Consider the following 67,567-nt stretch of genomic DNA (forward strand, 5'->3'; position numbering starts at 1 on the left):
CTACTGTTTATAATTTATAAGGTACTGATAACATGATCCTCTGTGTGTGACACCACACACCATGTTATCTACAATATAAGTTAATTGAACAACTACATTTATCATAAATGTAGACATTTGACCAATGTGATTCTTATTACTAGATAAATGTTTATACCAAAAGCTAGGCTTTTAGTATACACCCTAACACTACAGGCCTGCGATTCGAAGGCCCGGAAGTACAAGTCACAAATCACAGGTCGGGATCGGCAGAGCTGTGTAGAGACAGCTCGATCTACAGGCCTGCGATTCGAAGGCCCGGAAATACAAGTCACAAATCACAGGTCGGGATCGGTAGAGCTGCGTAGAGACAGCTCGATCTACAGGCCTACAGTTGAGGGCCAGGAAATACAAAGTGCGAGGTATAGATCGGGATCGGCAGAGCTGTTTGAAGGCAGCTCGATCTACAGGCCTACGGTCGAGGGCCAGGAAATACAAAGTGCGAGGTACAGATCAGGATCGGCAGAGCTGTTTGAAGGCAGCTCGATCTACAGGCCTACGGTCGAGGGCCAGGAAATACAAAGTGCAGGGTATGGGTCGAGATCGGCAAAGATGTTTAAAGGCAGCTCGATCTACAGGCCTACAGTCGAGGGCCAGGGTATACAAGATACAGGGTACAGACCGAGATCGACAGAGCTGTTCAGAGTCAGCCCGACTGGTAGGTGACGCTTAAAGGCTGGATCTGATTGGAGGATGCGAGGCAGATGCGGGCCACAATAGATTGGACGAATTAAGCCGTGCGGAAGTCGGAGAATCACAATTGCCCGTCAAGGGGTAATCATTACATACCAGCGATATGTGCGAGGGCGAAGGTTTCTAAATGAAAAGATGTCCTCATAACCAATGGCAGCCTGACAGATGTCCTTCATTACAAGACAAAACCCATGTGTAAAGGCGGAGGTTCCTAAACAAGAAGATGCTTTCACAACCAATAGCAGCACGACAGGTGTCCAGGACTACACGACAAAGCCCCGCGTCTAACGTTTTCTGACATAGTTGCAGGTTCTAGAAAGAGGCGGGTGCATAAAAAGGGGAGGATTCTTCGTACGCGAGACGCTCTCTGGTCACTGTTTTCCACAATTTCTTACTTTCGATCATCCTTTCTCTTTGTTTTTCTTTTTCTGGGGGAAAAGTACCTGATTTGAGCGTCAGAGGGCCTGACCCGGGGACTTTTTCCCTGGGCTCTGGTCTCTAACGTGAGGGGGGAGATCGTCTGAGTGTGTGCAGGGGCCTGCAGTATCGTCAGCCGCCCGTGGGAGCTGGATCACCCATGACTTTCCGTCAACAGCCAGGCCGTCGCGACCAGCCTTCGTCCGACTCAGCTTTCGGACAGGATCAGTATCCATGGTGCAAATTACTATAACCAAGGAAAACACATTGTTAAGAATGAGAATTTACTTTATGTTTAGAGTAGGGTTATAGCCATGGATAACATGCACAACTGAAGATATGTAGGAAGGTGTAGTTGGGAGGCTGATTGTGGAATTTTTCCATAGAACATTTATATTGAAGTAATAGAGTAGGTAGACGATTAAAAAGATAAACTATAGTTTAAACTCAGAAAGGACCTGACTCAGAGGAAGAGCCCTCTCCCCCCACTGCCTAATCAGATCCAGAATAGGGATGGAGAGGAGGTCACCAAGAAAGTTGAAGGGACTCTTTAAATTCCCCCACAAAGTCAAACGATTCCTTTCCCTCAGAAACTGATAACATCCCAGAAGGATGAAGAGTTTAACCGATTCCTGAAGAAGATTAAGGAAATTTGCGTAGAAGTATCATTGATAGACGCACTGCACCAAATGCCGAAGTTCGTAAAGTTCTTAAAGGGAATTTTATCCAACAGGAGGCAAAAGGGCGACTTCGAGACCATAACATTAACAGAGAATTGCAGCGCTTTACTTATGACAAATATTCCACCAAAACTTCAGGATCCAGGGAGTTTTTCCATACCTTACAAAATTAGTTCTGAACTCATACAGAGAGCTTTCTGCGACTTGGGAGCCAGTGTTAGCCTACTTCCGTACTCTTTATGTAAGAAGCTGAGACTCTAGAACATTAAATTGACTACTATAGCACTGCAATTAGCTGACCATTTATGTAGATACCCAATGGGAATAGTGGAAGATGTGCCAGTAGAAGTGGGTGGATGTATCATTCCCACGGATTTCATTATCCTGGATATGGAGGAGGATCCCAAGATACCGATTATCCTTGGAAGACCATTCCTTGCCACAGCTGGAGCCCTCATTGATGTGAAAAGTCACAAGTTATCCTTGGAGATCGGCAAAGAAAGGATTGAATTTGATTTATCAGATTCCTCTATCTACGACCCCTCTTCTCAGGAAAATTCGAGCAAGATAAATATACACAAAGTCGAGGAGTGCAGTTTTCAAGAGAGATCCCCTCCAGCAAGCAATAAGAAGTACATTTGTAAAATATCGAAAAAATGGTGAATAATAATAAGGGATTTTTCTGGAATTTTTAGAAATTTTTCTGAAATTTTTCGGAGACCGTATGAACAAGTTTACGGGGATAAAAACAGGGCCCGGGAAAACCTGTTTGGGCTACCCCATTTTAACGAGGAAATGTTTATTTTTATAAATTCATTTTTGCTTTATACTTTTTATTTTATTTTCTTCTTCCCACCTGATTCACCGCGCCTTCTCCTCTCTGCCCTAACCGCACGCGCACGCGGCAGTTCCTCCTCTTCTTTTATTCCTTCTCCTCCCACGCATACAAGTCGAAGCCCTAGTGTCGATTCCTTTTCTTCCTCCCTCGCGGTGCCCTATTCCCACTGTCGCCGGCGACGCAGACGCTTTCTCTGTTTATCTCCGCCGTTGAGATGGGGAACACACCGATGTCGGTCGCCTCTGCCCTAGCGCCGGAGCCACCGCTTCTTCCTCTTATTCTATAATCAGCAGTGTCGTCGATTTCCCCGTGCCCTAATCACTGCTGCTACCCCCACTGCGCCTGCGACTTATGATCTGCATCCTTGTCGAGCACTGGCGTAAGGATTTCTCACCGGCACTGACTGCCCAGGTCTGATTCGGCCGTCGTCCGTTCATTCTTGGCTGTGATCACTTGCTAGAAGCCAGGCACACGAATTTCCTAGTTTTGGTTGTGCCCTAGCTTCCAGCCGATTTCCCCACTCACTGGAGTAGGCCACGGTTCCCAATCAGGTGCTACACTGATCCTACTTTTCCCCTGATTTCCTTTGAGTTGGTTACCCTAGTGTTGTTGATCTTATCTGCCATGGCACACTACCACAGTGACACTCTTCATCCGAGAGTAACCTGCCAATTTAGTTTAGGGGTATTCGAGTGGAGATTTTGACCCCACCTTGCTGCAATCACTGGATTCGGCAGCAACCTCCGCTAACAATGGGTAAGAACAGGTTGAGGATTATGGTTTAGGGTTTTACCCTAATTTAACCTTAAGGATTTTTATTTTAGCTATTCGTATTGTAGCTAAATAAAAATATGTTTCTATTTGTGACACAGGACTTTGACGCGAGACAAGTATCTCGACGTCGTATTTGGACCAGATTGGACTTTTCGATTGGAGGCGGGTACTTTGACTTTATGTCATTCGATATGCATAATAATATTTTTAACATATAGCAATGATTGTGTTTCTCATTTGCTTCGGTTGATCACTACCCGATCCTGTTACATGCTTGTTTGTTTATTTGTTATGCACATCATGTTAGTACCTATCTGATCATACATGCTTATAAGGGTAGTGACACAATCATGTTATTTATTATGTTCAGGACCTAGGGTTTTTGATACCTTATCTGATCGGTGTACCTTTGATTTGGTTCATTGTCCTATGATACACATTTTATATTCATGTATGGATATTGCTATGCTATTCAGGATATTGTCATGTTTAGTGTCATGCATCATCTCGCATGATTGCATGTTGTACGATAGTTTTCTCCATTATTGTCGAGCACATCGCCAGTTACATATATCTGTACACACCACCACTCATGGGTTAGTGGTATATCAGACAGGTGTGTGACAGTTCTGCTGTTTGGCTCCGTTAGTCTGGTGACTCAGCGTGGTAGCCGGCAGATAGTTCTGCTCTGTTTGGCTCCGCTAGTTTAGTGTAGCAGCGTGGTAGCCAGCAGGCGGTTGGACTCTGTTTGGCTCCGTTGGTCCGCTCATGGGTAGTGTGACGCAGCGTGGTAGTCGACAGAGATTCCTCCCCGTCATCGTGTACCGGGAGATGAGAGCATTGAGCTCCCCCATTTATGATTTGGGGTAGGAGGATAGGTGTACTCCGACAGCATCCCGTCCACTCGGTCACTCATCAGGAGCAGTGATGTCAGAGTGCACAGTTGTCACAACCCTACCCACTCGGTCTCACCATTGTATGTGAGATGGATGACTGGAGTCAGGGGTGACCATGACATTTGCATTATATTCATGATGCATTTATTGCTTGTGTTTGCTGCATTTACTTGCTGCATTTATATGGATGCATATGATTGATATGCATACAAGATTTATGATACTGTCGGTCTGACGACCCTGTTGTACTTATACCCTGGTCCCGGTTAGTATAGTTTTCTCCTGCTTATTTCAGTTGCATTTACCCTTTTTGTATCAAGAAACTGTACACATGATTAGTGCTGGTTGTTATTTTCTTTATTATGCATATCAGTTGTTACCCGCTGAGTTGTTGAACTCACCCCCGTGGACATTATCTTTTCAGGTACCAGGTTGTTTATGGAGTTGCTTGGAGTATCCTACCTGCCAGTCCCCACGTCACATCAAACGATCTGTCTCCGTTTTTATTTATTTATATTTTTGGTATATGAAATTTCTATATTTCGCTTTGTGTTCCAGTTATGTTTCTGGAGTGTTGTTTTGTTGTGTGGTGTAAGTCTAGCCGGCTAACAGTCTCTGTTTATAGTTGTATGTATTGTCTATTGGATTTCTGCTGTGTTTGGTTTTGATACAGCCGAGTGGGCTGTTAGATTTATATATAACTGCGTGGTTGTATTTTTGTGGTATCAGCCGAGTAGGCTGCATATATAACTGCGTGGTTGTGTATATATTCCAGCCGCCTGTGGCTGATGTATATTGTGTCTGTAGAAATGTTTCAGATTATCACCCGTACAGGGGAGGTGCTGCCGAAATTTCTTCGGACAGGGACTTCCCCGGGGCGTGACAACATTTGTCTTGCACGAGCGAAACTAAAGGCGCAGACTGAAGCATTAACCCTAGGAGGAGAGTCGTGCTTCCACGGGTTTAGTCCACACTAGCTGAAATGAGGTCGAGCTAAAGACCTAAAATAAGCGCTTCTTGGGAGGCAACCCAAGGGTTTTCCATTCTAGTTTATTGTTCTAGTTCTAGCAAGTTTAGTTAAGTACTTCTATTATTTCTTTATTTTTTGGGTATTCAATTTTCAGGATGTGCAGAGCCTCCACGAGCTGGCCGTGAGTGTTTCATGGGCGCGGAGGCGTCAGAGGAACCAAATTAGCGAAAGGCGAGTCACCGTGAGCTTAAAGGAGTCAGCCGTGTGATTTCGCACGGCCGTGCGAAGCCGACAGAGGAACAAAGGCCACGGGTTGTGCATCCTTGCACGACCGTGTGGCCTATGCAGAGAAGAGAAGAACACGAGTCGTGCCAATCAGCACGGTCGTGCGAGACCGCTAGAGAGGGAGAAGACTCAGGCTGTGCCAATTGGCATGACCGTGCAACATATGCAGAGAAGAAGGAGAAACTGTCGTGTGAATTGTCACGTCCGTGTGACTTTGGTCGAGGGGAGAAAAGAGGAGGTCATGCCAATCGGCATGGCCATGCAGAACCCCACTTAACCCGGCTGTATCTATAAGACATGGTCATGCCCCTACCCGTGTGTGCCGCCTACTCCTCCAAAATCTTTAATTTCCATCTTCTTCTCTCCCAAAAAGCCTTCTCCTCCCCACTACACCTCATCAAACCCTAATTCCCACCTCGAGAGTTCATTTTTGCTTAGATCTACACCTAGATCTAACACTTTTTCAAGTCACAAATCCGGAAAGAGAGAAGCAACTTCCCTATTTTTCCTTCCTTCTCCTCCTCTTCCATCCTGAAGACCCATCTCCACAAGAAATTCCTTAAAACCTTGCACCATGTCACAGATCTTGAAGAGACTTCGTTGAGGAAGCAATGGATCTGGTGAAAGAGATGCACCGGGAGGCGACAAAGGCAAAGGGAAGGCGTCTTTTTCAAAAGGCAGAGGAAAAAGGTTGGCACGCGACGAAGGTAACGAAAACGAGTTTAATATTGTTTTTAGAAAACATGAACATAAAGCTAGATATGATATCCTTGTCGATAGAAAAATTATATGCACTAAATATATGGATCCCATTACTATGGATATGCTAGGAATTAGGGATGATGTAGATTGGATGATTAGTTCTTTAGATTGAAATGATATTATGTACGCTCATGCATCGACTTATCCCTGCCTAGTCCTTGAATTTTTGAGCTCGATTGATGTTAAATTTTCTTCTGAGGATGACTACATAGGGGTCATAACTTTTAGGATGATGAATAAAGAGATTCGGTGGACTTTTAGTTATTTTAATAATTGTTTGGTTTACCCATTAGTTGTGTCTGTGGATTTGATGATGAAATTAGATAGAATGAATTTTGGGCGTCAATAATCAGATAAAAAGACCCTTATGAACTCTCTAGAGTCAAGGCATCCCACATGCAAAACCCAACCATTAGATATCTTCATCGAGTGATGAGCAAAACGATCTTTGGTCGAGGAGAGAGTGATGGGGTGGTTAGAAAGGTAGAACTCTATTCTATTTAGGCGATGTTGAATAAAGTAGATTTTGATTCCGGATTTCATTTTTTTGCAAACTTTGTTGAGGGTAGCTAAGGCATCTTCGGGGATGATAGTGTTTGGTGGATTGATCACCCAAATAGCATTCAATCTGGGTTGTGAGCTTGATAGATTAGAGGTGATTCGTGGTAATGACAAGATCGATATGGATTCTTATCTTGCTATTAACATGATTTGTCGTGATGAAAATGAGTTTGCCTTCCCTAGGAACAATGATTTTCCATTACCCCTTCCTTGCCCCGAGCACACTTCAGTTCGCAACCCCACAAACTGGGTGATTACTGATTTACACCCCGAGACTGTCCCCTCCATTATAGAAGAAATCGAGTACCACCAAGAGCCCTCGTCATCAGGATTCCCGCACCCTTCCGGACATCCGGAACCTCCTAGGCACTCTTTTGCCTATGGTACGAGACCCTCTAGATTTGATTTTTCTGACTTCCGTGCCTCTTTAGACTCCCTTCATGAGAAGCAAAATACCCAACAACGATTGTTGGAGGGTCTCTTCAAGTTATCTGACTACCAGTTTAGGGAGGTACATGATCATTTTCAGTTTACTAGGGACTTCCATAGTCAGGTGATAGGGTTCGTTCAGGACTATAAGGTTGATCAGGAAAGAATGAGAAATTTTATGGATGATATGGATATCACTAAACAACAAGTATATGTCCTTTATCAATATCATCAACACCTTGGTCATCTTCCTGATATGCCTAGATTTCCCTCTGGCACACATCGGGGACCCCCTTATCCCCCACCCCGCCACCGTATTGATTTCATCGGGATGATGAAAAGTTTAAGTCTGGGGGGGTGTTGTGTTTGTCTGCACAACCTGAGTCGAGTTGAGTTTTCTTTTCTTTCTGCATTTTATTTTGTTTTGCATATTTTATTAGTCTATTTTGTTTATTCGCATTTTACTAGTTTCATATTTCTATTTGCATTTTATTTGCACTTTGCTTTGTTTATTCACATTTTATGAGTTTCATATTTCTAGTTTTGAGGCATATTTGAGAGCATCAAACCTTCTACTTTTTTTGCTACTTGTTCAACAGCAAAATGACTAGCATCTTCTTAATTCATGTGTTGTCAAGATAGTGTTAGTATGTTTGGTGTGTCTCCTTTCTTTATCTTTAGTAGCATGAAATAAGCTAAGTATTGTATGGAGTTTGGTATAAGTTTTGGCTTAACCTTAAGGATCTTATTTTCATTACACTTAAGTACTTAAGCTTAAATAGTAGAAATATTTTTGGAATAGTTATGATTCATCCAAATTGTTTAGTACTTTTGTTCCCATGGTGATTTCTTATTTACATTTTGGTTACTGGATGACCTCGGATCATGGAAGCTCATTTGGAAAAATTTAAATCCCAAATTAGTGCTACCTCTATATCACCAATATATATAACACCAAAATAATAATAATAATAATAATAATAAAATTCTTGAATAAAGGATAAAAAATAGTTGTCGTAAGTGGAAACTAACAATTCACCCATTTGAGACCGAGTTAGGTTATTGGGGAAATGAATGTTATGTTTCTCTTAATTCCGAGTAGTATCCTTTGAGATCTTGTGTAAATTAAGGAAAATGAACCAAGTGTGTGGCAGGTAAGTGCCTATCACTGGGAACATTAGGAACTCAATTGTATGACGACTTAACTAGGACAAAGAATTGAAACTTGAAGAGTTTGAGCTACTTATTACACCGAGCACAAATAACTTATGTTTAGGCCATACTTAGATAACTCCACAATCATACTTATTAATGAAACTAGTTGATAGAGTTAGGCGAATGCACTAGGGATTATGAAACACTGCCAAGCGCTCATGAACATAGTTTGTAGCGTTTTGTTTGAGGACAAGCAAATGTTCAAGTCTGGGGGTATGATGTGCGTAAATATTATGATAGTTTATGCATATTTTTAACGCATATTCACTTACTTTATACGTACATATTCTCTGTATGATCGCCTATTTTATCATGTACTCATCATATATACTCTTTTGTCCGGATATCTGCTCTTTGTTCGATTTTGTGTTGACAGGGACAATTTTCGGAGCAAAAATAGTGATTGTTAACGCACCGGAACAAGCCAGAGAACACGACCATGTAACCTCGCATGATCGTGTGGCCAAACAGGAGAAGGAAAGTGCACGGTCGTGTAACTTTGCACGGCCATGTGACTAACCCAAAGGCAGATCAGTACATGGCCGTGCATACTTGCACGGTTGTGCCCCCTATGACTGAAGCCAAGTAGTACACGGTTGTGCAATCCTGCACGGTCTTGCCCCCAAAGCTGAGCCCCAGGTTCACACAGTCGTGGCAATTGGCACGACCGTGCAACGCAGCCAGAGACGAGAAAGTGCACGGTCGTGCCATCCTTACACGGTCGTGCCGTCGTAGCCGCGCCCTAGCCTATAAAAGGGGTTTAACCCTTTTCCTCATGGGGGGAGAGCCGGGAAGTGAGCCGTCGGGGAGAGAATAGACTTGGTGTCATTCTACGCCGTCCAGGACATCCGTCCAGCGATCCTTCATCACCACATCAACTCTAGAAGCAAAGGATTGGATATGAAGATCACACGTCGTCGTTGAATAAGCATCTTTTCTCTTTCTCTCTTCTTGATTGAGAATTGTATGCTTAACATTATGTCTTCGGGTTTTTCTCCGACGTCTATGGAGTAGAATCTTTGTTCTAGGATGAGGGAGTAGTTGTGGATTGGTTTGATGTAAGACTCATACTTTTGCCTCTATTTCATTGGATAATTTCGCGTGCTTTGTTTCGACTACTTGATCTCTATATCGTGTTAATTGATTGTGTAGGAATTGCCTATCTCGTAGTGGGAATATCCTAGATCGTACACCCGAGGGGCCCTAGTGACAGGGGTAATCCGTTCACGGATATCTAGGATACTTCCTTGAAAGGAGAGACAACTCCTCCACAAGGAAGTAAGAGACCAAACTAAGCTCCTTATCTCTATCCTTAGTGACATCAATTAGAGTAGTGTCCTTGTGATCTACCGAGGCACCCTAGTGACAGGGGTTAACCGTAACAGGATTTCATAGGAAACTTCTTTATTTGGTACCTAAGAATAGATACTTCAGCTTCTGACAAATGCATGTTGATAGGCAATGAGTAAAGGAAAGAATGTGATACATCAATACCACCACAATGAAACCGAACTCCTAGAACTCGTCATAACCAAGTAAATTACTCTTTCTTCATTAGTTCTCGTTTTCGCTTCTCATTCCCTTTTCTTTAGATAGCTCGCAACCATCGATAGTTTAGCTAATCTTAGGTGAATCATTGCTAGTGCTTATAACTAGTCCTCGTGGGATCGATAATCTTATTACTGACGATGAATCCGTGCACTTACGATTCATAACAACCACATTACTTTCAATGCCTTCCTTCTTTGTTGCTTCTGGTTCGGACACTCCGGCTTGTAGTGTCCCTTCTGGTTGCAGTCGTAGAATGTAACATCAAACTTCACTTTTGGATTTGATTGAACCTTCTTGGACTGAATAACCTTTTTGATGTCCTTCTTGGTGAATCCTTTCTTCTTTTTATAGAGTTTGCATACTAGGTTGACGATCTCGGTTGTGATCTCGTCGTCATCATCTTCTAAGTTCGATTCGTCTTCGGACTCGGGTTCGGTTCTGCACTTTGATTTTGGTTCCTGAGTTCTGCTCATACCTGCAATCAAAGCAATGTCTTTCTCGACCGAATGTGCATTAATCTGTTCATGCAATTCAAATTCAGAAAATAATTCATCTAACTTAATTAATAAAATATCCTTAGATACTTTGTAAGCATCTACCATGGATGCCCACAAAGTATTCCTCGGAAAGGCGTTGAGTGTATACCTGATTATGTCGCAGTTTTCTACCTTTTGATCGATTCTATGGAGATCGTTCAGTAGATCCTGAATCCGTGCATGGAGTTGGTTAACTGTCTCACCTTCTTGCATTTTTATGTTATATAATTTATTTAAAATCAAATCACGCTTGCTTACCTTAGTATCAGAAGTGCCCTCGTGCAACTCGATCAGTTTTTCCCACAGCTCTTTCGCACTTGAGAATGGACCGACTCGGTTAAGCTCTACTTTGGTTAGGTCGTATGGAAGGGTACAGGTTGCTTTGACATCATCTTTAACTTTCTTCATTAAACTAGTGTCCCAGTTCACGCATGATACTGGTTTTCCAGCGTCATCTCACGGAAGCTTGAGACTAGTTTGGATAATTATCCACATCTCGACTTGCGTCTTGAGGTGGTATTCCATTCGGCTCTTCTAGTAGCCAAAATCCTTGCCTGAGAAAAGAGGCGGGCGGGTTGTGTTGTAGCCTTCTTGATGGACCATTAATGATCTAGCACGAGAAAAAAAAAAAGGAAACTTGTTCCAAGACTTGGTTTTAGTTTAGTAGTGTAGGATTAAGAAAAAAATATGTGAACTCGAGTGATGTTGCACCAACTTTGAGAGAAAATTTTGATTGTGATAAAACAGATCGGAAGACAACAATTTTACTGATTTCTATCGACTCTGAAAATAAAAAATTACCACGAAAAAGAAATGCTTGAATGGTGGTTTCACTGATTCGAAGTGAATTTGGCTCTGATACCAATTGTAGGATCGAAAGCGCTAGAGGGGGTGAATAGCGCTAGTGGCTATTTCGTTCGTTTAGAGTAAAACACTCAGCAGAAAAATAAAAACAATACACGAACACCAAGGATTTACTTGGTTCGGGGTCTGTGGCAACTCCTACTCCAAGGCCCTCACGTAAGAGTGCTTGAATGGTGGTTTCACTGATTCAAAGCGAATTTGGCTCTGATACCAATTGTAGGATAGAAAGCGCTAGAGGGGGGGGGTGAATAACGCTAGTGGCTATTTCGTTCGTTTAGAGTAAAACACACAGCAGAAAAATAAAAACAATACACGAACACCAAGGATTTACTTGGTTCGGGGTCTGTGGTAACTCCTACTCCAAGACCCTCACGTAAGAGTGCTTTCGATGGGCAATCACTATAGCCTCGAAAAATATTACAACTTTGAAGTACAAAATCAATGCAAAGATTATACCGACACGTAATGAAATGAGAATTGAATGCTTTTGGTTGTTAGAGTTGAGTTACGACATTGTCGGATCGTTCTTTGAGCAGCACACGGAAGAAGGATCGTGATTTCAAGTTGTGTCTAAGATGCTGCTCGAACCAGGCTTAAGTAGCCTATTGAGGGCGCCTCTAACTGCATGGAGGGCGCCTCCAATCCCACTGAGATTGCAGTGTCGATAAGCTCTTGCATCTTTGCTGCTTATCCGCCTTTGGGTGCCTCCAACCTCCATGGAGGGCACCCTCCATCCAGCATCCAGGGCGCCTCCAAGCTCCATGGAGGGCGCCCGAGGTGGTCAACCAAGTCACCCGAGACGTCTCCAAGCTCCATAGAGGGCACCTCGAGACTGTTCATCCGAGACTTTTCTTGTACAATTTTCGTCCTACAAGGTATGTTAGTCTACAAACAAGGACACAAGGTATACCCAGCAAAACAAAGTTAGTACAACAAAATAAGATAAATAGAAACTTATTTTGATAGTCTCCGGACTGTCCGGTTCTGACTTCGAATTTCATCTCTGGAAATCCTTGGTCGAATCGACGCCTACTGTTCCCTCATCGGGGAACGCATCCTCACCTACTCCATTCAGGAGAGTTTACCTATTTGTCAGATTGATCCTCTAAACCAACTGGACTTTTGCAAAGCGTCCAAATCTCCAAGACTTTTTGTTGGGTGTTTGCTCCACGACCTATCTAGTCTTCCACCCGATTCGCGACACCAGGATTTCAACCTAAAGTCCCTGACTCAAGGGTTTTTGCCCGAAGCCTTCGACCCGCCAAGACTTTCCGCCTAGGGTTACCACCCCTAGGACCTAGGATTATCACCCCCTAGAGTTTTCCACCTGTCTAACCATAGCTAGGATTTTTGCCTAAGACAACTTAGGACTTTCCTGCAAACTCAATAAATCTTGTTAGATAACAAGACAACTTAACTTTGAACCCTTTGACATAATCAAAACATAGGTTCGATCATCGTATGCTTCCCGCACCACCAGTAATTAGATCTTGTCTCCTAGAGATCAGGATCTAGTCAAGGTCTCAACTTAGGTTTCCAAAATGGACGTACGTTGGATCGACCCCTATAGCTCCCTCAATCGGGAACACATCCTCACTGAATCTCTCCTCCAGTTGCTTACCTCTTACTCACCAAATGCAATCGCTTGACTTGACTTGCCTTTAACCCACCAGGTCTTCCTGCCAGTTGTTAAGTCGGCAAACCCAATTAGACTTCGGTCAGTTGTTAGGTTCTGCAGACCCAACTAGACTTCCCGCTAGATATCGAGTCCCGTGGACCTATCTTGACTTCGTACCAACTATCGGGTCCAACTGACCTACCTAGATTTCAGCCTGGTGTCAAGTTTTCTAGATTCGTCAACTCCTGCACACTTGGTTAAGTAATTAGATCACAAATACTCTAACTTTAATCCATTTTTCATTCATCAAAATATGAGTTAGATCATTAGTGTAAATTACACCAACACCACATTGAAAATATATGGAAAAAATCGTAGATTTATAAGGGAGAGATATCTCCATTGGTATTGATATGAGACTTTTTAGGTAGAGCCCAAAAATAAAATCATGAGGGCTTAGGCCCAAAATGGATAATGTCATGCTATTATGAAGATATTTAAATTTATTTTGGTCATAACAATTGGTATTGGAGCTCAGACTGCTAGAAGGTCTAACCGCTGATTGTGTACAAGAGTTATGGTCTAATTGAGCCATGTAAGTAGAATATTGACCTCGAACAAAGGAAGTGGGGGCTCTCATATCCGAATCAAGAGGACCAAACACTAAGTAGAAAGTCCTAATTGCGAGCAAGGAAGTCCTAATAGGTCGGGTGGACCAAGGGGCAAGAAGACCTGGTGAGTCGAGGATTTGATGTAAGAAGCCCGTGGTCCTTCGTTTGAGGTGGGGGGGGGGGATTGTTGGGTTGCAAGGTTGCAAACAAAGTCCTACATTGAAAATACATGGGAAAGATCATAGATTTATAACTATTGGTATGGGGCTTTTTGGGTAGAGTCCAAAAAAAAATCACGAGGGCTTAGGATCAAAATAGGCAATATCATATCATTATGGAGATATCTAAATTCCTTTTGGTCTTAACACTTTCCCCTTTTGATTATTCTAAGCAGGTGCATCTCCAGAAAATGATCCTTGGGGTCTCTCCGTTCAGCCCATATCATTGAAGGGCATGCAGAATAGTGCTCAGTGATATGCAAGTGGGGATGGGGGCATGAGTGGAAGGTTGATCGATCATGCAGGAGCCTACATGAAGCCTACTAGAGGAGGAGGAATTGGTGGGAACCCAGTCGGTCCTTCACTCGAGTCCCTCACTCGATGTGTGGACCTATCATTGACACAGCTGGTAGGCCCTTGCACCAACTTTTGCACTCTAGTGACTATGAGTAACTCCAGGTTCCCTTGCAAAAAAGTAATTGTTGTGAATCGTCTAACTTCTTCCATCTTCACGTGTCAGATTCAGGTCAAGTTTCTATAGATGGTGCTAAATTTGATCCTGTCTGAAATCAAGAAAGATCGATAGCAGGCTAGGTGGCTTCGACGTTGATCGTGAAAATACTTGGGGCTGGAGGAGGATGGCGTTGAGCGGTCTTGCATATCAAAAAAGAATGTAGAGGGAAGAAAATGTCAGTAACCGAGTTAGAGAAGGATCCCTAGCGTAGGCACTCCGCTCAAGTCTAGTAAGTGGTCAAGAGAAAAATAGAATGTGACAAATAGTAAAAATAAGCAGTGAGATCTGAGTGCCTAATCTTGCGTACCTGCGCCTTTAGGAGGAGACCCCTTATATAGTACTAGTTTCTCTTTGTGCTAAAATATCAATGCATTTCCCAAAAAAGGAATGACTATTTTGACATTCTAATAACTTTCCTAAAGTAGACCCACTATTTCTGTGAAGCTTCCTTTGTACAGATTGCACAGGAAATATTTCCTTGATTCTCTTATAACAGTTATACAAAATGTCAAAAAGGAATATTGAGTTGTTAGGTTGGTGAACCTTGAATACGCTTTGATAGTAGGCCGACCGAGCCCCTTCTAGCGTTCGGTTGGACCTCGTTTTGATAGAGTCGGGTTAGCTAAGGGATATTGGTCATCTTATAGGCTCAACCTCTTTGAGGACTCGGCCTCCTTGAAGACTCGACCTTTGCTCTGCTAAAGAGTCTAGTCAGACCTCGTTCTCGGTCAGGTCGGCTAAGGAATGTTGACCACCTTGAGGGCTCGGCCTCTTTGAGGGCTCAACTTTCACTCGGCTAAGGAGTCCGTCGAACCTCGTTCTCGGTCAGGTCGACTAAGGAATGTTGACCATCTTGAGAACTCGGTCTTCGCTCGACCAAGGAATTCAGTCGGGCTATACGTCTATAATATTCAATCAAACTGAGAGAACTTAGCTCTGAATCGTACTAATATGGCTTAAGGTTCCATTAAGTTAGGCATGCCATAATCAGATAGGTTAGACCACTCAGTTAAATTATATAATTATAATAACCTTGAATATTGATACCTTCTTAACTTTAATCACTATATCAACCAGTTTTCTTGACTTCAATTTCTATTTCAGGGACCTTATTCTAGTCTATGTTAGAGTGTATATTAAAAGTCTAACTTTTGTATAAATATTTATTTATAAATAAAGAATCACAATGGTCAAATACCTACATTTATTTGTTAAGTGTAGTTGTTCAATTAATTTATATTGTAGATAACATGGTGTGTGGTGTCATACACAGAAGATTATGTTATTAGTTCTTTATAAATTATAAACAGTTGCTCACGACTAAGATGGAAAGGAACAAATCATTGGAATAGTCGTAGTATAATTAGGTATTAGTTTATCTTGACTAATAAATTACACTAGTACACTCTAAGTGTGTTGAGTAGGACCATTTTAGGTAAGTTGTTTTTATACTGACTTGATAAAAGAACTAGACCTTAGTTATTATGGAAGTCTGTGCTCTTAATCCTAATATAATAACAAACATATATATTTCGTATTTATTTGTTTGACTTATCAATAGGTGAGATTTATCTCAATAAATCAATAAGCCCGATAAGTTAGGAAATGATATTACTTATAGTGTGTGTTGTTGATTATAGAAGGAAATTGTGTCCTAGTAATCTAGGTTAAGAATGTCCCCAAGAGGAGCTCATAAGGATTGTCATGTTAAACCCTGCAGGTGGACTTAGTCCGACATGACAATGAGGTTGAGTGGTACTACTCTTAGACTAAGATATTAATTAAGTGAGTTATCAGTAACTCTGTAAGATATTGTAAAATTTAAAATAATAAATATTATTGGACGAAAAATCTTATTAGATTTTTCGAGAATTTTTAGAAATTTTTCTGGATTTAAACGGGGTCTGTATGACCTATTTTGAGGGGATGAATTGGTGGGGCTAAGTGGAGACCTGTTTGGATACCCAATTAAGTTGGGAGTTGATTGAGAAATAAACTTAGGGCTTAATTAAATATACCCTAAGTTTTTAATTAAAAACCTAATCTCTAAACTTCGGATTTCCTCTCCCGATCCCCCATCCTCGCGTGACCTCCTCTTCCCCGACACTTCTCTCCCTCCTCCCTCTCCCTCTCGTGGTGATACCACCATCGCACCTTCATCGCTGATCAGCGGAGCATCCGTCGGCGTAGATCCGATCGCTAATGACCCTTTTTCGGCCTCCGGCAAGAGCGCTCAACTTTCCTTTGTGCGCCACCACCCGACGAGTAGATCGACGCCAACCCTAGTCGCGGACATCTGGTGCTCGCCGGAAGTTGTGCACACGAGCCGGTGACAGGGGTAGGTTTCTTGAGCCTCTTCTTCGATCTACCTCTTTACTTGCGCTGGTGCTGACCATTGAGCCCTAATGTCGGCAGTTGCTAGCTTCGATCGTCGTGGCCAGCCATCGCCCTCTTCCTTATGCACTTGTGCCTTAGATCGGACACCTCCACTCCGACCACTTGGTGTCGGTGACTGTGGCCTCACTCCAGTGTTCTTCCCTTGCCAAGAAGTTGACTACGGATGGATTTTGGCTACTTGTGGCTTGTTGTAATCACTAGACCGCTACGTTGAGCATCATCTTGCCCAAGATTTAGTGTTAGTTGTCATTTTCTGGTTCTGATATGAAGTTGCTGGGCATCTTCCCAAACATCATCGATTTGGCTAGAAATCAAGATTCAACAAAGGGTAAGTTGGTTGGATTTCGTTGATGAATTGAGATTTGAATCTAATGCTCATATGTTGAGATGTTGATTGTGTTTTAGGATATTCGTTTAGGAGTTTAGCAACCCCGCCTTACCCTAGCTACCAATATCCAGCAGCCAATATCCTCGAATTTGGATTATCCACGGTGCATCTGAATTTGGGTAAGTTTTGGAATTGATTTGTAATGGTTATTTGGTGAATAATTTATGTAGATGGATACATGATCATTATGGGTATGTTTTGGATTGTTTCTTGGAAGCATAGGTGTTTGTGCGCTTTTGTAGCTTCTGGACAGTGGGTGTAGGGTTGTGAGATACTGGATTTGGCTGCTCTATCTCAAGGTGAGTGTATTTCAGTGATGCACTTTTGATTCTTAGTAGTATGTTGCTATATTAGGTTTCTAAAGGATGGTAGGGTTTGTGCTTGCTTTGATTTATGAGTGGTGTGATGTGGATTAAGAATTAAGGTGATTTTATTTCTACATTGGTTTGGATTAGTAGTGATGGATTGTAGGAATTTAAATTAAGTTGTATTGGATTGATTAGTATATTTAGAAGGATTTATGATGAGTTTGGGTTAGTGTTTGATTGATGATGAATTATGTGAATTGAATTGGATTAATTCATGAGGAGATTTGATTAGTGTGATGATTGTGGATTATAGTTGGATTTAGAAAGAGTGGAGTTTAAGGATGGACCTATCATCTAATTTGGTTTGGATCATTGGGTGGAAACTAAATAGAGTTACCTAATCGACGTAGGATTAGGTTTTGGGTTTAGTTTGTTGTTGATTATGTGATTAGCTAAACATTATATATATACCATGTGATTCGTATGACTTGGATTCGGGAAGAGCGTCTCGAAGTGGGATTGATTTATCTAACGCGGTCGACAGATAAAGGCGGGTATTTCTTCCTTGGCTCTATGTAGATTTTTATTGAGCTTAGTGCATGGTTATTATGTAATGGTTTAGGCTGCTTTACCTTATATCATGTTCGGTGGTTACTTTCTTGCTTGATACTTATTCTTGACCCTTGTGATGATCTATTTAATTCTTATACAGTCTACACTTTGGATTATCTATACTCTGTGGTATTTGTGCACATGTAGAGTGGGTATGGTAGTGTACAATTCGTTGGCAGTGTTCATATGATGATTGTCCATTTGTATGTCGTGTATACATTTGTCCGGTGTGATGATTGGAGGAGTTGTGTTGATTGTATATTTGTTGTATATACATGTGTCTGATGTGTTTTTACTGGAGGATATATGTTGATTGTACCTATGTTCTGTGTACATGTTTTAGGGAGATTATCGGAGATTCTTGGTTGATTATACATATGTAGTTGTGTATATGTGTTTGGTGGGATATGTGGAGGTATCTTGATGATCATACTCATGTTGTGGGGTACTTAGGTGGATTTAGAGTTGCATGGATGATGACGGTGTTCGTATCATGATTATATATATATCATGTTCATCATTCATTGCATTGCTGACGACTATTGTCTTCCTTGTGGTGGATAGAGTCATTAGTCGTTTATAGCTATCCTTTCGACCACTGATGGAGAGTGGTAGTTAGGAGTGGAGCTAGTCCTGTCGCGCTTACGTAGCCACTCAGTGTTCTGTCAGCCTCGACCACTCTGGAGTAGTGAGTCTTGAGGGTACAGTAATTAGAGGCCTAGAGATATGAGTGGTCAGGGACCCTTAGCTATGTAGTTATATAACTACTTAGCTGACCGTCCGCTTCGGCCGCCTATAGCGGTGCTTGTATTGGAGGCTAGTACGGTTTGTCACAGACCCAAACCTATCGACCATACAGGGGTCGTGGTGTCTAGAGAGGTGGCGGGGGTGACCATGAAGCATGCATACACATTTTTGCATATGATGCGCGGTGCATCTTTGGAGATATATTTGCATACATGCCTAGTAGATACTAGATGCATGTGATTGTGGTTGTTGCACTTGTTTGAGATATGCTTGTTGCATATGGTTGTCATGCTGCATGCATGTCATTTATTTTACATGTATATGTAGTTGTGCTTATATTGCACAGGTGTCGCGAGTGGGTTTGTTGCAGATCCGGTGAGTTTATTGATCATTGTACCATGTGTCATCTCCAGATTGGGTATGTGTTTATCACCTTGTCAGTTGTGGTATGTGCAGTTTTGTATGTCAGTTATGAGCATTATACTATATGAGATAGACTGGTACTGGTAGTTGTGTTTATTGAATATGTTAGTATGATCATGTTCTTTATTCTCTACTGAGACTGTATACTTTGATCTCCATGTTTGTTTATAGACCATGCACTATCTTGTCAATTACCCGCTGAGTTACCTATACTCACCACCGCATTTATACTTTTGTGTTTTCAGGTAGCAGTTAGATGTTTAGTGTATCGCTTGGAGTATCCTGTCTGTCGGGTCCTACGTCACATCCGAAGACCGCTTCATGTTTCATTTATTCTTTACTTGTATTTGGTATTGGTGTATTTGTTATATTTGTTGTTGTGGTTATTGTATAAAACCTAGTCGGCTAGCAGTGTATTGATTGTGTTGTATTGGGCTTTCCGTTATCATATTTCCGCTGTGTTGATGTTTAATGCAGCCGAGTGGGCTGTTCGTTGTATATATATAACTGCGTGATTGTTGTTATATTTGTCCAGCCGTGTAGGCTGAGATTATTAACTGCGTGGTTGTGTATATATTCCAGCCGCATGTGACTGATGCATTTTGTTTGTGTTTATGCTTCAGATTATCACCGGTACAGGGGTGGTGCTGCCGAAATTTTTCGGTAGGGACTCCTTTGGGGGTGTGACAAACTCATTTAATTAGTGGGGATTCAACATCTTAAACACAGGGAGACTAACACACTCATAATAAGAAGGAGCCCAAATTATAATTTGGGATTGATGCGGTAGTTCAATAATAATTTTTTAGTGGTATGAATTATTATTGATGAAGTTAAGTTGTGTGTTCAGGGCGAACACGGGAAGCTTAATTTCATCGGGAGACCAAAACCAATTCCTCCTCTCGGTCTCTATCGTAGCCTCTTATATATAGAGATTTATACCCACCACATACCCACTTCTTACCCATCCTAATGGGGCCGGCCAAGCTAGCTTGGAACCCAAGCTAGGGTCGGCCAAGACCCAAGGATAGAGCCAAGATTAGTGGTCGGCCCTAGCTTGGAGTCCAAGCTCGGTGTGGCCGGCCACATAGAAAATAAAAAGGGATTCTTATTAAAATTATTTCTTATGTGGATACCATGGTTTTAAAAGAGAGTTTGAAATTTAAATCTTTTCTTAGCTTCTACAAAAGATTAAGAAAAGATTTGAAATCTTTCTTTATTTGTAGATTGAAAGGTAGATTTTAATTTTGAGAAAACTTTCCTATTTTAACCATGTTCATGATTTAAAAGAGAGTTTAAAAATTAAATATTTCTTTTATAAGTTTCTACAAAAGATTAAGAAAAGATTTGATATCTTTCCTTATTTGTAGATTGAAAGGAGATTTAATTTTTAGAGATAACTTTCCTTTTTGGAAATCATCCACATGTTTAAAAGAAAGATTTTAATTTATAAAATTTCCTTTTTACAAACCACCATGAAGGGAAAAATTATTGGAGAAATTTTTATAAATTTTTGGAAACAAATTAGGAAGTTTTAATTCTTGTGTTAATTAAAACTCTCATTGTTTTGGAGATTAAGGTGGCCGGCCATGTTATGTGAGAAAAGGATTTTAATTTTAATTAATTAAAGTTTACCTTTTCATGGCAAAAGAATTAAGGAAGTTTTTATTTAAATTTCCTTATTTGCCAACACCAAGGATTATAAAAGATGGGGTATAGGTGCCTTCAATAAGTTAACTCTATTCTTTTTCTTCCTCTCTTTTTCTCCTTGGTGTGGCCGGCCCTAAAGGTTCTCCCTCTCCTCTTCACTTCTTCTTTAGTGGTCGGTTTCATCTTCTCTTGGAGCTTTTGTTGATGGTCAGTTCTAGCTAGGAGAAGAAGGAGGAAGGAGGCTTTGTTTCTAGCATCCCTTGGAACTTGGTGGTGGTGGTCGGACCTCTACTTCTCTTGGAGAATTGTGGTGGCCAAATCTTGCTTGGAGAAGGTGGCTTAGGTGGATTCTCATCTCGGTAGATCGTTGCCCACACAACGTCCGGGATAAGAAGAGGAATACGGTAGAAGATCAAGAGGTTATTTGCTTACAAAGAAATGTATAACTAGTAATTGTTTTCCGCATCATACTAGTTTTCTTTGTATAGTTATTTTTGGAAATACCAAACACAAGAGGCATATGATTCTAGAGTTTTCGAATTTGTTTCAAATTTGTGTTTCTTTTGTTTTATTTTTTGAATTTGTTATTCGATTGTTCTTTTTTTTGTTAAACCTAGAGTTATATAAGGAAATTAAATATTATCTTTCGTTAAAAGACTTTGTCTAGGCGGTGGTGGATGCTCCCATACCCAAGAAGGCCATGTGTCTCGCCATGCAGTCCTGAAAGCTAATTTTGGAAATTAATATTTAATTGAATTTATAACATAGGTTGATTTGGATCAATAGTGTTAAGTTCCGCTTGCGATCCAAGTCTAAACCATTAAGAACAGATAAGTTAAATTTGGAATCAATAATGTTAAGTTCCATTTGCGATTCCTAATTTAACTTCTAAAGAATACAATAGGTTATTTAGGAAAGGTTCGACACTTGTACAAAATTTTTGTACAGTGGAACCGGTACGATCTTCCTAGGACCAACCAACAGTCTAGTCACCGTATCATAATTTTAATTGTCATAGAGATCAACTTTCTTGATGTTGATCCCCTTCAGGGACCGTATTTTATTTGTCGTACCAGGGTAGAACACGCTAAGAGAGAACGGGTCGAAAATGTCGCTACGCCTCACGATCGACATGACTCGATTGGTATGAAGTAGATGAGAGGACTCATGGGTCAGGAAGTTGATCGCGACTCATTTATAGGATGCAATTGGTGAACTCTCCAAACTCCTCTAGAGGATGTGACGGAAGCTGCTGGAGAAGGTCTGGATTGAGTTGGTGGTTTCTGGTCGCTTCCCAGCTACTGGATAATTAAGGCTTACAGGAAGGGACTCTTATAATTAGGAGAGTTTAATTTTATATTGGGAGGTGAATGGTTTAAAAGTTGATTTATATTGAATCATAATTATTAAAAAGTTGCGAAGATATGTCAAAACGAAATCTTTCTTACACCCGCATTTACAGGCTAAGGGTGGGCTAATACATAATTTGTATGCGAGTATGCTTGTACCTTGAATGTCGCATCAATTGGAGTAAAATTTATCTAAGTAAATAAATCAATTTTTTACTACTTGCTCGGCCAAGTGTTGATGCTCATATATATAAGGAAGTTGTGATCTTGAGTAGAAGAGTAAATGGAAAAACAATGAAATTTTATTACCCCCTCACTTCCTTCTTGTTGTTATGTGCTCCGCTCGACCGTTCTATTTATGATAGTATTTAGATATAAACTCAGTTTGTCATGACCGACTTGTGTTTCTTGGTAATCGTGATTTGTTATTGTATCCTGTAAAACATATGCCATCGTAACCTCAAAGCACCATCAAAAAAGACGAATCTATTTTAAAAAAAATTGTGCCACTCACCGCCCTCAATTTCTCTCTTTCTGATTGGGCAACCCACTTGGCCAACTTGGTAGCCGGGCGACACAACAACTCGAGCACTCGACAATTCGGACATGCTTGGCTTCCCTACTTAGCACTCGGTAGCTCGGACACTCGACTTCCCTGCTCAGCAACTCGAGCACTAGGTATCTCGACACAACGCACGACAACCCACTTGAACAACACTCGACTTCCCACTCGGACTCAAGAACCACTCAAGATGCTCAGACCTTGTGATACTTGGGAGCATTGGCTAGCGACACCCCATTTGGACTCTGGAAGTCTAGTTGGAAGCTTAGTCAGCATCTCGACCACTTCAACCTTGTTGCACTCAGGGCTCGGGTAGTAGTTTTCCTACTCAGAGCACTGCTTGAACAATCTTGCAGATCAACCTAAAACAAACTCGACAGCTTGAGATTATCAATTTAAATCATATTTTTCATATATATTGATCCTGTCCGAGAGTCGAGTCGACGGACGCTGGGGAGATGGCGCTCACGTTGACTGGATATAGACTGAAGATGACGTGGGCCTCCAACGAGCTATGCCTGCAACCATAAGTCGTTGGTGCCGATCCGGGGAGGGGTTCCCCGGCGATTGCCCTCCGATTCTCAAGTCAGTCATCGACGGCAAGCGAATGAAGTAGAGAAGAGAAAAGAGCAGCAGCGTAACTGTGGCTACAGTAGTCATGAACATACCTTCGATGAAGCTCTGGAGCCCCTTATATAGGGCCTTCGGGAGCGCGCATGTACACTTGTCGAAGCGTGCATGCTTCTCAAAGCTTACCGTGAAAGGACGTGTTAGTAAAACATCCCTGACACCCTACCTTAACAACCCGAGCATATCTCTGACAAAACAGTGGAAGTTTCTACAGTACGATCCTCTGCCTAACCATGCCGTCGATCACGCAGTCTGCCAGTAACGTGAGTTCCCAGAAGGATTTCACCAGCTGCTCCTTTTGTCCATTACTGGGCCGAGCGAGGGAGACGCTCAGCCAATCTGTCGTCCGGCTGATATCGTGACAAGGCTGAGAAGGATGTCCGCTCGGCCTATGGCCTGCTATCTTGGCTCCGTCCTGTCGAGCGAGGGAGCCATGCCTCCTTTGTCGGGGACGTGTCTGCTGAACGGTCAAACGGGGCGGCCGCTCAACCTCCGTTCCTCCATACTTGAGTCTTTTGAGCATCGGAAGCCCGGTGTCTGGCCGAGCTGTCGTAGCGTCGGGTTGGGTATCCCCCGCGCCGATCTGGTAGATGGGTCGCCTGATCGAACGAATTCCCGAGGTGCTGACCATCTTGACCTTCTGTCGGGCGGGCCCCACCTTACCACCGGATCACGTGTTTGCTCCTCAAGTCTAGTCGATGGAGGTTGCAAGTCCGACTGACTGAACAAGTAGTCTGGTGACCGGTTGCCCGATCGGCCCATGGGTTGGCTGTGTCTCGATCTCCTAGGTCGTTTGGCACCCTGAGGACTTGGGCAATTTCTCTTTTGGCATCTTCAGATGGACGCGACCCATGCGGTCAATGCTGACGTCACCCCCATTAAGGCCGAGCACGCGCCCACACTTAATAATGGTGTCCATTAAATGTTGCCCTATGGAAGGGCGCCATGTGTCGTCACTGCAGCCGCCGCACGTCTGAGGTGACAGTTGCAGATGTGACGTTTAGCGGTTTGAATTCAACGGCTGTATGTGCGCTTCGATTCCCGTGCCCTAGATCGGACGGCTCCGGTCGACCGAGCCAATCTTTATAAAGTCGTCACTTCTTCCTCTGCGCCCACTTCGCTGCCTTCTTCCCCAATTGCTGTTGACGGTTATGCTCGTCCCGTGCTCCGACGATTCTGTTCGTTTAGTGCTCCAGCGATCCTCGCTGTCTTCTTTGTAAACTTTTCGATCCTTTACAATCTCCCCGCTTCTTTGCAGCTTTTCGTAGTCTTTCCCTTTTCCCGTGTTTGCTTGGTTTTTTCCGATCATCTTCTCCGTCGAACCACCTGTTCTTACTTTCCGGCAATGGCGAGCTCTTCTCAGTCGTCTGATCCTATGATCGGACCTTGGTATACCACTATGGAGATCAGGTTCGACGCGGGCGACGCTGCGAACCTCATAAATGCCTTCGACCTTCCCGCTAACTATGAAATCGTTCTGGCCTCATCGCCCGACCGGCCCCATAACCCGTCGACCGACACTGTGTTTTTTTCGAGACTAATTTGCGGTCGGTCTTCGATTCCCCATCCATCCCTTCATCACGGAAGTTTGCAACTATTTCCGGGTCCCCTTAGCGCAACTCGCCTCCAATTCCTTTCGCCTCATGTGCGACGTAGTGGTCTTGTTTAAGGTGCACAGTATCCCTTTAACTTCTCAGGCCTTCCACTTCTTCTATTATCCTAAGCAGTCCGAACTGGGCACCTACCTCTTCCAGTCTCGTATCGACCTGGTCTTTTTTTGACAAAATGTACACTTCAAACAAACACTGGAAAGATTATTTTTTTCTACCTGCGATTCTCCGAACGGTCAAGCTTCTGGACCAAATGGCAGGTCGAGCTCCCACCTCAACCAGATATGAAGAAGTACAAGACCCGGCCAGAATACCTCCATGCAGCTAACATGCTAGCCGGCCTGAAGTTCAACATCCACAAGCTGCTGTCGGAGGGCGTTATGTACATCTTCGGGCTGAGTTCGACCCGAACGAAGCTCCCGAGTAGCTTAGGTAAGAGATTTCTCGACCTTTTCCTCTTGAATCTAACTGATTCTTTATTTCTTTTGCAACCGACACCATGATGCACTCCCTAGCAGCTAGTATCATGAAGGTCAAGCAAGCTGAGATCGAAGTAGCTGCGGCAAAGGAGATGGAAAGGCTCGGCTTGACCCCGATCGACTCACAGGAAGGTACACTGGGGGAGACCCCAACTGTGGGTGAGGGGACCGCTAAATGAACGCCCAGTGTAGAAGGGGCGGCTGACCCGCGCCCGGTCCCAGAAGTGTCACCTGCCGTCCATACTGAGGGCTCATGGTCTTCGGGTGATGAGGTGACGCTTAATCTTCGTAAGAGACGTCGAACGGGCACGCCCTCCCGCTCCGCCACTTCGGTCGTGCAAGCTTCCGAGCGGGGAGGCACTCCATCTCCAGCTGCTCCTGAAACAGTTGAAGTCATTTCCTCCGACTGTACTCCTTCATGGTCAGCGGGAAGGTCGAAGGCATTTATGAGGTTCGCAGCGTCGCCCGCGTCGAACTTGGTCTCCATAGTGGTATATCATGGTTCGAGCACAGGATCGGATGACTGAGAAGAGCTCGCCATTGCTGGAAAGTAAGAACAGGTGGTTCGACGGAGAAGATGATCGGGAAAAACCAAACAAACATGGGAAAAGGGAAAGACTACGAAAAGCTGCAAAGAAGCGGGGAGATTGTAAATGATCGAAAAGCTTACAAAGAAGACAGCAAGGATCGCTGGAGCACTAAACGAACAGAATCGCCGGAGCACGGGACGAGCAAAACTGCCGACAGCAATTGGGGAAGAAGGCAGCGAAGTGGGCACAGAGGAAGAAGCGGTGGCTTTATAAAGATTGGCTCGGCCGACCGGAGCCGTCCGATCTGTCGACCGGAGCCGTCCGATCTAGGGCATGAGAATCAGAGCGCACATCCAGCCGTTGAATTCAAACCGCCAAACGTCACATCTGCAGTTGTCACCTCGGGCATGCGGCGAATGCGGGCGACGACACGTGGCGCCCTCCCACAGGGCAACATTTAATGGGTGCCATTATTAAGCGTGGGCGCGTGCTCGACCTTAATGGGGGTGATTTGCATGAATTCCGAGGAGATTCGGGTGACATCAGCATTGACTGCACGAGTCGTGTCCATCCGAAGACGCCAAAAGAGAAATTGCCCAAGTCCTCAGGGTGTCGAACGACCTAGGAGATCGAGACGCAACCAGCCCATGGGTCGATCGGCCAATCGGTCACCAGACTACTTGTCCAGTCAGTCGGACTCGCAGCCTCCTTCGACTAGACTTGAGGAGGAGGCACGTGATCTGGTGGTAAGATGGGGCCCGCCTGGCAGAAGGTCAAGGTGGTCAGCACCCCGGGACTCCGTTCGATCGGGCGACCCATCTGCCAGATCGGCGTGGGGGATACCCGACCCGACACTACGACAGCTCGGCCAAACACCGGGCTTCGGACGCTCAAAAGGCTCAAGTATGGAGGAACGGAGGTCGAGCGACCGTCTCACTCGGTCGTTCAACAGACACATCCCCGACTAAGCAAGCATGACTCCCTCGCTCGACAGGACGGAGCCAAGATAGCAGGCCATGGGCCGAGCGGACATCCTGCTCGGCCTTGTCACGATATCAGCCGGACGACAGACTGGTCGAGTGTCTCCCCCGCTCGGCCAGTAATAAACAAAAGGAGCAACTGGTGAAATCCTTCTGCAACTCACGCTACTGGCAGACGGCGTGATCGGCGGCATGGTCAGGCAGAGGATCGTACGATTGAAGATTTCGCTGTCTTGTCAGAGATATGCTCGAGTTGTTAAGGTAGGGTGTCAAGGACGCTTTACTGATACGTCCTTTCACGATAAGCTTTGAGAAGCGTGCACGCCTCGACAAGTGTGCACGCGCGCTCCCGAGGGCCCTATATAAGGGGCCCCAGAGCTTCATTGGAGGTATGTTCATGACTACTGTAGCCACAGTTACGTTGCTGCTCTTTTATTTTCTCTACTTCATTCGTTTGCCGTCGGTGACTGACTTGAGCGTCGGAGGGTCATCACCGGAGAATCCCTCCCCGGTTCGACACTAACGACTTGTGGTTGCAGGCATAGTTCGTCGGAGGACCACGTCATTTTTAGTCTACATCCAGTCAACATGAACGCCATCTTTACAGCATCCGTCGACTCGACTCTCGGATAGAATTATATATATATATCAAAGTCTAAATTATTTTCTATAATTTCATTTCAAAACATCTCTATTATCTACACCAATTAGATTGTGAAATATAATCCAACAGTTTATACGAAACCATGAATCAAACAGAAAGAGAACATTATCGAGATAATCAACACGGATACACAAATGAGGGTGTAGATGGAGACAGACCATGTGCCCAAGTCTTTACAAAGCACATCAATCTACCTGAACCTTTTTACAGTACACTAAGAGTGCAGAAACAGGTTAGAAATAAAAGAATACACACGCATGCGCCTCCTGTCACCTTGCTAAGTCTTCTAGCAGTTCATAGACTAAGCAACCAGGGCGACTAATTGGTACCTAATTTAACATATTACATGATCTTGATCATGAATAATGTACATTAACAGGAGCATCGATCTTAACCGAGCCCCCTGTTTGATTTCTTTGTTTTGTTTCAGCCGAAGCCACTGAGTGCAGAGTCAACGATTTCGTAGTCCTCAAATGGGTAATCTACTGCGATCCCCTGATCAACTGAGTACCAGGCCAGTGATTCCACTCCACTCTGCTGCATTTCGACATCTGTGAATGATCAAAGTACAATGTTAGTTAACCTTGATTCAAACTTCAACCTGTTTGTTTTCAATCAAGCAAATTCGGTTCACTGACATTGGGGAAGAACCCTCTGGTTAAACTGATCATTGGCCTCTTCCAATCTGTCCCAGTTTTGATATGCCTCTTTAGCCAGATGACGCACGTAGGTCTGCAAGTTATTAGAGCATCAGTGATCGTCGTAACTCTCGAGTTTATGAGAAGAATTCTAGTGGTACTTACCCTTTGACCCTGGCTCAGTTCCTGCAATGTTAGAGTGGTATGGCCATGGACAATCCCCACAGGTTCACATATACAGTTCAACAAAAGGCTGCACTGTGATCCTTGGTACAGATAAAGCTTTCCTCCCACAGGGCAGGTCTTGGCATGGGCAACTGTGGCCTCCCACACCCTGTCTGACATCCCAACTCCCAGAATCTGATGCAAAATTTCCATAAGTTCATTGATCATAATTTTTGGAACCAGCAATGGAGTAGATAGTTGATAAGCCATACATCACGGAGTGAGTGAGGTTCGACGATCAACAGCTTCAAGAACTCTTGAACGGTGTGGATGTTTGCAGCAGAGAGTTTCCTGTGGAAAGCTCCGTCTTTTCCGATCCTTTCCAGTCGCCACACTTCGTCGCCAAGAGCTGGTGGATAGTGCTTCCTGTACACTGTTCGATAGATCGTGATTAGTTGATTGATTTGGAGTTTATTTGGATTGGTATGGAATTAGGGAATTTAGTGGTTACATTCTCCTCTGTGATCCTTCACCACGAAGGGCACCGTCATGGCTTCCTTAATCCTCTGCTCGTTTTGGCTCCCGGCGGCGGCGACGATTCTCGCGCCGATCCTGAACTGCCTGCTGCGAATCCAGCTCGAGTTGTCGGTGAAAGAAAGATCGGAGATGACTGCCGAGACGTCTCTCATGGTGACATTAACTTCCCCGGTGAGCAGTGGCCTCTTTCCCGTCCTCTCCTTCACGATATTCCTCTGGAAGTCGGCGCTGCTCCACTCCGACTGATCCCCGCCCGGGAAGTCTCCGTCCAACACCACCACTTCCACTCTGACCGGCCACGGCAGCGGCGAGGCCAGAGGCTGTCCGGTGTCGGAGTCGACGATGGCGAGCTCCAGCGGGTTGTTCTCCAGGCACTCTATTTTGCTGCCTGTAAATATGGGCAGCGAGAGTTGGGTCTTGAATACCAGCTTCAAGCTTGATGCCTCCGGCGCCGCTTCGAGGTGCATCGAGTTAGACCTGAGAGGGAAACTGTCGAGGTTGGAAAAGCTCGCATCTTGGTGATCGTAGAAACGAAGAAACAGGATTAGCACATTCTTATACCTTTGGAACAAGCGCAGGCCATGGATAACTCCTTTCTCCACCTCTTCTTGCACCTAAATCCCATCAGAAAAAATAATGGACCATTAATTTATCTTCTTAATAAGCAAAAAAGCTTATTAAAATTGGGGCGGGCATCGAGCATACCACTTTGCGAAGCAATGGCTCCAAAGCGAAGAAAATGTTCTGCAGAGACTTAGCCATCATCGCCTCTCTGATCACTCTGTCACCACGCCGCAGGAACATGTTAATTAAACAGCCATTAACATGAAAACAAGCCAATCGACTGCAGGAGAAGTGTGGTTAGGACTACGAACGTGGAAAACGAAGGGAGCCGACGGACTCGCTTGCCGTCAGAGGAAGATTCCGGATCTTGGTCGGCGTCCTGGCGAAGCCTCTTTGCTGCCATCCCCTCCGTCTTCAGACTGTTCTAGGAAAAAGAGAAGCAGAGTATAGCCGTACGTGATTCAGAATCTGGAGCTAGCACGGAGCATTTAAGGGAGAATGAGCGAGCAGCCCCCTAACGAGAACGAGGATGGTTAAATAGCGCGATGGGGAAGCTGCGAGGAAAAAGCTTGGAAGGTGAGGGCCACCAGAGGTCGATGTGTGGGGCTTTGTCGTCCGCCCGCTTTCCAACCACCAACTACTGCATCTCCTCTTGAAATCCTAATCATCAACGATTGGCCCCAGTATCCGTGCTCCGTGTCTCGCCAGTGCTGGCAATTTCTATGCAACTCGAGGAAGAGGAGGAGGTGCCCCGTTTCGGCGTTGAAGATTCAAGTCAAACTCCCTCAAGACTTGGGAAAGCTCTAGGTCTTTGTTTAATGCAAATTGCGCAGCAGTTGAAGTGGCTGTGTGAGAGGGACGAAGTGGATATTCTTCAACTGACACGGTTGGTGACGCATGGTTCCCGCGTGAAGTCGAGAGGCAGCGCGTGGACACGTAGGCAAAGAAGACTGACTTGGGGAGATCCTTGCTTGCGGATCTGGGTCACCGACCAGAAAATAGAAAAACGACTTTTTTTTTTACGCGTTTGGAGAATTTTTTTTTTAAAAATTGTTCTAGATTATTAAATATGTAATTTTTTAATCTTTTATTAACTAAATAAAGAAAATTGTATTGGTTTTCAATGCCATTCATCCTTTTCCCAGTTATTAACTTTGTTAAATAACTAAAAGTGCTTGTCTATTTTTTAGAATATTCTTTCACCTAATTTACTTCTTAGTCAACACAATATACAAAAGTGTTGTGGCTAACACTTTATTAAATATGATTTCAGTTGGTTAATAGTTGTTAAAAGTGTTTGACGGTTATATAAAGTTCAAATTATGTATAAATTGATTCCTATGTATTTTTGTTTACTTAAGTATTCATGTGTTATGGTCCGATTATTAATCCAGTGGTGAGATCTTTCCCTGTTCATCCATCCAATAAATCCGGAAGTACAAGTGATCCAAGCTCCAATAGTCCACATGCCTTAATTTTCGAATACGATGACAATGAGTTTCAAATACTAAGTACATGAATGATCAATTGGGATATCCTTTCGGATGGATCTAATGATTAATATATGAGATATTATCATCATGAAGTCTAGGGTTTGAATCTCGACAAAGTCGAGATAAATATTTCCTTTATGTGCTAGTCATTATTCCAAAGACTAACAGCCTCCTTTGATTTATCTTCTTCATGTTAATTCTGAAATGGATTAACGAAAGTGTTGGGATGAACATATTCATCTTTTAATTGGGATGGCATCGTTGCATCGTGTCCGGGGCTCATATGGAGTTTACCTTGATACTCCTGCCATGGGTTGATTTCGGCATCTTGTCTTTCTTCTTTATTAATTCACATGTTGAGCAGTTAGGAGTATCCAACTGAATCATTCCATTATCTAGACACGTAGCTATGAACTGGAGATGATGTATAAGGATCAGACATGGTAATCTTTTATATATATATAACTAGCACAGCACCAACAGATTTTAATTTTTTATATTATTTTTAAAATAAAGTAATAAAATAGCTCATAAAATATTTATAACGGGGAGTAGAATAGTTCCAATGAACTAAATGCCTAAATGCACACTATGAATCACTATATTTTTAAAGAGAATGGTCAGCCTTGGAAAGCACATACAGAAGACAAATATGAAGGACAAATCATTTCACTAATGACAAATCATTTTACTAAAGAGCAATTAGTAGATAATGGCATTCCTCTATCTAATGAAGACAGTTTAATATATTACTTGATTTATCTTTGTAAATCATGGTTAAAGACACTAATGTCAGGTTCAATGATGACTAGAGTCGTAAATTTGGATTGGACCTGTCGGGTTAGTCCGTCCTGTCAAACAAATTAAACGAGTTGGGTTAGAATTTTATTAACCCAAACCCGTCGCGGGCCGATCCGTCTAGGCCCTCGACCCGTATGGTTCAACCTGAGATGAGTTTGAGTTGACCCGCGAATTGAGAAATATGTATAAGCTAAATTTTATATTATTATTTTTTTATAATTTTAAAATAAAAATAATACTTTTCAATTTAAAAGAGCTTACCAATAAGATGTTTAGATAATGTATTTTAATGTATGTGCATATAAAATTATCATATCATGGACGGAATTGGCCGAAGCCCACCTCCACAATTGGGCCTTATTTGGGGCTATTAGAATAAGAATAACCAAATGAAGTCAAATAAACGAGTAGTTTATTTCTTTAATTTTAATAATCATTTTAACTATCAATTAAGAATTATTATGCATTCACAAGTTAAATAAATCTTCGCGGGACTAATTCTTCATAACTTGAACAATCTCAAACATCATTTTTTTATTTATTCAATAAATTAATTTATAATAAATTATTAATCTAATAAAAAGGGTACAAATATATTATACTTGTAATAGCATATGTATTTTGGGAGCAAATATTAATATTTGACTATTAATAATAAAAAAATTATTTATTTAATACCAATCTCGTGCTATCCACGTGCCAATGAATTTTTTTCCTTAAGGGACACGTGCTCGCCTCGCTCCATCTCCTACAGTAAATACAAGCCTTATTTATTTTACACAGCCGTTGCTACCTAAAAATTACCTTAATGCAGAGCCTGGAACCAGAATGCGGCCCCTCGACTATCTCCCTGATAACCAATAGGCGCGCAGGTCAACTTCTGAAGGTCAAATTACCCAGTGTAGCGCCTGCTTTCTGCGTGTCCCCGCGTAGCAACCGACACCGAGTTCCGGTCAATTGTCAACCTTCCCTGAATTGTAAGGCCAGGATTCGTACTGTGCTCCATCGAACGGTTCAGATTATTTGAGAAAGTGAAGAACTCCGTTTTGGCGTACGGATGGTCCAGGGAGAAACGAACCCGCTTGGCCCACCCGCTTTTGCACCGGCGGGAAACCGAAGGAGTGGCGAATGAGCAAACTGGGTCCGGCGCTGCGTAATTCGTCTCGTAGAGGTCAGACGTAAGCCACGCTCTCTAAAAACCTCGTGCTTGCGTCGCTGGCTCGGTTTTTATCGTCGTTAATGCGGAAAAAAGGAGCCTTTTTCATTTCCCAGTTAGGTAGCGAGGATGTCGACGAGGACGCCAACGGCAGCGGCAGAGGAGGAAAGGCCGTCCGAAATAATGGAATCTTCATCTTCGTCGTCGTCGTCTTCGTCTTCTTCCCGTTCTTTGCTTGAGAGGCTGAGGAGCTCGGGAGGAGGGTCCTCGCCGCTCATCTTCTTTCTCTGCTTCCACAAGGCGATTCGATCCGAACTTGATTGTCTCCACCGTGCCGCCGTAGATCTTGCCACTGATGGCGTTGCGGACGTTGAGGACGTATCACGGCGCTGCCGCTTCCTTTTCGCCATGTACCAGCACCACTCCAATGCGGAGGACGAGGTACTCGCTTGGTCCTTTTTGATGAATCAGGTTAATGTGTGGATTTTTTTTTTTTTTTTTGGTAATGCGGTTAGAATCTTATTCAATAATTCCTACAATCATAGTTCTAACGGGATTCAAGAATCTTGGAGTAAGTTAAGGAAACTTGTAGTCTATCATCTCGATTTGGTTGCAGCCATGTTTTTATGCTCGACAGCTATATTTTCCTTATAGAGCATCGAATCTGTCCATAAATTTGGCCTCTATTAACTGAGGAAATATTTTTGACTGAGTTAAAGGATATTGTTGGCAGGACTGTCCGGTTTGATGAGCAATGATATGTGTGTGGCCATTAACGGTGGCTACTTTTGGTGTTCTATTAACAAGTATCTTTTAGCTCGCTGTTTCTGTATTAAGATAAGCTTCTGCCTCGCCATTTTCTGGCTTGTATTGTGCATTCACTGTAGATTGCATTAGTATCAAAGTTGGAGTTGAAAATTTTAAATTTAGATGATACCATAACTGCACTAGCTGGCTCCTTTGATTCAGGCATTGCCGCTAAAGAAAAAGTGTGTGCATAAATACATTGCTGTATTTATTATCACTGTTAGCTATCTAAAACTTCTTGAATTGCAGGTCATTTTTCCAGCTCTTGACAGACGTGTGAAGAATGTAGCACAAACATATTGCCTGGAACACAAGGGGGAGCATGGCCTTTTTGAACAATTATTTAGACTGCTGGACTTGAATGTTCATAAGGATGCTAGTGTTAGAAGAGAAATTGCCTCATACACTGGTGCTATACAAGCATCACTGACGCAGCACATGTGTAAGGAGGAGCAACAGGTTTGCTTATTTTCTTGTATAATTCTGATGCATTTTTTTTATCTTTCTGTTCAGTCTGTATGTAGTTCTTATTGATTTCTTGGCTGAACCATGTATACTGAAGCTCTAAGAAAGTTGCTTTCATTGAGGTTCTGGAGTAGCTAGCAGTTGTCATATGTGCAACATGACTTTTCGTGTTTTGCTACACTCTAGTGTATGTTGAAGTTTCATATGTTAGAAAAAATTGAATTATCTTGTCATCTAGGTGTCTTGTCCAGATTTTCTTCACTCAAATCAATAATTGTTTTAGTTGCAAAAGTTTCTCCATTGTGAATTATATTGAATTGGTTCTTTTACAACTGGTCTTGACATGCAAATCTTACTTTTTGTCTAACAATTCCTACATTAGTGCATTTTTAATATATCAGTCACTTGATGTCAGTTTGCATGCTTCCAAATTGCTTGTTTTTGTTTCAGGTTTTTCCACTGCTTGTCGAGAGTTTCTCACTTAAAGAGCAGGCTGATTTGGTTTGGCATTTTTTATGTAGCATCCCTGTGAACATAATGGCTGAATTCCTTCCGTGGCTTTGTTCTTCTGTTTCACCAGACGAACATAAGGATATGATAACATGTTTATACAAAGTAGTACCTGAAGACAAGCTTCTTCAGCAGGTAAGAATGTGATTCCATAATCACAAATTTTTTATTAGTTATCTAAATTGAAGTCTGAGGCTCCAAATGAATCAGGTCATATTTACTTGGATGAAAGGGAAACATTTGAAAAAACAGACTACGAGGCAAAATGGTTTTCTCTTGAGTTGTGTCAATTATTCTAATACCAGGAAGAGAAAATATGCAGAATCAGACTATAATCTCAACTCACCCAGAATTTATCCAATAAATGAAATATTAGACTGGCATAATGCTATCAAAAAGGAGGTCGATGACATTGCAAAAGAAGCAAGGCAAATACAGTTAACTCGAGATTTCACTGAGCTATCAACCTTCTATTCAAGGCTTGAATTTGTTGCTGATGTATGTATTTATCACAGGTATCGCCTTCTAGTTAGTTATGATAACCCTTCCTTCTTCTAAAGAAAAATATTCGTAGTCACTAGTGACATCTAGTTGTAGAAGATGACGACCCCAAAGAGTTAAGACCCGCATGGCCACATGTACTCTAAACCACTGCATTACAATATCCTGTTATTTAAATATATTTGTTCATATTTCTGCATGCTAGATGCTTCTGATAATCACTAGGGCACTGCTTTTAAAACCGGATTAATTTGTGGGAGCAATTAGGTGTAATTCTGTAATTAGAATGTAAGAAAATAGGTTAAAATGGTATAAACATTTCCAAAGTCAACAAGTTCTGATAGCTGGTCAAACTGAATTGAAACGGTGAAAGAAAAAGGGACATCAAATAAAATTCTAAATAATGTAATTAAAAGTTATTTGAGAGATTAAAATATTACTAGTGATATAAGTTTGCCTAGAGTTCAATGGAAAGGCAAGATCCATGTAACCACTAAACCCTAAGGCTATGTTTGATTAGGAGTAATGTAATCAAGCGTGTAATGTAATAAAATTTGTAATGCAATGTAATGTAATTAATATTACATTACTACGTTTGGTGAAAGAGTTATATATTATATATATATATATATATGTATGTAATCTTTGATTACAAGGGTGATTATATTCTTTTATTTAGTGGTCATTATTTTTTTTAAAAGGAATGTAATTCATATTATTATAAAATGATAAAAATATCCTGCGACTTCCGCCGTGGTCGAGCTTGCGTGACCGGCGGCGGCCAGCGGCATCGATCGGTTGGTGCAGGAAATGGACTAGGGGTATATTTGACATTTAAATTTTAATTAAACATTGATCTTGGAATATAATTGGATTATATGTTGTTGGCTTTGTAATCCATATTACAAAACTTTATTATCTTTGGTAATTTAGATTACATTATATTACATTACAGCTTGAAAACTGTACCAAATAAAGTAATCAATATTGTTTACATTACAAGGCTAATTACCCCTCACCAAACGTAGCCTAAATAGTTGGGACTTTCTTCATGGTGTTTCCTTTTCCTTACTAATAATTGTGGAATTCTGTCTGCAGTATAGCTGAAGATCAAATTTTATTTCCAGCAGTGGATATGCCAGTTTCATTTGTGGAAGCTCATGCTGTGGAAAAGGAGCAGTTTAACAATCTTAGATTTCTAATCAAGCATATTCAACAAGGTGGAGCTAATTCATTATCCACGGAATTTTGTTCAAAGCTTTGTTCACATGCTGATCAAATTATGGACACTATTCAAAAGCATTTCAATGCTGAGGAAGCTGAGGTATATATCAATATGTTGACAAGGCCACTTTTGTAAGATATCATTAACATGATGTCAGTGGTGTAAACTTTTGCTCTTATAGGTGCTTCCACTAGCAAGGGTGTCCTTTTCCACAGAAAGGCAACGGGAGATTGTTTATCAGAGCATATGTGTAATGCCTCTGAAACTAATTGAGCGTGTTTTACCCTGGTTAGTTGCAACCCTTTGCGAAGAGGAAGCAAACTCATTTCTCCAGAACATGAAATTGGCAGGTCTTATTTCATCCTTTCTAATACTCTGATGCATGTAAAACAAATGATACTTTTAGGCAGATGACTTATCAGTCTGTTCAAGTGAGGATTATTGCCATTTAGCACATTTTAAAACCAGATTATATTTGTAAAACTTATATGCTTGAGACATTTTGTTGAAGCTGTTTCTTATGCATCTTTTTCTTTCAATATATATATATATATTCATTATTATTTTGCAGCATCATCATCTGAGACTGCACTGGTTACTCTTTTTTCTGGTTGGGCATGCAAGGGCTATCTTCTCAGTATATCCAGATCTGGAAGATTTATATGTTTGTCATCAAAGGTAGCAAAGGGTGTCTGTCAGGAAGAGAAGGATAAGATAGAGGAAGACAGCAGTCAAACAGTTTGTTCCCTTGCTCCTCCATCAAGCAAGTTGCCATCTGTAGAAAGAGAAAATGACAAGGGTCCTGTTCGCCAATGTAGTTTCTTAGAGTCTCATAGAAACAATAGTGTCCTCATATCTTCTGATTTTTCAGTTGCACAAAATGAAATTTGCAATGGACAAACTTGCTTTGCTCCTGAATTAGGAGTCGCCAACCCTACTGTAGCTGTAGGTTCCTTCGCTAGAAAATCTCAGTTTTCCATGTCTTCCAATTCTTGTACTCCTTATATAAACTTAAGTCTCGTTTCCAGGGAGACAGAGACCATCTTATCAGATGTTCCCCATCCATTCAGGCCCATTGATAGTATATTTAAGTTTCATAAAGCAATCCGTAAGGATTTAGAATATCTGGATACAGAGTCTGAAAAGCTTATAAATTGTGATGACTACAAGGCATTTCTCTGGAAATTTAGTGGTAAATTTTGTTTGTTGTGGGGCCTGTACAATGCTCACAGTAATGCTGAAGATAGGATTGTTTTTCCAGCTTTAGAGTCAAGAGAAGCTCTTCACAATGTCAGCCACTCCTATATTCTGGACCACAAACAAGAGGAGAAACTATTTGCTGAGATATCTGCAGTTCTTTCAGAGCTTTCACTACTACATGACAGAAATACAAATACCTATGAGAAAACTGAGAATATTGGAAAGCACTACCTTTATTCTGTCAATGATATTGATTGGGCGAGGAAGCACAATGAGCTGGCCACCAAGCTTCGAAGCATGTGCAGATCTATAAGAGTTACTTTGGACCAACATGTTTATATGGAAGAACTTGAACTCTGGCCATTGTTTGACAAGTACTTTTCTGTGGAAGAGCAGGAAAAAATAGTTGGGCGCATAATTGGGATGACTGGAGCAGAAATTCTTCAGTCAATGTTACCTTGGGTAACTTCTGCTTTGACAGAAGAGGAGCAAGACATGATGATGGAAACATGGAGGGAAGCAACCAAAAACACTATGTTCAATGAGTGGTTAAGTGAATGGTGGATTGAGAGGCCTGTATGTTCTTCACAACCATCTGGAGAGGCAACCAATCTTCCAAAAGGTTTGTCTTGTACATTAAGAATATGAACTATGGCCATTTTTTTGACAAATATAAATAAAAATGAGATATTTTTTTCTTCTTTGTATTTGTGACACTCTATTAGGATCCGTACTGCAAGAACATTGTGACCACAATGATCAGAAATTCAAGCCTGGTTGGAAGGATATTTTTCGAATGAATCAAAACGAATTGGAAGCAGAGATACGAAAGGTTTCTCGAGACCCAACACTTGATCCAAGAGGAAAGGCATATCTTATTCAGAATCTAATGACAAGGTTTCTGTTGTACAATCTATTATTTCGATACCTTGTATTTACCTATTTTGACCCTTGTATTGATTGCTGCAGTCGTTGGTTAGCTGCTCAACAGAAACTGCCAGACTCATCTGCCACTCAAGATGGAAAAGATGAAGATATCCCTGGATGCTCACCAGCATATCGCAATGTAGAGCAAGAGATATTTGGTTGCGAGCACTATAAAAGAAACTGCAAGGTCCTTGCTGTCTGTTGTAAGAAGCTCTTTACATGCAGGTTCTGCCATGACAATGTCAGTGACCACACAATGGATAGGTAAATTATTTGCTATCTTAAAGGTGATGTCTCAGAAACACCACTCACTGCTTTTCTGGTTGGTTTCTTAGTGCTTTGTTGGTTATAAATTTTTTTAATGTTTTCCCTTGGCAAAATGTATAGATACCTTTTGGCTGTTGAGGCCTAAGCTAACTTCCCATCTTTTTCATCAATGCACATTAGTTGTTTGACAGCAATCAAACAAGGAAACAATTTTTTTTATTTCATTTCATATGCATGATCAATTTGGACATAAGCTATTGTTCCATGTAAGGTGAAAATAAATTTTCTCTAGAAATTTTATGGTTTTGAAGAGAAAAAAAAAACTATTTTGTGGTTTTGAAAAATTACCACATGACTTCTTGCAGTATATCAGTGGGAGATAGTTTCTGCTGGTCTGGAACTGGTACATCGAAGTTATGGAGCATATTTGTAAGACCCAACAGGAGAGTGTTTTGTGAGTGGAATTCTTCCAAAGAGATTATCGAACTGAAACCTACCAGAAAGAGGACACGGATCAGAAATTTTAACTACCAAATTTAAGTTAATTAATTCTATTCTTTATTTGGGACCTCTTTTTGTGTTCAGAAAAATATTTGGATGAAGATCACTGTAAGAACACTTAAAGTTGAGGGGGAAAAGCATGTGGGTTTCAGTGGAACCACTGACGATTCAACCAACTTCATTCATGCATTTGGGACAACTAAAGCTTGAATAGGAGAAATAGTATCTTATTGATTTCTAATCTATGCTTAAAGTATTGTTCATGGTTTCAGTATAGTGTCATGTCAAAGCTTCAAATGCCTCCCAATACAAGTGTTTAGTCCTCTTCACCTGAAAATAGCATGCTTATCTCTAAATATAGCCAAGGTCTCTTATAGCCTCTTCATTTACTTCCTAAATATAAGTCCAAAAGCAATTAGAAAATCATTTGAGTTAATTGAGTTAAAAGTTTGGAGTAATAAGTTACAACAATGTAAAAAGTATCTCAACTAATGATTATACTTATTAATACCAAAATTAGGTAGTGTAATGACTAATAAGCATAGCTTATTCATACCAAAATGAGTAGTGTGCATTATTCGAGGGCATTGGTTCTTATAGCATTCTAGTTAGCATAACCTCATAACTTTTAAAGCCCAAATTGAGTAATTCTCTTAGAATTTCTGATATCAGAACTAATTTTTTCACATGCCCATAAATAAATCTTGATTAATCAATGGGGACTATCACAATTGGAGTAGAACAGGCACAAGTACAAGGTATAGTGGCCTTCTAGTTGGTGCTTTGTCACTTCCCCTCTCTTTTAAAGTATGCTTTCCACTCATGATCGGCAAATGACATCAAAGAGTGAATCATGGTAATAAAATCTTCTTATATCAGTCGATTCTGGATGATATTGGCCTGTGCAAGCCTTGTTTCAGTCAGTACAATTGAAACTTTGTTGATTTGGAGGACATAATAACATTTATCCATGATTTGGTATTTGATCCTGTTCGAAAACGGAGATGATGGCAAACAGGGGATGTGGATGGAAAGTTGACGAGATGAGGACTCTGCGTAAACCTGCAACACAGAAGACGTTAGTACTGGGCCGGGAAGGGGTTCCCGGCAATAGTCCTCCGACGCTTAAGTCAGTTTCTGGTAAATAGAAAAACAAACTGTAGCAAGAACGTGTAGAAAACGAAGTTGCGCATACCTCCGCTTGCAGATGGGAACCTCCTTTTGTAGTGTCACTGTAGTGTTCATGCACACATCTCAAAGAGTAGGCACGTTTTCCTAGGCATCCTAGGAAAAGATAAGTAAAAAGTGTCTCTGACACCATTCCTTAAGTAGCCATGCAACTTTATGATGTGACAGGAAGCTTTTAAAGTATGATTTGTCTGCTGAACATGTTCTGCTGTCAGTGGCACAAATTCCCAAAACGATATGATGAGATAGTTAGTAGGCCCACACATGGCCAACCAGCCGCTGCTCGGCCGGGTAGTCCCCGTCCGAACGTAATGCATAGAATTATTGTCCTGCTTTATGTTCGATTGTACTGTTGTTGGAGGGCTGCCCTTTGTCCGATTGGATATGCCTCCCGCTCGGGGTAGTGGTCCGAGGGAGTTGTTGCTTGGCTCTCAGCCTTAATCACGGGCTTTCCTAGAGCGGTTGTTCGGGCACAGTGGGGCCGACCGGGTTGTCATGCCTGGCTGGACAGACGAGGCTGCCACTTGGCTTAATTGGTTTGCTTCATGGGCCTGAGCCTTTGATTGTTTTGACTTTGACCTCCATATCGACTGTTTTTCTTCTACTTTGACCCACTGGTGGGGTCCCTCTTCATTACCGCATCACGAGTCTCCCCCTCAAGTCTAGTCGAAGAAGGCTGCAAGTCCGACTGACTGGACATTTAGTGTGCCCTATCATTCTTTCTTCCCAACTGGTCGTGCTTGGGCTCAGGGTTGTCGTTCTATGATGTCTACTGCTCCAATGGTGATAGTTGTCGTTCGGTTGTCGACGTTCTTTGACTTAAGGGTTTATAGCCGTCGTTCAACTCTTAACGTTCTTTAACTTAAGGGTTTATAGTCGTCGGTCGGTTCTCAATGTTCTTTAATTCAAGGATTTACAGCCGTTGTTCGACTCTCATTGTTCTTTGACTCAAGGGTTTATAGTCGTAGTTCGGCTCTCAACATTCTTTGACTTAAGGGTTTATAGCTGTCGTTGGGCTCAATTGTGCACAACACTTAGCCAATTTTCTGGCTCCTTGCTAATCTCTGCTCTGACTGTAATGCCCTTTAATTGCTGTCGTCATCACCCTAATTTCTCGAAAATCATTTAGATCTTCACCCATTAATGCAAAGCACGCTTGGTCATACCCTGTAATCATGCTTCCCGCCTCCTCATTAATGGCAATGCCACGTGTCGCCTTTGAATGTCACCGCAGTAGTGATGTGATAGACGACTATTTGGGTTTGATGTGACAACAACCTTTTTGAATTCAATGGTCACGATGAATCCTCATTTTCCAAAGCCCTCGATCGAACGACTCAGAACAATCGCCCTCTAGGTTTTTAAACCCCATCTTTTTCTTTTACCCTATCGTTTTCCTCGCGTTCACTGTTACCTTCTCCTCTTTGTCCACAGCCTTTGTCGGCGATTTCTTTTGCAGTAAGTCCTTTCTTCTCATTGAATCCTTATTTTCCTTCCCTTTCTCTGCTTTATGGTTGAATCTCCTCATCCTCCCCCAGCTGTCCTCGGGCTCTTGTACACCTCCATCAAATCTAAGTTCAACAGCAACGAGGATGATTAGATGCAGCTAACATATTGTTTCCCCGAGGGTTATAAGATTGTCATTCCATCTACCTACGACCGCCCTCATACGCCTCCCGATGGTTTTCTGTCATTTTTTAAGGATCAGTTTCTAGCCGGCCTACGCTTTCCCATTCACCCCTTTTTCTCCGAAGTTTGTAAATATTTTCATATTTCTTTGTATCAATTAGTAACCAACTCTTTTAGACTGCTGTGCGGGGTAGTGATACTGTTCCGCTTACACGACATTCCTTTGGTACCCCGCGTGTTTCATTATTTCTACTACCCTAAACTATCCAAGTCGGGCACCTTTCTATTTCAAGCCCTAGTGGGCGTCGTTTACTTCGATAAAATGCCTTCCTCAAATAAGCATTGGAGGGAGCAGTACTTCTACGTCCGTCTCCTCGTCCGACTCGAATTCCCGACCATCTGGTAGATAGAGTTGGCGAAGTCTCCTCCGGTCGGTCGATATCGAGGCTGGTTAGACTACCTTCAAGCAGCTGCGAGTCTAGCCAGTTAGAAATATCACATACACTGGTTGTTATTGGAGGGGGTCACATATGTGTTTGGGCTAAGCCTTATTCAAATGCGGCTGCCCCTCTCCCTAGGTATGTCCTTTTTCTTCCCGCCGTCCTTGAATCTAACTGACTTTTTATCCTTTCTTGCAAACCCAAATCATGTTGAGGGCACAGTTGAGCGACAAGAGCAGGTTTGCAGATGCAGAAATCAATGTCAAAGGCATCGCCGAGCTGGAGAGTCGAGGCTTGTTGAAGGTCGAGCACTTGGAAGAGCCGACCGGCGAAGCAGGCGGAAGTTAGGTGGCAGCTAGCGATGTCGCGGCCACAACTGGCAAGCTATCCCCCGAGCGGCAATCTATGGCACCGATTGCGATGCCTTCGGAGTTGGCCACTTTCGGTGAGCCGCTAATCCAACGCCGCAAGAGGCACCAGGCGGAGGCTTCTTCCCGCTCAGCAACTTTAGCCATCCAACCCTCTGCTCCTTCAACCTTCATCATCCATCCGAGTGGGGCGAAACTTCATCTTCGGTAGTCCCTGAGAGGGAGACTGCCTTACCTACCCCTCCATCCTCCAATCGGACACCTTCTTTTTCCGCGCTGCCAGCCAGGACGATATGTGCATCGTCGGTCGCCTTCTAGCCGCTTCCACCCACTAGCCCAACCGACGAAGTATCCATAATTCGCTCCTCCCCCATGTCCAAGTCCAAGAGCCCCGCCACTTCAGAGCCATCAGCCCCGAGCAGCCGACGAAGCATCAAGGTCATCCTTCGCTTGCCCACTGATGAGTGGCATCGCCCGAATGGCGCCGAGTCGTGCTCACTCGACACCAAATAACCATCCAAGGTCCCCTTGCCCAAACATGGGCATATGCCAAGGCCAAGGCGGCAACCCTTCCGCCTGAGGAGCTAGCTAACGGCTTCACTCAGAAATCCACTGGAGTAAGTTTTAACTAAGTCATTTCTCTACATTCCCCAATCGGAACTAATTAGTGCATCTGTCTTACAGTTCTAGGTGGAGAGTTTGGCAATCTGCCAACGGCTAGCGTTTTTTTAGCATGAAAACCAACAGTTGCGAGCCCCGTTCGTCCAAGCATACACCTCGCGGGCTTGGGTTGAGTAGCTCATTGCGGAGGTTGCCCAACTGAAAAAAGACTTGGAGTATAGCTCCGAGCAACTGTTGGGCTCCAAACAGGCGCTCAACGTAGAGAAAGACAAGAATCACGAGTAAGCCCTCCAACTCAATCGGCTAACCAAGTAGGCTCATAACTTTAAGTCGAAGATAAATTCTGCCACCATCCGAAACTCAGAGTCATCAAAGATCTTGGCATTAAAAACAAGAGGCTCGAGTCTTGGCCCAAAATCTTAAAGAGGCAAAAGCTGCTTTAACGGCAAAGCAGGCTAGCCGAAAGGCCCTGCAGGCAGCAAGCAAGCTCCAGCTTGATGAAAAAGATGTCGAGTTGGCGGTCCTAAAGGCTGAGTTGGAGGCGTCCAAGACGGCTTTCCAGAAGTTGAAGGAGGAGGAACCTAGTCGGTTGGAATCCTTCAGAGTAAATTATCTTTGCTCTAACGCTTTTAACGATATGCTCATTAACTGAATTATCTGTCTTTTCAACTATGATATCGACGACACCCTCTGACAACTGAAGGACGGCGACTACCTCTCCCTGACCTATCAAGAAAAATTATAAAGAGGGAGCAGATCTCCGAGTCGCTTCCGGACGACGTGCTCAATTACCTTGCCTTGTTTCCTTCTCAAACTTCTCATCAGCTTTTTGTATTTTCCACGAGCAGCTTGTAAAAATTTCTAAGTGTCAATCAATGCATGCTCATTCGACAATTTGGAATTCTCTCTTCTACCGCGTATATCAGGCCGAGTGGCTCAAGTGTCTTCAGATGTCGGAATTAAGTGCACTCGTAACATTGTCGAGCGGCTTGTGAGTTTTTGACACTTGGGCGCGAGAAGTTCACTCGCTTATAATACTACCGAGCGGCTCGTGAGTCTAGGTTACGCCCGATTTGAACCCCGTGGCTAATAATCTTGAGGCACGATTGCGTGATCGATTATAACTCGCCCCAATCGGGTCGAGAATCTTTGACACTTAGGCGCGAGGGCATGCTCGTTTATAACACGGCCGAGCGGCTCATGAGTCTAGGACACGCCAGATCTAAGCCTCGTGGCTAATAATCTTGAGATGCGATTGTGTGCTCACTTATAACTCGCCCGATCGGGTCCAGAGTCTTTGACACTTAGGCACGAGGGCATGCTCGCTTATAACACGGTCAAATGACTCGTGAGTCTGGGACACGCTCAGTCTGAACCCGGTGGCTAATAATCTTGAGGCGCAAGTCCATACTCGCTTATAACTCGTCTGATTGGGTCGAGAGTCTTTGACACTTAGGCGCGAGGGCATGCTCGCTTATAACACAACCGAGTGGCTCGTGAGTCTAGGGCACGCCCAGTCTGAACCCGGTGGCTAATAATCTTGAGGTGCGAGTGCGTGCTCGCTTATAACTCGGCCGATCGGATCGAGAGTCTTTGACACTTAGGCGTGAGGGCATGCTTGCTTATAATACGGTCGAGCGGCTCGTGAGTCTGGGACACGCCCGGTCTAAACCCGGTGGCTAATAATCTTGAGGCGCGAGTGCGTGCTCGCTTATAACTCGCCGATTGGGTTGAGAGTATTTGACACTTAGTAAATCTTTGTTTAAACTTTCCTGCATTCATAGAATAAATGGCTTTACAATTTACATGAATTTTATTGCACTTTTACTAGCCTGCCCTGTAGGATTGTAGGTGGTTTGCGCTCCATGCCCGATCGAGCTTCCTTTCGGTCTCGTCCTGCAGATAGTATGATCCCGAGTTAAACTTTTGTATCACTTTGTAGGGCCCTCCCCATGGCGCCTCCAGCTTGGACATGTCGCCGACCGACTTCACGCTTTCCAGACTAAGTCACCGACCTAGACTAATCTGGGAATAACTCGTTTGTTGTAGCTTTGCTTCATCCTTTGCCGATATGCCATCAATCGGACGGTAGCTTTATCTCTGATTTCGTCTATAAGTTCTAGCTCCATAAGTCGCCAATTAGGATTATCCTCGTCGTACAACTATCGCCGATTGGATTCTATGCTAATCTTAATTGGGACCACTACTTCTCCTCCGTACTCCAAGTGAAATGGAGTAATGCCAGTGGCCTCCCGAGGAGTGGTGCGATAAGACCATAGTATTCTCGACAGCTCATCCACCCAACTTCCTCCCGTGTGGTCAAGCTGGACCTGAGTCCTCTAAGAATTTCTCTGTTGGTGACTTCTACTTAGTCATTGCTTTGGGGGTAAGCCACTGAAGTGAAGGCCTGTATAATACCATAGTCGACACACCACTCTTTGAGCCTCCGTCCTTAAAACTGTCTTCCATTATCAGAGACTAATTTATGAGGGACGCTGAACCAGCATACGATATTTTGCCACAGAAATTTGATAACCATCTGCTTGGTTATCTTGGCAAGCGGTTCAGCTTTTACCGATTTGAAAAAATAGTCCACCGCCACAAGCAGAAATCTTCTCTGACCGGTCGCCTTGGGGAAAGGTCCTACAATGTCCATGCCCCATTGGTCGAATGGACATGACACTATGGATGCCTTCAGTTCTTTCGTCGGCCGGTGCAGTATGTTCTAGTATTTTTTGGCAAGAGAGGCAGGTGGACACTGTTCGGGCAGCATCCGCCTGCAAGGTAGGCCAGAAGTACCTTGCCAGTAGGATTTTTCTTGCCAACGAATGGCCGCCCAGATGACTACCACAGGAGTCTTGATGAACTTCTTATAAAATGTGATGGATGTCTTCCGCTCCAACGTACTTGAGCAATGGCTTAGAGAAGGCTATCTTGTATAGGTGGTCTCCAATTAGTGTGAACTGCTCGGTCTTCTTCTTGATTACCCGAGCCTGCTCTCGGTCGGTTGGCGTATTGCTCGACCGGAGGAACTCAATCAAAGATATCCTCCAGTCATTCAAGGTCCCTCCTTCAACCGACCTCTCAATATGAGCCACCAACAATACCTACTCGATTGGCCCATCCAGCACTACAGGGGTTAAGGAACTTGCCAATTTTGTCAGTTCGTCTACATACTGATTTTCCGCTCATGGGATTTTTTTGGATAATTACTTCTTTAAATCCAGCATTCAATATTTTGAACGTCTCAGCATACAACCTTAGCCTTGCATTACTTATTTCAAAAGTCCCCGACAACTGTTGTGTTGCTAATTGAGAGTCCGAATGGATAAGGACTCGGGTGGCTCCTACATGCCGAGCCACTTACAGCACGGTGATCAACGCTTCATACTCTGCCTCGTTGTTCATGGCCTGATAGTCCAATCGAACGGAGTGCTGCACTCGATCTTCACATGGTGATATCATGAGTATGCCCACGCCGTTGCCTTGCTTGGTGGATGATCTGTCCACATAGATTTTTCAAGTTGTCTCCTGCTCGGCATTCTGTACTTCTGTCACAAAATCAACTAAGGCTTGCGCCTTGATCGTAGATCTGGGCTAGTACTGTATGCCAAATTTGTTTTGCTTCGTGGTTCACTTGATGAGCCGGTTGGACGCTTCAGAGTTGAGAACTTGCCCTAGAGTGCTATTGGTGAATACAATTATAGGATGCAACAAAAAGTATGGGCTAACCTACGAGTGGCGAGGACCAGTCCGTACGCCAGCTTCTCGAGATAGGTGTAGCGGCATTCGACATCTTTCAATGTATGACTCAAAAAATACACTAGCTATTGTTCGACATCATTTTGTCGCACCAACATTGAGCCAACCGCCCGCTTAGTACATCCAAAGCGGCTCGCCAGTGATGGGCTTTGCCAATACAGGTAAGGAGGTTAGATAACTCTTGAGCTCCTCCAGCGTTTTATCGCACTCGGCGTCCCATTGAAATTTTGTAGCTCAACGCAGAATCTTGAAGAATAGGTGGCTCCGATCAAATGATTTGGAGATGAATTTTGACAATGTTATGATCCACCCGGTCAGCCGTTGAGCCTCCTTGAGGTTGCGGGTCTTGGAGCGCCTTCACTTTGCTTGGATTCGTGTCGATCCCTCGCTCAGTCACGATGTAACTGAGGAAGCATCTGCTCCTTACCCCAAGCAGGCACTTGTTTGGATTGAGCTTGATTTCATACCTCCTCAGCGTTCGGTAGGTCTCCTCGATACCTGCACAGAGATCAGTGACTCAAAGGGATTTTATCATAATGTCGTCGACGTATACCTCCATGTTCCAGTTGATTTGCCCTCGGAATACTTTATTCATCAGCCTCTGGTAGGTGATTACCGCGTTCTTCAATCCGAACGACATTACATTGTAACAAAAGGTCCCGTCGGTCGTGATAAAACTGACCTTCTCTTGATCTTCTCTGGTGAGCGGGACCTGCATCCAACATGCAAATCAGGCCGTCGTCAAGTCCACCATCTGATCAATGTACGACAGTGGGTAATAGTCCTTCGGGCAGGCCTTGTTCAAGTCTCGAAAGTCAATGTAAATCCGCCATTTATTGCCTAGCTTGGAGACTAGTGTCACATTAGCTAGCCAGCTCGAAAATTGACTTCGCGTATGTGGCCGGCCTCTAACATCTTTTTTGCTTCCGCTCAGATTATCTGATTTTGCTCCGAGCTGAAGTCTCTTTTCTTTTATTTCACTGGCGTCCGACGGACATGCAACTCATGCTGGGCGATGATCGGTGAGATGCTCGGGAGCTCATGCGTTGCCCATGCGAACACATTGTGGTTTGCCTTAGACAGTCAACGAGCTCCTTCTGTTCCGCACCCAGGTCGTGGCTTTCGGTTGGCTGGGATGCACCTGGACTTCTTCTTTCTCGTCATAGACCAGGGCGAGAGGCTCTTCCAGAATTGCGTTTACTGCGAGCCATGGAGCCTTCCGCGTGGCCCGTGACTCTGCTTTTACCATTTCGACGTAGCACCAGCTATCCGCCTTTAACTTCACTGACCAAGTTGTCTACGGGGAACTTAATTTTCTGGCAAAACATGGACACGATCGCTCGGAACTTGTTCAGCGTCGATCGGCCGACCCAAAATGACATTGTAAACGGATGGGGCGTCCACCACGATGAAGTTCATCGTCCTCGTCCTCTTCAGCAGCTCCTCTCCGAGGGATATGGCCAACCGAGCCTAGCCAATTGGCAATACCTCATTGCCCATGAACCCGTATAAGGGAGTCGTCATGGACTGCAGCTCGTTCCGATTGATTTGCAGTTAATCAAATGCTTTCTTGAAAATAATATTTATCGAGCTGCCGGTATCTATAAAGGTGCGGTGAATATTATAATTAATAATTACCACTTTGATGATCAGGGCGTTATCGTGAGGGACCTCCACCCCCTCTAAGTCTTGAGGACCGAAACTGATTTCTGGTCCTTCTGCTGTTGCTTGGCTGCAACCGATGGCGTAAATTTCTAACTGTCGGGCGTGCGATTTCCAAGCCCGGTTAGAGTCGCCACTGGTCGGTCCTCCGGGAATCATCCCAATGTCGGCTTACTACGGTTTTCTTCCTCTCGAGCCGACGGGCGTTCCCGTTCGGTAGATGCTCGGGCATGCCTTTGATAGTCTCCGTGTTGATATGGCTGTCGGTGCTCTTCAGTCACTGGCCTCCTTTCTTCACGCCACCCTCCCACTCGTTGGTGATGGTGTCTAGCAAGCGAGGGGGATTGGCGGCGGAATCTTGATGAAGTTGCTCAGTGGAGCTACGGTTTGAACCTGTAGCAATCTTTGATGTTGTGCGTTGCTATCTGATGATAAGAGAAGAAAAGCAAGGTCCACGACCGGGACTTGGTGGGCCTCCCCCACTCAAACTCCACATGTTGGATTGCACGGGTCCGAGACTCTTGGTTTTGCTGTGCTGCTCCTGCTCAAGGCTCCCTTGGTGGTTGATGTGCATGCGTCGATCGACGCTCCAGGACATCGGTTGGCTCAGGAATTACTTCCTTCGAGTCGTTTGGGCTTCTTCAACATTGATATACTTAGTAGCCCGCCCGAGCAAGTGATCGAAGTCTTTCGGAGTCGTCTAGATGAGTGACCGAAAGAACTCACCTTCTACAAGTCCTTAGGAGAAAGAGCTTATCAAGATCTCCGATGTTGATAGAACTTCCATGGACACTTGATTAAACCTTTTGATATAGGTCCGCAGTGTTTCCTTGGGCCTTGCTTGACCACAAATAGATTGGCATTTGTCATCTGATGGCGGCAACTGCTTGCCAAGTGTTGTAGGAACGTCGATCGAAAATCTTTGAAGTTATGGATGGATCCGATCAGCAGCCTCTTGAACCACTTAACTCCATCGGTATATTGGTGGAGCGTTGCCACATTATCAAATTTGATCAGATGATCTTCGGGGTCGGTTGCTCCCATGTATTCCCCGATCGTCAAAGGTCTATAATGGCGTGGCAGTTGGCGGTTGAGGATCTCCTAGGAGAACTGTTGGTTAATCTGCTAGGGAGAGGTATTGAGCTGAGGTGATTTACCTTTTCGCTCATCTCGGACGGGCGCGTCATCTGATGAGGAGCTGGATGTCCATTCCGCTCGGCCCTGCTTTAATGATGGTGTGCAGAACAACGCGCGGTGGTAAGGGATGGGCGCGTTCGGTGCGTCTCGGGATATGCCAGTCGGCAAATTGCTTTGCTTCCGGTTGGCCGAATCTTCCTCTTGGGCTCCAAGTTTAGCATGTTGGCCTATTCTTGACGCGGCGCGGTCGCCTGCTCGACGGTCGGCTGATATCTGTTGTTGCTCCATCATCTTCGCCGCTCGGGCTTGTATCAACAACTCCAAGTCTTCTTGCGTTAGTGTTACCGTAGTAAGTCGTCCAACATTCACTATCTTCACGCTTCAGATTCAGGTAAAAATTCTCACAGACGACACCAAATGTGATCCTGTCCAAAAATAGAGATGATGGTAAACTGGGGATGTGGCTAGAAAGTTGACGAGATAAGGACTCTGCGTAAATCTGCAACACAAGAGGCATTAGTGTCGGGCCAGGAAGGGGTTCCCGGCGATGGCCTCCGATGCTCAAGTCAATTTTCGGTGAGTAGAAAATGGAGAATTATAGCAAGAGCGTGTAGAAAACAAAGTTGCAAATACCTCTGCCTGTAGATGGGAACCTTCTTTTATAGTATCACTATAGTGTTCGTGCACGCATTTCAAAGCGTAGACACATTTTCCTAGATGTTCTAAGAAAAGACAAGTCAAAAAGTGTCCTTTACCCCATTCCTTAAGCAGTCATGCAACTTTTTGATACGATTACCTGTTAGACATGCTATGTTGTTAGCGGCACAAACTCCCAAAAGGACATGCTCTGCTGTTAGCGGCATAAACTCCTAAAAGGATATGATGAGATAGTTATTAGACCCACACGCGGCCAACCGGCCGTTGCTTGGCCAGGTAGTCCCCGTCCGGACGTAATGCACAGAATTATTGCCCTGCTTTCCTTTATCCGATCGGACATGCCTCTCGCTCAGGATAGCAGTCGGGAGTTGTTGCTTGGCTCTCAACCTTAATCGCAGGCTTTCCCAGAGCGGTCGTTCGAGCACGACTAGGGCCAACCGGGTTGTCATGCTCGACCGGACAAACGAGGCCACTGCTCGGCTTAATTGGTTTGCTTCATGGGCCTGGGGCTTTGACTGTTCTGACTTTGACCTCAACGTCTACTTCTTCTACTTTGACGAGATGAAGGAGAGAAAGGAGGTTTTGTTTCTTGCATCCCTTGGAGCTTGGTGGTGGTGGCCGGACCTCTACTTCTCTTGGAGAATTGTGGTGGCCGAAACCTAGAAGGAAGAAGAAGGTGTTTGGTGGTTCTCGTCTCGGAAGATCGTTGCCCACATAACGTCCGAGATTAGAAGAGGAATACGGTAGAAGATCAAGAGGTTATTTTGCTTACAAAGAAAGGTATAACTAGTAATTATTTTCCGCATCATACTAGTTTTCTTTATATAGTTATTTATGGAAATACCAAACACAAGAGGCATATGATTCTAGAGTTTTCAAAATAGTTTTTTTTTCGAGTTTGTGTTTTCTTCTTTTTCGAATTTGTGATTCGATTATTCTTTTTGGTTAACCTAGAGTTATTTAAGGAAATAAATATTAGCTTTCCTTAAAAGGCTTTGCCTAGGCGGTGGTGGTTGCTCTCATATCCAAGAAGGCCATGTGCCTAGCCATGCAGTCCTGGAAGCCAATTTTGGAAATTAATATTTATGAAATTAATAACTTAGGTAGATTTGAATCAATAGTGTTAAGTTCCGCTTGCGATTCAAATCTAAACCATTAAGAACAGATAAGTTAAATTTGGAATCAATGATGTTAAGTTCCATCCACTAGTAGGGGTCCTTCTTCATCATTGCATCAGTATCGTCTGGCAGCTAGAGCATACATTTTGGTCTTGCTATCATTTTATACCTGAAACCCTGGTTACAACCTTAAAAATTTCATTAGTTCTTGGTCAATATGATCCTGAATATTTGTAGTTTTGTACTATATAAAAGATTATTTATTTTTTGATGATCATAGTCGAAAATGTGTATTCTTTGTTTGCATGCCATTATAGTAATGCAGATTGGACTTGCATATATCCAGGAATTGATGCAGCTTGGATGTTCCTAGGTTTAACCTTCTCCCTAACGAATCTGCAGGAAAGCAGTGACAGAGATGATGTGCATGAACTGTTTGAAAGTCCAACCTGTTGGCCCAACATGCAAGACACCTACCTGCAATGAATTTTCAATGGCTAAATACTTCTGCAAATTTTGTAAATTTTTTGATGATGAACGGTACTCCTCTTAGTTCCTTTAACATTTGTTATCAATTTATTAAACACAAACATTTTTCCTGAAATTGAAGTGGTACATAAATCTTGTATCTAAACTTAACACAAAAATGTTAGTTCTTTCTTCTGCATTGGAATCAAAATTGGTTGCATATCTTATAAGTCAATAGTGAGCTTTTTAAATTGGTATTTGGCTATTATCTAGGATTAGAAATGATAGGTATGCTTTAGGACATGTTTTTCAAATGACAAGCTAGCTTACTAAAAGAATTTATGCAACTAAGAATGACAAATATCCATAAATAAAAAATGTTCATTTTTTTTTTAAAAAAACTTTTCAGAAATAGGATCGTGGCATTCTATTAAAATGTTAACTTGTATACTTAAAATGTTAGATATCTTTAGAAAACAACTGGTCTAAGCTATTAAAAAATTATTAATGTTTTATTTTCTTCAAATAAATGATTTTATATGATTGTTTGCTTGTATTTTTGTGCATTCTATTGTTAAATTTCTTAAATTTTTTTTCAGGATTTATTCCCTTGCTGCCAATCCTATTTTGCAGTTTGTAGTTTTCTTGACTATCGAATACTGAACAATTTCAATTTTCAACCCCATGGTGCAATGAGTGAACCCTAGCGTGGCCCTTGCACTCCCTAAATCAAATATTTTATGGGTTTGAATTAAGGCTTGCTCCTATTACCCTGTTCAATTGATCATTTGGTGCAATATTTAAGCTTAGGACCACTTTACTATCAGGGGATGATGGTTCTTTCCTACCAATTTTGCTTGTTCAGAATAAATGGTCAAATTGATATTTTATCAGTTGCAACAACATGCAGTAAGCCTTTGTTTCTAGTTAATTAGACAGTTGTGATTAAGAGAGACTAATTTCACAGGAACCTAGTATGTATCGCTTCTGCGTATGTGACTAAAGGATTATTTTACAAATCTTATACCAGGCAATTAGAGAATGATGTGCACATGGAGGGTTCAATGTGATTCGATAAAGATATTGGGTCTATATTTATGTTCATTAGAAGTAGACCAAGCCAGAATTGGAGCCTTGGTAAAGTTGTTGCCATATGATTTCTAGGTCATGGGATCGAGTTTCGGAAACAGCCTCTTGCAAAGTAGGATAAGACGGTATATAATAGATCCTCCCTAGACCCCGCATTGGTAGAAGCTTCATGCACCAGATTATCCTTTAGAAGTAGACTATGCCACTTATGTGTTTGTATTAGAAAGAGCTCACAAAAATGCTTTGCCTTGGAACAACAATAGTATTCTACTAACATAATGTTTGATTGTTCTGAAATTTTCCATGGAAATGCTTTGTTTACTTCAGGACCGTGTATCACTGCCCCTTTTGCAATTTATGTCGTCTTGGACAAGGACTTGGAATTGATTTCTTTCACTGCATGAAATGCAATTGTTGTTTGGGTATGAAGCTAGTGGAACACAACTGTTTGGAGAAAGGTCTGGAATCAAATTGCCCCATATGTTACGATTTCATGTTTACATCAAGCGCACCTGTTAGAGCGTTACCTTGTGGCCACTTCATGCATTCATCTTGCTTTCAGGTAACTTTGGCCTGAAACATCGATGTGATTTCAGCAACATTTCCAGTTTCTTCTGTCGGAGAACTTATAGGATGGTAGAGGCTAATTTGTATTCTGAATTTCACAGGCATATGCTTGCAGTCACTATACCTGCCCTATCTGCAGCAAGTCTTTGGGAGACATGACGGTAATGCTTGTCATTTTATTTTATCAAGTTAAATGAACTCTTTTAGAATGTTATCTCTAGATTACTATTTCGGTTGAGAAAGCTTAGAATTTTTATCATCCTAACCTTAGGAACTATGCTCTCTTTCTGGTATTCTAAACCAAGATGTAAAAATTCAATGATAATTAGGGAACTTCAACGATAAATAACCTTAACCATGAAAGGGGAAGCCAAGCTATTTGAGACATAAAAATCCTTCTCTTTTGCTATTAGAAAGTTCATAATTCCATGCACAAGAATTAACTAAAACAAATCTGGAATTCCAATTCCAATTCCAAATTTTTCCCGACAAGCTGTTTGGAGCTCAGTGTCTTTCAATATTTTCAACAGATTAGTAATATTTTCTCATCAGGTCTACTTCGGCATGCTTGATGCTTTGTTGGCTGCAGAACGGCTTCCCGAAGAATACAGAGATCGTTGCCAGGTTTTACATCTCTCATCTCGGCCTTCCTATTGCTACATGTTGCACACTAAAATAAATTGAAATTCTGATCGTTCGACTTTCTGTTTTCCACAAGGAAATTCTATGCAACGATTGCGGGAACAAAGGCTCGTCTCGTTTCCATTGGCTGTACCACAAATGCAGCCTATGCGGTTCATACAATACGAGGGTAATAAACACTGAAGCGAGCACATGTCCCACATCAAGACAGTGATGAATTCTCTTCTTTCACTTCCATCATTTTTCAAGATTAAATCTTCTTGAGTGAAGAGAACATATTTGAGACATGCACAGATTCCACAGGGTCAACCGATTGACATAAACAATACCACAAGAAACAGGGGAAGAAGGTGCAAAAGGAAAAACATGTTGATTGATACAAGACAGAATAGAGGAAATGTTTGCCCATATGATATTGAGGAAGATTTTTTTTCCCACGTCTTGGATATTTTTTTTCATCGTCAAGTAGGTAAATGTTTCTTGATAAGCTCTGTTTTCTTTTTTATTTCTGAAAAAAAAACCCATTTAAAAGATGTGTTTATCACTATTTAAGCAAACCTGAACTCATTCTTCATGCATATTATATATGCTATGGTTTTACACACCTACACATTCTTTGTCGAAAACTAAATGATAAGTTTACTTTTTTTCATGAATTTATTGACATATCAAATCGACAATGAATTTAACAACCAATATATATTCTTTTTCCTTCTTCAAAGACCGAAGTACATGTTTGGATTGTCAGATTTGATAAACTATACATCCAAACATGAAAATATGCCACATACAAATAATACTGTAATTCTTCTATATATGTAACATAAATATTTCTTCCCACTGTTGATACCCCTGTAAGCTATATCAATATGAAACTTTGACGCACAAATTAATCAAATATCCTGCTGTTTACTCCAGCTCGAAATATGCTAATTTGTTCGTCGGCAGCAGCACTCAGCCTAATCTCATTTTGAGTCGGCACGAAATACACATCTCCCTTTGCTATCTTTTGTCCCTCAACCTCAGAAGCCATATGCATTTTGCCTTCCCCAGCCACAACGAGGAAAATAGATGGCCCTGGTATGGCAGGAAAAACAACAGACTCCTTGGGCTGTAGTAAACAATGATCAACTTCGAACTCATCAAAAGGAGCTGTGTACCGCTTTACATGAGGGTTTAATGGAACCCCATGAATAATTTCAGGAAAGCCCTGCATGAGGGTCATACTGTGCTGAAGTGGTGTGTATATCAAACAGGTGAATGGATTTTTCATTGTCTATTAAACATGCAAATGTGTTAAATGCTAAGTCAGAAGTTCACTTACCTGTCTGTATGTTAGCATTGAACAGAGAGTTTGCACATCTATATACTTGGGTGTCAGTCCAGCGCGCACAACATTGTCTGATGCAGCCATACACTCGATGCATTCTCCTGATAGATAAGCATGAGGTTCATTTGGCCCAATATACAGTGCTTCACCAGGGTTGAGCCTCAAGTAGTTGAAGAAGAATGCTGCTATGACTCCAACATCAGCCTGATACTGCTTTTCTAGCAGTAATACTAGCTGTTCTTTCTCAGTTAGCGTCCTAATCTAATTGCAGCAAAAGAACTGTCAGGAAATCTTCAATGTCGGGACAAAAATTGTAAATATGCCAATTGGATCAATCAAAATTTAACAATGAGAAATGTCTCCTGGAAGCAATTATTCATCCCTGCTATCACAAGTAGTGTTTTGATTGATTTACTAGTCACATCCTTCAGTTCTATAAAGGGGAAATACGTTTCAGATTGTAAAAGGCCAAAATTTCCACTAACATTTTCGAGAGTATTCTCCAAGACAGCTAAAATAAGTTTAGCAAGGAATGTAGAAAAATCAGGTACCGCTATCAGAAGACGGTTACATGAGATGCAAGCTAACTGCCTAACAGATTAAAACAACAGACATGTAACTATCCTGACAGGGCTATTTATTTTGTCTCTGTTATCAAGTAATCCAGTGTGTGAATATGGCTGAAACTATAATGTAGTCAGGGATCAACTAGTAATAACTGTGCCAAGTGTTAACTACGAGATTTTTCAATTGCAATAGGCAACAGAAGCCCATATGACAAAAGGATACTCAGTTAAGCCCAGAGAATGACCATGAAGTACTATGTGAGACATTTCGGTTTCAAAGTATTTTACACGAGTTACCAAAAAGAGACGAATAAAACAGACACTAGTTCATCAAGCAGCTTGGTATAAGATAACAAGGACTAGTGCCTGTCCAGATGCAGATTTATATCAACAAAGCAATTACCAAAGTAAAGACTCCTTGACTATAAAACTCCGAAGTTAGAGAAAGATAGTGCAAAGAATGTTACCTTATTTTCAACATCTAGACGACCTTTCAATTTAGAGACCAGATCTGCAACTGCTTCCTTACTAGTGGACATAAGCTTAGTGAAGATAGACTTTAAAAGAACCTTTGTGTTCAAATCTTCATCTAGGCTTTTAGCACTAATTAGTTTGTTTGCCTCTTCATTGCCGACCAATTCTGTGATTTCAGGTACACAAGTAAGAACATTCTTAAGCTCCTGCAACCAAGTTGATCGTGAAAATAATTCACTACAATGTGCATAGAGAATCTAAATTATATGCATAAACTAGCATAGTGCAGCCATTAAATTTGGGAGAGAAAAATATGTAAGAGAATTATGCCTATGCCCATCCTTAAAAAAAATGTAAGAGAGTTATGACTATTGTTGAAGAAATTTTGATCCTTAATAAAGATTCGCTCTCATCTCTACTCTGCCCATAAGGTTGCCGAATATGGAAAAGCAATCTAGTATTATCAAGTGATATCAAAGTAAAACAAATCTCAATAGTTACTTGCAACAGTGTTGGCCAGCCAGTTTTTTAATTCTTGAATCCTTGTGCATCGTCTAAACCTCATCCTTCTATTACATCATATCATGATGTCAAAACCAAAAACAAAGAAGAGGCACCAACAAAAACAAACATCCTCTGCCATTTCCTAGGCAACTACAACTAGCAAACAAACGCAACAACTTGTCTTTGTTATCACAACAAATGCACACAATGTCTCAATCAGGAAATTCCATTTCCTTTACCATTAACATTAAGATGCACAAGCCCCCACTGACCAACAATCCTATGTGTGTGCATCCCACAAGTTACCTATCTCTTGATTTAGATCACCACTTAACCCTTTGCCCAGCACCTGTGCAAACTCCAACAAATTGACACAAGTGCAATCTGAAACTCCTTCCCCACCTCTCTAAAGTGGGATCCATTGCCACTACAAACTTATCATATGTACCAACTACTACTAAGATGTATTTTTTTTTCTCTTCTACTGCACAGCCTAGCCACCCATATCCATTGAGTGGTTTGGTGCCACTAGTCCTGGGAGTCAAGGGGTGTTCTGCATTCTGAACTAGGGTCATGCAAATCATCTTTTTACAAAAGTGGCAATATTCTAAAATAGAGAGATAGAAAAAGAAGGGAAATCTATCCACTCCTCTCTTGTGATTAGCAATGATCAAAGTGTTAGTTTTAATCAACACATTCAAGTTAGAAATTTGTGAGTTAATGAGCCTAACTATGAGTGTGCAAGTAAGGTGGGTTCCCCAAAACTCGTTAAATTATTGTGTTAGCATTGTTGTCTCATTCATTTCATGTTTTCACACGTTTTATATACTTGGGCTATCACAATCTATAAATTTTCACATGCACACACATTTAGACTAATAGTTTTTTTAAAGTGCATATTAGTAAAAAAAAAAAAAATTAACTGTCCATTCATCCCTCTAGGTGGGCCATATTCTTTCCTACCGGATCTAGCACATTGAATTTGATGCAAATCCATTAAAAGATCACAAGAGAGAACTTTAAACAAGGCTTACAAAGAGCAAAGTTTGTCGAGTCGAGAATTGTGCACTTGACATTTTCACTAGAAGACTCACTAAAGTAAACTTGGTATAATCACAACCTCTCAATGAATTTCTCTTTTTGATCTTCCTAGCTATATATTTTAGCATTTGATACTTCTTTTCACAAGAAAAACTCATCTCATACCTTATCTCAAAGAACCATTCCTAAGACTAAAAATGGAGTAACACACTATAACATCTGATTGAAGAGGCACTAGTACTAGCACAGGGTGTCAACAATAAAGCTTGAAACCAATCAGATTTTTAAAAAATGTGTTGTATTTCATCCAATCACTAGATAATGCATGGAAGCACATTTTATTATAATAAAAATTTGCATGGTCCTCCCCACTCTTGTTGTGATATTGCTGACTAAGACACAATCCTATGTTGCATCAATAACTTATAAGTTTGGTAATTTTGGCACGAGCAACCAAGTGGTCCAAGCACTCTCATTAAAGTTAGTTAAAGCAACATAAAGAAAAAGTAGGAAACCCACTAAAGGTACATGCAAGTAAATTTCGACGGAGGAAATGTTAATTAAAAGTTGAAATAAACCTACACAAGGCAATAACGTCCAGGTGTCCATATAGCCAAGCACAAAAAGGTGACACTGCTCATAAAACTACTAGAAAAACAATAGCGGTGATTGACGAGTCTGAAACTAACAAAAAGGAGGGAATAAAGTAGTTAATATGATCCTGAACCCACTCAGCACTGATAAGTATGTTAACTGAATCAATTCAGTCATACATCATCGAATTAATTAACTAGAATTGGCAAAACTAATTTCCTGAACAAACCATGTAATTGAATTTATCAAGGACGAAAGGAAAAGGCCAAAAACAATGAATATGCTGCTATCACTTTGTACCTTTTACTACTACCAAGAATTATCGTTGATAAAAGATTCAGAAAGAAAGGGAAGAAATTAGAAAAAAGTATGCAATTGAAATGGAATAAAACCTCCGATCAAAAGCATATTGATTGACATGTTGAACGACAAGAAGGGAACAACTTATGCACCTCAACGCCGATAAAACCACACAACGCTTTGAACTCGGTCAGAGCAATCGCCATTTCTGGTTTGTGGTTAGGATCCTTGTACACGTTCGGCCGCATCTCATGCAGCATCCTCGCTAACTCCTTATCGGGATGAGCCTGAATCGACAACGCTTTCGCCACTGATAGGACCTACCACCGATCACACAACAAAAAGAAATATCAAATCAAAAACCCAACTTCGAATAGATTGTGGAGATGCGAAAAGACAAAAAGATAATAGCTTTAGCAATATATTACTGCAAAGGATGTCATAATCATAGGGCGATCTGAAGGAAAAGGGGATTAGCTTTAAAAGGAAACCTTGAACAAGAAAGGAAGATCCCTCCCCCACTTCGCCTCCACCTTCTCTCCCAGAACCCCAGGGTTCATCCCAATCCACTCCTTCAGCGTCACCGACGCCGTCCCCAATCCGCCCGCTTCCACGAAGGACGGCCCCGACTCGTGCGTGCCGATCCAGAATTCCGCATAAGGCCGTTCCAACTCGACTTCCGCCCCGGAGTTGCGCTCGAACAGCCGCGCGACCGCGGATTCTTCGCCGAAGCGACCCCAATCGTAGTTCTGGACGGCGCACCGCAACCGCAGTGGCACCCACGCCGCCTCCGTCCCCTTCCCCATTCGCAGACGAGCTCTAGGAATCGAAACCCCTCGCAAAGGTGCGAAAGCGAGCAATTCTGAAGCTTGGCATTAGCCAGCGCCGCATAGGTTCTTTTAAAGCCAAGAGAGGAGAAGCCGGCTAGTATCCACGTCAGCAGACGGCGTTACGGGATAGCGAAACAGACCTAGCGGATCGGCGCGGCTGAAGCCGCCACGTCGAGCCCTACAGAGCAGAATACGTGGGTCTGATGATCTCATCTCAGTGTCGGCTCGGCGCAAAAGGCTCATAACGGAACCGGATTTGTCGGGAATAGATGCCTCTTCTCTCCTGCAACGACGGGATTTCTCGGTCGTCTGATTATTCAGAAACTACGAAATAACCAAGGAAACGGTCGGCGGTGGAAATTGGTCTCGTATTGTGTGGATATTTATGACAAAGATATTAAAAAAAAAGAGATAAAAGGATTTAAATATTAATTTTATAATATTTAATAAATATGCGACGACACTTTTGCTATCAATTGAGTACGAATACAAAAAAAAAAACAGGTAACATTCAATCTGCGACCATTATTTGATTTTAAAGTTTTTCAAATAAATTAAAAAATATTTACGATTGATTCCATAATTATGCGTTCCATTTTGAAAAAAAAAAAAGATATCTATAAATATATTATAATTGGAAATCAAATTACATAAGTTTAAATGATAATTTAAACTCTTCTACTCCACCATACTCCGGAGACAATTGAGTCCGAATGCACGTCATTGCGGTTGCATGCTTGTCCGTATGAAATTCGAAGTGTACTAATTTTGTAAAGAAAAGAAAAGCTCGTAACAAATTGCCGTGCATGTTTTTTTTAGGTTTCATAATTACGAACTCCGTTATGTTTTGCTTTTAACACCATTCTTATCACACTAGGAATTCTTAATTACATTTATTTAAATTTCTCCTCGAGAATAAATATAACTACAGCCCACAAATCGAGGTGAGGATCATGCATTATTAATGCATCGAATGAAAGCTTGAAGATGATGATGCTGATGCGCCGAGTTAGTTGGTGCCAATGGGCCTTCATTTGCTGTGTGTCCAAGCATAATAACTAAACAAAAGGACTTGAAGAGAGGATCAACACCAAATGGCCGTGAAGAATAAGTTCTGCATGCTAAAAGAGACCGACACCATGTGATCCTGAAGAAGCATGCAAAAGAGGACCGCCACTGTATCTGTCATCTATGGTTGTGAAAATGAAGTTCTGCAAGTTAAAGGGAATACACTGCGTGGGCTGGGCCTGGACCCAAGCATTTCCAATTGAAGACTGCAGTGAGTTCATAAAAAACACAGCTTCTAAAATGAAATTTAGAGATCTATCTATATGGCATTCAGATCGGTTTCTGCAGATGAATACTAGATGCGATCAGCTTTAGGCCATGCATCGACAAGCATAACTTGCCACGCCAGTGGCCGAATTTGCCTTGCGAAGGAAAACGGGATGCTGCATCTGGTGCCCGAGTCATTAATTTGTCGATTCGATGATGCCAAAATTTCACTGAAATCGGAGAGATCCAAGAACCAGTGGCCTGGAACCATCAGTGAGGAATCAAGGCCGGCGACAGTCCATGCCAATCTCGAGACGGTCATAGTCTCATACCCATCGATGTGATGCAGACGAACTGTTTGTCAGAATGCTCAGCTCAAAAAAGAGATTTCCCCCCAGATCGATCGATCCGACTGCTTTCCACGAGGCACTTGCCATTGGATCCGCTTCAAGGTGAGATTCTAGGATTATTGCTTCAGTTTGACTCTCTGTCTTTGGGTGAGTCTACTTATACGAGGCACAAGCTTCACGTTAGATGACATACTAATGCAAGATGGTTGTCACCTCAAAACTCTTTAATCCTTGCTGGCCTAAATGACCTAATGTTAAAAAAAAAAAAAAATTAAAACATTTTGATAATGCTGCCAAACTCCCCGACATAATCCAGATTTTCCAATGAATTATTAATCACAAGCCTCAGAGCTTGCTGTCTAGGCCCACTCTTGAATATAATAGAGCGAGCAGTGGTCCTTTCCTGCCCCACCACTCTAAAATCAATGCCTTGATCACTGGGAATGCTCATTGGCATGGCACGCCCAGTCTCATCCACAAGTTGAAGTCCTTGTCAATCGTTCTCGGCCTCGCGGAAATTGTTGCGAGGAGAGCTGTGAGATCTGTTGGGATGCAAAATACGTGATAGATTTTTTACGGTAGAGAAAAATATTTATTTTTCCTAAAACCAAATATATTTCTAAAAAAATAGCACCTTTCTCTTTGTCATGACAATTTTCTCTTAATGGAATAGAGGATCCAATAACCAACTCAAACGGAAAATGGTATAGGGAATTTTTTGAATCTGATTAAATAATGGAGTAATTGGGTATACAAAGTTTTAGAATTCGAGTAGGAAGACAGGTCTAGTATAATTTTATTTATACCCAATCCGAACTTAATTAAATTAAATTAAATATTATATATATAATAGATTAAACATCTGTATAGTATCCTCCTAATATCAACAAAAAGAGTTAGTGGATTTAGGAAAAAAAATTCTTTAATATATGTATATATATTATTTAAGCGGGTATTCAGGTCAGGTATTGATTATCGATAGTCCCTCTATACCCTCTTTCATTCGAGTCGAATATTGAACCCTCCATCAAATTCGGATGAAATTATCATCCCTACAACATAACATCAATGTGTGCCTATCTAAAGAAAAAAAAAACAATTTTAGATGACAATAGGATATTTAGGTAGAATATTAACATTTGATTCTCAGATAAATACGAGGATGAAGATAAATATGATACGTTCAGTCATATAATTAGGATTTACAACCAATGGGAATAAATTTAATAAATTTAAAAAATTAATGCAACAAAAATATTTAGTCCTTTGTTTTAGTTGAAATAATGATCTATCAATCCCAGAGCTTATCTATGACTCAAAGTCTAAGATTTATTTGTGATCTCACTTTTTTGTAATATTTAACGTTTCTATATATAAGATAGACCTCCATCTCAATCTAAATATCCATCCTAACTAACAACCTAATAAAATAAAGTTTATATTTTATAATTTTATTTCAATTAATGAAACATAAAAGAAGAAATAAACAACTTCTGTTGTTGTTGTTGTTGTGGTTGGACAAAGGAGGAAAACTGCTTGTGAAGAGATGCACGCCGGAAAAAATAAAAGAAAAATTGTTGCTTTTGAGAAAAATAGAGAAGAGAAGATAGGGAGGAAGAAACAAAAGAGAAGAACTTTAACTTCTTCGTTAGCAACCTCGACTAGCTTCGGTGAGCTCAACACAAAAAGAGTAAGACAAGACAAAACAGGACTATTCTTGAGGTGTCAAAAAAATCTTAAAAAACATGAGAAGAGGAAGAAGATACGAGGGTTGAGTGTTGCTCTTGTTGCTAGAAGAGGGTAGCAGCTAATGTTGCATTTGTTGCTTGCTGGAAATGGGAAAGGAGAAGAAAAAGAGTGCTCTTGTGCTTGAGAAGAGGAGAGGAAAAAATTACAAGTTTACTGTCGTTAGAGAAGAAGAAAATGGGAAAGAAAAGGAAAGGAAAAAATAATAAAAGAGAGAGAGAGATGGAAGAAAGTGACATGTATATGTTGGTGTGACGGAAGTGGTTTGATTGCTAGAGGGAAAGACTGAGCGTACTGTAATTATGAAAACGCTATTTCTCTTGCTAATGAACTATCAAAGACACACACATTAATATAAAAAATAACTTAACATAAAAGGAAATAGATGCGAATTTACTTGGTTACAACCCTCAGGTTGTTAGTCCAAGATTATGAACAACACTACGAAAAATCTCCTTCTTCGAACACAAGTCGGAGGAGGAGAAGACCCTTACAGAAGTTGAGCACTAGACGAAAGTAAAGACTGAATACAGAGATTAAAATGAGTGTGTTGTTCTAAATTTCTAGCATCAGCCCTCCTTTTATAGCCTTCGTCTTCAATCTAATTGTTTGTTAACGTGACATCTTTTGGGCGCTTGGGAGTAATCCGAGCACCTAGATTGGGTCGATGTCAATCCACTTGGCAATAGTCTGCGCAATGGCTCTAGACATCTTGGGCACATAGAAGCGATCCAGGTGCCTGGATACTGTTGACGTGGATGTCTGTTGGATCGTAAAACGTCGATAGATGGTGAGTTGAGCCATTGTTTCCGATCACCTTCAGTTTGCCATTGTTTCCAAAGGCAACTGTTTTTAAGCTTTTGTAGGTGAGTTGAGTGAACTTAGTGTGATCTCCAGTCATGTGTTTGGAGCAACCACTGTCCAAGATCCACTTGGTTTCCTACAATGAGTAGGATTTAGAGTTAGTCTTAAAAATAGTTTTTCAGAGTTAATTTAAATTATTAAAGTTAATTTAATTTTAAAATAAATTTTCAAGGCTTAAAATGAATAAAAAAAAAATAGTTTTAATTCAAAATTTAATTTAAATTTGAAATTCAAATTTTAATTGAAGTTCGAAATTTAATTTGAAATTCACAATTTAATTTAATTTGAAGTTTGAGATTTTAATTTGAAATTGAATTGACATTCGAAATTTTAGTTTTAATTCATTTGAAATTTGAAATTTAATTTGAAATTTGAAATTTAATTTTGATCCTTGGTCATCTCACCCGATCTAAGTTTTCAATCAGGGAATCTTATAATTTTGTGAGATGGGTTTTAATTGTGTTAGATTCAGGTTTAGCTTTGGTCTCTACAAACAGGCATTCTTCGGATAAACTTCTAAGCTTAGTGAGTCACATGGACGTCATTAGAAGTAACCAACCTTTCGAGGTTTTCCGAATAGTCCTATCCACGGAGCTTAGTACTAAATCTTGGTCTAACTAGTTAGGATTCATTTAAGGGTAGCTTCGGTCAGTTCCACTTGGCCAAATGCACCAGATCGAAACCATATCTTTCTAGACATGCGATGCCCAAGTTTCCTTAACGTACTATCATCCAAAAACTTCACCAGTACCATGATTCAAGTTAAACTTGGTCTCTTTTTAACTAATCCTAATTACCCTACCGGGTTAGTTTGTTTAGGTTACCCTGTCGGGTAAGTTAGTTTTGGAGGTGCCAGATATTCTGGAGCCTCCCCCTGAATTATTGGCCATCAATTTAAATTTTCGTTTTAGGTTTGTGTCGATTCCTTTTATAGTTATAATCAACTTGGTAATAATTTATATTTTGTTGAGTTTTAATATTTTTAAATTTTGATTTCTTTGATTTGTGTTTTGGTTTTTGATTTAGTTTATACGAGTTAATATAGTATATTTTTTCTTTGGGTATGTAGTATTGATTAATTCCTACTTGTGTGGTCAAACACGCTTTCGGAACCCAAGCTTGATTAGTTGATTTGTATTGGGTTATTAATGACTTAAAGGTTTTATTTGAGTTTGACTTGTATCCAAGTCCGGTTTTATTATAACATGCTTTTTGATTGTTCAGGATTAAGTCTAGATTTTTTGATCTTGTAGTGAATTTCTCTAGTATTTCTTTTAAGTTATTAATTTCTGATTTTAATGATGAGTTCTCTTCAAGTATCAGATCTTGAGTTGGATTTAAATTTTTTATTTGTTCCTTGAGGTCTTGATTTTCCTCAAGGAGTGATTTGTTTTCATTTTCTATTTTAATTAACTTACTATTTAAGCAAGAAATAATTTTAAAGAATTTTTTGTTTAAATTAAAATATACCTCATCCGGGCCTTCGGAAACGAGTACGGACTTGTGGCTTGATTCGGGTTCAGACTCGTCTTCATCTTCCGACTCGTCTTCCGTTTCAGCTTCGCGGGCCATCAGCATGAGATGGCTCTGGTGTTTCTGCTCTTCTCCCTCCGAGTCGTCCGAGGAGTCGTCCCACGTTGCTTTGAGGGCCTTCTTTTTGGTTGGCTTCGATTTGTCGAACTTCAGTCTTGGACATTCGTTCTTGTAGTGCCCCTTTTTGTTACATCCGAAGCACATCACGTTCTTTTGTTCCGAGGGAGAACTGATCTTTTGAAGGTCCTTCTTGCTGAAGCTTCTTTTTCTCCTGGTGAACATTTTTCTTACCAGGTTCACCAGGTGTTCTTCGTCTTTGGTATCTTGATCAGAATCTTCTTCAGATTCAGGCTTGTTCTTCTTTTCTTTGGATGAGCCTGCAAATAAGGCAATACCTTTCTCGGCTCCAGCATTAGTTTGTTCATGTAATTCTAACTCACAAAAAAGCTCGTCTAATTTTAACTTAGATAAATTTTTCAAAATTTTGTAGGCATCTACGATTGATGCCCACAAGCTATTACGAGGAAAAGCATTTAGTGCGTACCTTATTAAATCTCTATTTTCCATCTGGTGGCCTATTGCGTGGAGTTTGTTGAGGACGTCCTTGATTCTTGCATGCAGTTGACTCGCCGTTTCCCCTTCCTGCATTTTTATATTAAATATTTTATTTAAAAGTAGGTCTCTTTTTGTTACCTTCACGTCGCTTGTTCCCTCGTGCAACTCAATCAGTTTGTCCCACAATTCTTTAGCATTCTGATGTGGTCCGACGTGATTCAGCTCTTCTCGTGTTAGGCCGCAATGTAGCGTGTTGATTGTCTTGTTTTCTGTTGATGCCTTTTTCCTCATGTCCGGAGTCCACTGTTCCGGGTCTAGTGGATTTCCGGAGTTGTCGACTGAAGTTCGGTACGCCTTTACAACGCTGAACCATTGATCGTAGTATGTCTTTAGGTACACCTCCATTCTTTTCTTCTAGTACGAGAAGTCATCCCCGTTGAATAAGGGAGGCCGTACTGTGCTAAATCCTTCTAGTTGAGACATGTTGCACACAAGTAAATAACGACAAAAAATATTCCAAGACTTGGTCTTAGATTAGTAGTGCAGAGAAAAAAAATAATAGCTGTATCTAACTTGGTGTTGCACCAATTTAGATTTAATTGCAACGAGAAGAAAGAAAAAAAATTCCTAAATTAATAGTAATATCAATTTAGAGTTAATCGAAAAAAAATATTTTCACCCCCTGTCTGATTGGTGGTTG

The 67,567-nt window shown here is 41.8% G+C and overlaps 3 protein-coding genes across 4 annotated transcripts; 1 reads left to right on the forward strand and 2 right to left on the reverse strand.

Annotated features, from left to right (window-relative positions):
• Positions 1 to 27,885: 27,885 nt before the first annotated feature.
• On the reverse strand, positions 27,886 to 30,324 carry LOC122002297 (protein SAR DEFICIENT 1-like). 2 transcript variants are annotated; one of them, XM_042557425.1, is made up of 8 exons: positions 30,016 to 30,318; positions 29,846 to 29,921; positions 29,702 to 29,754; positions 29,115 to 29,617; positions 28,876 to 29,036; positions 28,604 to 28,798; positions 28,439 to 28,532; positions 27,886 to 28,351 (listed from the first exon to the last, which is right to left on the reverse strand). In XM_042557425.1, exons 1-8 carry the CDS (start codon positions 30,105 to 30,107, stop codon positions 28,227 to 28,229), a joined length of 1,299 nt encoding a protein of 432 aa, XP_042413359.1. In that variant the 5' UTR covers positions 30,108 to 30,318; the 3' UTR covers positions 27,886 to 28,226. The 2 variants fall into 2 exon arrangements, with proteins under 2 accessions (XP_042413359.1, XP_042413358.1); XM_042557424.1 differs by having other exon boundaries at positions 29,115 to 29,754; positions 30,016 to 30,324.
• Positions 30,325 to 33,248: 2,924 nt separating this feature from the next.
• LOC122002299 (zinc finger protein BRUTUS-like) lies at positions 33,249 to 55,513 on the forward strand. Its single transcript, XM_042557426.1, has 14 exons — positions 33,249 to 33,595; positions 34,211 to 34,420; positions 34,877 to 35,071; positions 35,147 to 35,451; positions 36,536 to 36,761; positions 36,844 to 37,012; positions 37,234 to 38,484; positions 38,588 to 38,759; positions 38,832 to 39,053; positions 52,542 to 52,679; positions 54,024 to 54,258; positions 54,365 to 54,424; positions 54,816 to 54,887; positions 54,982 to 55,513. The coding sequence occupies exons 1-14, from the start codon at positions 33,284 to 33,286 to the stop codon at positions 55,117 to 55,119; spliced, it is 3,705 nt and encodes a 1,234-aa protein (XP_042413360.1). The 5' UTR covers positions 33,249 to 33,283; the 3' UTR covers positions 55,120 to 55,513.
• A 112-nt stretch (positions 55,514 to 55,625) lies between these two features.
• Positions 55,626 to 60,596, reverse strand: LOC122002300 (mannose-6-phosphate isomerase 2-like). The gene is made up of 5 exons (XM_042557427.1): positions 60,206 to 60,596; positions 59,867 to 60,034; positions 57,269 to 57,481; positions 56,230 to 56,496; positions 55,626 to 56,115 (listed from the first exon to the last, which is right to left on the reverse strand). Exons 1-5 carry the CDS (start codon positions 60,518 to 60,520, stop codon positions 55,795 to 55,797), a joined length of 1,284 nt encoding a protein of 427 aa, XP_042413361.1. The 5' UTR covers positions 60,521 to 60,596; the 3' UTR covers positions 55,626 to 55,794.
• Between the last annotated feature and the right edge of the window lie 6,971 nt (positions 60,597 to 67,567).

Source organism: Zingiber officinale, chromosome 7A (genome assembly GCF_018446385.1).
Source record: "Zingiber officinale cultivar Zhangliang chromosome 7A, Zo_v1.1, whole genome shotgun sequence".
Taxonomy (NCBI): domain Eukaryota; kingdom Viridiplantae; phylum Streptophyta; class Magnoliopsida; order Zingiberales; family Zingiberaceae; genus Zingiber; species Zingiber officinale.

What these genes read in the sequence shown, in the direction of transcription:
- LOC122002297 (XM_042557424.1), bottom strand. Translation starts at nt 30,107, where the DNA reads ATGGCAGCAAAGAGGCTTCGCCAGGACGCCGACCAAGATCCGGAATCT. An exon ending in AACCTCACTCACTCCGTGAT is followed by an intron (nt 28,799 to 28,875) that starts GTATGGCTTATC and finishes ATTTTGCATCAG; the next exon opens with ATTCTGGGAGTTGGGATGTC. An exon ending in AACTGAGCCAGGGTCAAAGG is followed by an intron (nt 28,533 to 28,603) that starts GTAAGTACCACT and finishes AATAACTTGCAG; the next exon opens with ACCTACGTGCGTCATCTGGC.
- LOC122002299 (XM_042557426.1), top strand. Translation starts at nt 33,284, where the DNA reads ATGTCGACGAGGACGCCAACGGCAGCGGCAGAGGAGGAAAGGCCGTCC. An exon ending in AAGACAAGCTTCTTCAGCAG is followed by an intron (nt 35,072 to 35,146) that starts GTAAGAATGTGA and finishes CAAATGAATCAG; the next exon opens with GTCATATTTACTTGGATGAA. An exon ending in GGCAACCAATCTTCCAAAAG is followed by an intron (nt 38,485 to 38,587) that starts GTTTGTCTTGTA and finishes ACACTCTATTAG; the next exon opens with GATCCGTACTGCAAGAACAT.
- LOC122002300 (XM_042557427.1), bottom strand. Translation starts at nt 60,520, where the DNA reads ATGGGGAAGGGGACGGAGGCGGCGTGGGTGCCACTGCGGTTGCGGTGC. An exon ending in GTCTAGATGTTGAAAATAAG is followed by an intron (nt 56,497 to 57,268) that starts GTAACATTCTTT and finishes TGCTGCAATTAG; the next exon opens with ATTAGGACGCTAACTGAGAA. An exon ending in CAATGCTAACATACAGACAG is followed by an intron (nt 56,116 to 56,229) that starts GTAAGTGAACTT and finishes ACCCTCATGCAG; the next exon opens with GGCTTTCCTGAAATTATTCA.